The sequence below is a fragment of the Mytilus edulis genome, chromosome 1 (assembly GCF_963676685.1).
Source record: "Mytilus edulis chromosome 1, xbMytEdul2.2, whole genome shotgun sequence".
In the NCBI taxonomy this organism is placed as follows: Eukaryota; Metazoa; Mollusca; class Bivalvia; order Mytilida; family Mytilidae; genus Mytilus; species Mytilus edulis.
Window position 1 is genome coordinate 122,430,188 of NC_092344.1, and position 72,089 is coordinate 122,502,276.

Sequence of the window (72,089 nt, forward strand, 5' to 3'; positions counted from 1 at the left end):
ATTGTACTTACATTATATCCAAAGCTTTTAACAGATGTGTAATCCCAATATTGTTTGACAATACCATATCCTGAGATCTATTTTAAGTCTCAAGGTAGTATAAAGTCGGGGTATTTCAATTGTAAAACACATATGTAATATTTCCTTGTCATTGTTCAGTGACCTCATCATTTAAATAATTTCAATAAAATCACGGGGTATATTTATTCCTATACATTGAAACAACCTACAAGCCAAATTCGTTTTAAATTTCTAATGTTTTCAATATTATAGGTTTCAAGGTAAATAGTGGTATTCACAATTAAAAGTATTAGGCAACAACGTTTAGGTTAAATTCATTTAAAAAGATTGAAAATAAGGTTAAATTGTTTTATTCTAATCAAGTACAAATTCGGATGAAAAACTTGGTTAAATTCAGGCTGACTTAATAAAGGCAACAGTAGTATACCGATGGTTTATAGTGCACAAACCGATCGAGAGTGCAACAAAAATGCAAACGACAAGGCACAGAATCGCACTATAAAATAACAATTGTCATTTTCCTGCCTTGGTACCGGACATTTAAGAAACAAATGGCGGGTTGATTCTGGTTATGTGGCTAGCAAACCTCCCGCTTTTATGGCAATGTTACATATAAAAACAAAAATGACAACATTACATGACTACAATGCAAATAAATAAAAGAACATTCAGGATAGAGTATTACACAAATAAAGAATGCAATAGAATATTACGACAAGCTAATATTTGTTACAGATACGATATTGACTCATTTGCTAATCACATCTGTAAGATTGGTTATTAATGTTTTATGAAAATAATTAGTTTCCCCAGCCTTATCTTAATCATTTTTTCCTAGTAAAAGACTTTTTCGTTCCCCTTATAAACGTCCATTCTAATGATTGGGGTAAGGTTATGGTGTTTAAGGACGTATAAAAAAGAAGATGTGGTATGATTGCCAATGAGACAACTCTTCACACGAGACCAAACTAAACTCATTGAAAATATCATATAGAAAAGAATAACTATTCCTAATCATCTTACACTGATATCAAGAATTTTTTTCCATCTGGTGAGTTTTTCAACTGAATTTTATAATTCGTTCTCATGTTGTACTGTTACTCCGCTGTCCCAGGTTAGTGGAGGGTTTGGATCCCACTAACATGTTTAACCCTGACCATATTTTGTATGTATGTGTTTGTCCCAATTGGGGAACCTATAATTTTAGCTGTTGTACATTTTTGTTTTTCTGTCATTTTTTGTCGTTTACTAATGTGTAACGTTTTTGTTTTTCATTCATTTGTTCATTTTTGTGCATAAATTAGGCCATTAGTTTCCTTGTTTAATTTGTTTTACATTGTCATTTCGAGGCCTTTTATAGCTGATCATGCGTTGGAGAGTTGTATCATTGACAAACATACCACATCTTATTTTTTATATTGTCTAGATTTGCGATCAAAATAAATCATAATTTCTTACTATAATGTTATGTACAGTATGGCAGTTGTTATCAAATAGTCCACTTCTTTGTTTGTTGGCGTTTATTTTTACTGCAGTTCAGTGTTCCATTGTTTTTCTTGTACGGTCGATGTGTTTCCCTCTGTTTTAGTTTGTGAACCAGATTTGTTTTTAATTAATCGATTTATCACTTTTGAACAGTCATATACTTCTGTTGCCTTTAGTTGAGAAAAAAAGTTGACACACAAAATATTGAGAACAGGTAAACTAAAATAATTAGTGCAAAAAGATCTACTCAATTATCTTCTATCACATTTGTTACAAATAAAGGCAACAGTAGTATACCGCTGTTCAAAACTCGTAAATCTATGGACAAAAAACAAATCGGGGTAACAAACTAAAACTGAGGGAAAGTTTGGCTTTAGCAAAATTGTTGAGATTTCTAATTCCTATATCACTATTAACTAACTCAACGCTTAGCTACATCGGCTCAATAATTGGTACTATTTGTACCCCATAAACTGAAAATTACATATAATTTGCTTGTTGTAGATCCTGAGCAATGTCAAATTGTGATAATGAGTCAAACAAATACACCAGGACGATATCATCATAATGATAGACCTTTATAATGTAAACTCATTTTGGATGGTTGTTTTTAAGCACAACAAAAAATCGTATTCTGGTGGGTTCTGGTTATGCAACTCCTCTTGGTCCACTTGTTTGGTTTACTCATATGGAGCATAGTTTAAAAAAGGTTAGGGGATTTGACATATTAATTTATGTTAAAAAAACTTAAAACTTAACACTGAACTTAAAATTTGATGGTGCCCATGACAAAAGTATAATTGGTATGTTTTGCTTTCACAACAAAATTACCTGAGCAATACCTTCACACAGACATACTTTTTATTTAAACCACATTGTTTCCCTCAATACATTCAAATTCAAATTATTCAAATCATATGATGTCATAGCAATTAATAAACAACAATGTATTTGTTGTAAATACTTTTAATAGATTTCAACAATATATAAAACAAATATATTTCACATGTCTGTATAACAACTAACTTAATTTCAAATATAAAGAAAACAAAGAGGATTTCTTTTGATCAATAAGGGTTAAAGACAAAAATACTTATATGAGAAAAAACAAAGTTCAGAGATAACATGACTCAAGTATAACAAAAAACGGGATTTCTTAATTTTATATGTATCAGGAAATAATTTTGAAAATAGATATTAAACAAATATAAAAACAGAAGATGTGGTATGATTGACAATGAGACAACTCTCCACAGGTTTATTAAAATTCATAAGAAATTTATGTAGAGACATGAAAACCAAAATACACATGCATATTATGTAGAAAAAAAAATATATTGCTTTTTATTTCATTGCAAATAATGATTTATCTTTAATCACCGTACCTAGTTAACAACACCATAGGTTCTTGACTTATTTCTCCTGTATAAACATAAAGGCAAATGGTCATCTTTGTATAGAACTTTGTGAATTTTGGTTACTTTATTCTCTTTAACTTAATTACAGTGTATAAAACACGCAAATCAATCCCAGCAGTATATAAAAAACTTAAAATTTAAGTATTTAGAGTAAAATTGAGAACTGAAGTATTGATACTCCTTTTTAATATTTTATTAGAAATCCTTGTTGAACAATTACTGGCCAATACAAAAACTAAACTTGTTCCTTGATATAAATTGTATGTTGTAAATTCAGCATAGAAAAAATCTTTCTTGTGTAGACAATATATATGAAGAAACTGATAAAAAAAAGTTATGTATATTATTCAGGTTTCAGACAAAATATATTGCATTATAAAAAGACATAACAAACTTTCATTTTTTAAACACAATGAAATGGGACTATGTTTAACATTAAGAGTATTACACACTATAAACAGATTATAAAATCCCCAAAAGTTGGCTTAGTTATTACAAATTTACAGAAAACTTTTAGATTGATATTATTTACACATCAATAATTGAATGAATGTCTTTGTAATATAAAAATACTCCCATTCTATAGTATCCAAACTAATATTTAAATCAAAACAAAGAAAAGTCTTGAACTGAAAAATGTATTGCAATCATATTCCTCTGCTTTCTGTGTTTTAATGCAAACATTTTTCAATTCCATTATTTAATTTTTAACAGCAAAATTTAGGAAATCGATTTTCTTAAGCACACATTGTGTGATGATTTACAAAGAAGTATTTCAATAATTTTGCTTTTAAATATTAATAAATTCTTTTTGGACTAAATGGAAGCAGAAATCATTTAACAATAAATCTTAAAAATATTCTTTCTGTGTTACAAAATGTCTAAACAAAAAGTTCAGTTTTAAATCTATCACAGTATATTTGTTCAAATCTCATTACCATGATTGCATTCAAAGAAAATGTCACCATCAATTGTAAAATAAATAGAAAACAATAAACAATTGCAAAAAAAATGTTGTAGATAAGACTACAAAAAAATAATATTCAGAACTCTTTTTAAATAGCTCAAGCTCTGTTATACAAACAATGAAAATGATATAAAAACTGACAACCAATTAACAAATTGATATGAGCATAAATTATCAAAATTTACAATAGGTTATATGGAAAAACAATTTTTTTTATAAAAATAAAATGGCCATGACAATAATGAAAATTTTTATTGATATTTAATGAGGGCTTAATGGCATTTTGTAAATTGCACAGAGAAAAATAGAGGATGCACCAATGAGACATATAGATTATTACATTGAGACAAGTGGATTATTGAATTTATCCAATCGAGATAGTTAAATTATCAATTTTATAGTCTGAGCCTCGCCAAGGACTTTAAAATTTATAATTTAACTATCAAGATTGAATAAATCCGATAATCCATGTAATAATCTGTTTCTCTAATGAGTAAAAGATAAATTTTTCTTTTTTCTTAAATAAAATCCCCTTCGAGTGCCTTCCACTTTCCACGAAGTTGTCAATTTCATTAACACCTGTTAGAACATTTTGGTCATTTCAGGGAGCTGAGAAAGGTCATGACCCTTTGACTCAGCCAATATCTTCTGAGATCACCAGCAAGCACAAGTTGATTAAATTTTTTTATACAATGGGTTTCAGAAAGGGATATTTTTCCATAGAATTAGAGAAAAATTATTATCATTTACCAAAGAGTGAGGATCTCTCTCCTTGTTTTTACTCTCCATCACTGAGAATGCCTATCTCTATAATTTCATTATCCTATCCATTGAAAATTTTTCAAATCACAACTAGATATGTAAATGATAATTTCTACAGATGTGTTTGAGCAAAATTTCAGACTCTAGAAATAATGCATAAACAGAAGTATGCTAAAGTATTTCAGATTATCTCTCTGTTGTTGGTCTACATCTTGATTTTTAGTACATATTAGGGAAATATATCATAAATAGAGAATAATACATGGCAAAATCTGTATCATATGTCGTATCATCCCGAGACATCAATATCAGCCCAAGAGCTATGTATTATACGCTTTATCATATATTTCATCAGAAGAGTATTATATTATATGAACTGTTTTCTGATCCATAGCACTGGGTTACCTTCAGTTCTACTTTTGTTTTGTTTCAAAGGCCTTAAAAGAACTGCTCAATTACTTATCCGAAGCACCTTACAATTTGTGTGCTGTTGTTTTATAAAAATATTTTGTTTATTATTGTATTTATTTGTGTGTTTTGTACTTTTTATAGTTGCATTTAGTGTGCCAAAAATATGAAAACTTGACATACTGACATACGTGACGTCACTCACCAAACAATGACGTCATTCAAAAAATTGACATATTTTGAGGAAAATTTTTCTTGGACAAAATCAAAAATAAAACTGACTTCATGTAATAAAAAAAAAAAAAAAAAAAAAAAGTAGGGGTGTTATAAAGGGAAGGGGTGCGATAAAGGGTAGGTGTGTGATAAAGGGTATGCGATAAAGGGTGCCCATCAAAGGAGCGCATTTCATTTGCGCCAATTTTAAAAAAATCAAAACCTTTCATTTGCGCCACAAGGTTATATATCATTTGCGCCAAAAAAACACCTTCATTTGTGCCATTTTACAGGTATGACAGGTAATATAACGGAAAAGTTAAAGATTATTTACGATTTATTTTGTTTTTTGTTTGTACATAACTCCCCCTGGATACATGTGTGAGTTCATACTCATTTCTAATACAAAACTGAGAGTCACTAAGGTAATAATTATATATATAGTGCTCATATGACCAGTCCAGTGTGAGGTGTCAAGATGGACATAGTCAAATCTGAGACAAACTGAGGAAATAATTCTGTTAATATTTGATGACCACATATATAGGTTATCAAATGTTTTAAAAAATGGAGACAAATCCTTCAGGTGTACCAAAAAAATCTGTAAAGCCAGGATTACGACTGATACGGACAGCAAAACAATTTTTAGCATTACTTGTATGATTTTATCGAGGTTTTAGCATAACTTATATGATTTTATTGAGGTTTTAGCATAACTTGTATGATTTTATCAAGGTTTTAGCATTACTTATATGATTTTATCGAGGTTTTAGCATAGCTTATATGATCTTATTGAGGTTTAAGCATAACTTGTATGATTTTATGATAACTGATTTCTGAGGAATAAGTTTAAAACTTTCTTTTTATTAAAAGACTTTTTAAAAAATTTAATTTTTTATACTATTATTAACTATTATTACCTGTATTTACCTGTAATATTGGGGCAAATGAAAGATTTAGTTTTTGGCTCAAATGAAATATGGTTTGTGGCGCAAATGAAATATTTTTTTGTCGCAAATGAAATGCCAATTGGCGCAAAAGCAAAGCACCGCATCAAAATTGCGCGATATGGATTAAACAGCAGGCTATTTATCACATATGCAAAACTACAGTATTTACTACTAAACATATGATAAAATATGAATACAACCAATGATAGTAACAGTAAAACAAATAAATTGTAAAATATTTCACATTACAATAAGCACTTGTAAAAACCACAACCTTTCCCTTGAAAAAAATTGAATAGCAAAAAATATGTAAAACAAAACTGATTAAACTGTTAATTGTAATTTGTGTAAATATATTTGTAAAACATGTTTTAACTTTTCAGAAAACAACCTTTATAGTTTGAGTGATATGTAATTAAATGATAAGTAAATATAACAAAAATAAGTACAAATTATAAATTTATAAATATAGACTTGTTGAAGCAACTACTCCTCAATTCCTGTTGGTAGAGTTCCCTTGATACCTAAAGGTATGCAGGATTGTCTGTGATAATTAAATAAGCAAGTAAAATATGTAATTTCAGTTTTTGATTGTTTCAATATATACCTTTGACAAAAGAAAATTGGTAAACACAAACATCTATGATCATAGGTCAAGAACATGTGTTTTAATCATTATATTAAAAGAAGGTTAACAGAGAAGACTTTAAATTGTCAGAATTTTTAAAGAATAAGATCTTTGCTTTTTAAAAAAAAGAAGCTATCAAAGTGACAGCAGTCCATGATAAATAATTTAATAGTAAAAAGTGAAATCACAAAAACAGAAAGTACTTCCTCAAATGGCAAAATCAAACGATAAAACACATCACATGAGAGGACAACAACTGTCATATTCCTGACTTGGTACAGCAATTAAAGGAACTCCTGAACAACCAAAAGCCAAAAACCATCAACATCAAACTTCACATCATTTTTTCAGTAACAACATATCAAAATGGGAAAAGCATTCGCTAAATGGTTCATAAATTTAAGTGCAAGGAAAAGACAAAAAGAGTCATTTCCAAATAGATCAAGGACCAGAAATCTTAAACAGAAAATTGAAAATGGTCACTATCAAACCTGACCGCCTCTTGTCACCAATAAAAACATTTCTAAAATATAAAAAAAATATAATATGAACCGTTCATAGATTATTGCACATACAGGAAGGAGAGTTAGTCCCATTTAAATTTGATCAAATTGATCCAATACCATATCTTCATAACAGCAAAATGGCACAATCATCAATATCAAACTTAACCTACAAATACGAACTAGATTACCGTCTAATTTAAACCTTAATCAATATCTGGATTTGCGCCCAAATAAAAACATGGTTGCAAAATCATATAAATCAAATGTATAAATATAAACAGGGAAGATATTCTAAATACAATTTCTTTGCAAATACAAAGAATTAAGTAACAAAAATGATGCTGGACAATCCAATAATTATAGTATAACTAATTGTCGTATTTGAATATCAAAAATAACACAACACATGACCGAACGACGCATGGATTAAACGAGTGCGCAGCACGAGTTTAATCCATAGCGGCGTTCGGTCACAAGTTGTCTTATTTTTGATATTCAAATACGGCGATTAGTTATTCTTTTTATTACATTGGCAAATGGCTTTATTTTTATGAAATTAATGTAGTAAATGTTAGGAACTATATCTTTTTCCTACGCATTGACAATTTGTTTTGATCCGACGTTATCGACGTTTTGACAACGCCTGTTGTATGTATGACGTCAGAGAGTGAAATAACCACGTTTATTTCACATGTGAAATTATCGGTTTTTATCTAACTGGGAAATCAATGTAATTCATTGCAACCTATGTAATAATACTAAATAATCTTTTTGAGAAAGTTGTATCAATAAGATATAGTTTCTACAGCATGGTTACATTCCACAACAATTATATTCATCAGGTTTCTCTGTAATCTATTATGTACTTTGATGTAAATCTGTTTTGTATACAGTAAAACAACGTAAACATCTAGAACAGCGAGCCTTCATCCCAGATATTATAGATCTGAAAAGATAAATAAATAACATTAAAAATGTATTTGTGTCCAAGTTTATCCCTGTTTTATATTGTATCTACTTTTAAGTACATTTCAAGAATATTTCTCTTTATCAACACAAATGAGCATTATAACAGCATATACTTACATCAACTGAACAATCAGAATATGTTTTTAACAAACAAATGAACTTCTTATCAGTACCATATCATTATAATTAAACACTATCTGTATTGTTTCTTCATGTAAACCAGATAGCTATATCAAAAGGATATTACAAGTTGAAGATGTTTTAATAAAGTAACCAGAGAACTATAGTTTTAGAGTTGGTTATTTAACAGAGGCAAGTGCAGTTGATCTGGCAAAACATAGACAATATTATTCTGTTATGTGTCAGATTCAAATTTGGATAAATTTTCATCAATGGCATATTCAAGATAGGTGTTGTTTTATTTTTCAATTATATCATTCAAATATTTGTGGATTCCAATAATTCAAAATGGATTGCCAATCCATAAAATTGTTACATAAAGATCGCATTAGAATAAAATATAGTTTCAGTATTTAATGAAATGATATACTTCTAAAATATATAATACTATGAACCAAACACTGTGAAATCGGTTCTGTAATTAGTACTTATAACTAACGAGCATTGTTAGAAATGGAGATTAAGTGAATATTTCATTAAAACAAATTAGCAATTTTGCAGTGCAGAAGCAAAGAAATGGAGAACATGTCCATAAATAAACTCATCATAGATAATAGGATTTGTTGACCAGACACGTGTTTCATCTACAAAAGACTCATCAGTGAAGCTTGAATCAAAAAAGTTAAAAAGGTCAACTAAGGTAAGAAGTTAAAGAGCATTGATGACCTATTATTCCTAAAAGTTGTGCCAAATACATCTAAGATAATATATTCCTAGGGTAGACATGATTTAGTATTGCTAAATTCTAAGTTTGTAGACAGTTAATTTATAATTATGACCCTATCAATGGAAATTGATGAAGCAGTTTATGAAGCAATACAGAGAAATGCTGACTACTAAGCTAGAGATACCCTGGGAGGGGAATAGTTATCAAAGGTACCAGGATTATAATTTAGTACGCCAGAAAACTCCACCAGCAATTGCATCAACCCACTGGTTGTAAATAAACTCATCATAAAAACTGTGTATTATAAAGGGACATTATTGAGATCGACAAAATTCAAACTTAATCTAAGTTTCATGGTAATAAGCATTGCGTATAAGTTTCATAACATTTGGTTGAGGCAAACTGGTAAGAAATGGAAAGGAATAAAATCAGCAATTTTTCCAATTGTAAGTGTAAAAATTCAACAGTAAAAGGTGACGCCACCTTGATTCAAACTTGTTATGTGTTTTATCATTATCTAATTCTAAAATAAAAGTCATTAAGATTTCATTCAATAACCAACAGTGCAAAACCTTTGAGTCTATTTTTTATATTAGTATTGGTTAATTATGTGATTAATATCATATCACTTAGTTAATTTATAAGCAAGCATTTTATCTGAAGCAAGCTTACCAACAACATTGACAATCAGAACAACATGGAAAGCTGTACAAATACAGAAAATAAAGTTTAAATAAAATATGCTTTTAAACCCCGAGACGTAACGAGACATAACGAAACGTAACGGTTGCAGTTTGATCATACATGAAGTGACAGTCCTACAGATCTAGTAATCACTTACATGCTACAACTCAACATTATAAATTTCTTGACAAAAATGTGTTTCAGAAATGTCAAATAGATAAACTAAGGGACAAACCAACCAATGCTGTATGAAAATTGTGATTTTAGTGTACCACCCACTCTTTAAGTAGTTGTATATCAAAATGCTGTTTATTCATAATGATTTTATAATGAAAATTTTATGCAAGATACAAGCATACAAATTAAAAAATATCCTCTCTTCCATTTATTTCATCCAATTTTAATCTCTGATGCTACATATGATTGAATAGAATATGATGATACAAGAACCTGTTCTTTTACAATTCACCATTTCTAATCCCACACCCCTACTATTTACCATCATTAGATTTACTCCAACAGAGTTATATCAAGATCAGTGCTACTGTACATTATAGAAAAATAGAATCACACATTTCAAAACAAAATTAGAAAGCAGAAAATCTAATATCTTCATTAACTATTTGCGAACTAAATAAAATTTTCTTATTTTCAGTTTAGTAAAAAATTTTAACAACTTTATACTTGGAAAGCAATTTTTAAAGGCAATATGATCTGAATTTGATCTAAGATTCAAACTAACATATTGTTAGAGGGTCATGATTTCTTCACAATGAAGGATATTCTTTTCTTCATCATATCTAATACACCTTTTCTACAGTTCATATGGTCATACATATTTTTTCTTAAATGTTTATCAATTTATTATTCAAATTTAGAAACTGTGTATATATAACTTAAGAGAAATGTATACCTTCACAATTTGGAACGAACCACTAGAACATTTGTGACACATCAGTAATTTGTATGTAGTGTTTTAATCTTAAGTCATACCTTTTATTCATTTCTTCTGAGATCTGTTCTAATGATTTGCCTTTAGTCTCTGGTATAGTGGTAAATATAAAAATGACTGATACTATACATACGGAACTGAAGAAAAAGAATGTTCCAGATACTCCAAATCCATCTATAATGACAAAAATAATATATTATCACACTTGTAAAATTGTTTCTAATAAGGGTTCATCTGTTTTAAAGAAATAAAAGATTTTTCCCAAAATAATAACTTGCCACAGTTTAAGTTGATGATAGTGATAACTGTACTGTATTTGAAGTTTGGCCTAAACATAAAACTTTGTTTCACTGTCCCAATTATCCATTTACCAATTTTGCTGCATGACACTAGGTTATTTGCAACAGTAAAACCCATATTTAAAGTGGGCCAAGCTTCAAATACAAAACAGATATCTCTAAGTTCACATATTCAAGTTCCACCATAGAAAACAAGGAATATTGTTTTGATTTTAGATGATTTCTTGTATTGTTAAAACATTATTACACTTACAATTTTTTTAGAATAACATTCTATATGTCTTTCGAAGATTTGTTTGTGTTATGTGGTTGATGGCTGGTTGAAGTCTAACACACATTTTCTTTTCATTGAAATCTTAGCTATAATCTTATTTTATTTTAAATTCTTAAAATTTCAAACTTTTTCCTTACTTATCATATCTAGGAACACAGCAGATATAACTAAGTTGGTCCCCCAGTTGAGAGTTGTTGTCAAGGCTATTGCACGTCCTCTAATGGCGGAAGGGAAGATCTCACTTAGTACCAACCAACTAACTGTCAACAAAAATAACCATGTATTATATAAATGATGTTCTTTATAAAATTATTAAATGTATAAATATCAAATTCATAAAACTTTACTTACTGTAATTAAGTCTTTTCTTAAATTATTTCAGTACAATTTTTTCAATAACATGAAGCTACTCCAAAGCAATTGAGAATATTTGTTGCTGTATGTCATATTTGAATTTTGTTCATTATTTTTTACATAAATCAGGCCATAACTAGTTTTCTTGTTTAAATTGTTTTTTCATTTGTCATTTCAGGGCCTTTAATAGCTAACTATGTGGTATGGGTTTGACTAATTGTTGAAGGCCATAGAGTGACCTATAATCGTGAACATCTAGGTCATTAAATCTCTGGTGAAAAGCTGTTAATGGCAAATATACCAAATCTTCTTATCTTTATATTGAAACTATTATATTCTAATTTTAGGAATATAATCTTGTAAATATAATTATGTGTTAACTCAAACCCTCTTTATTTATACACATATTGCCCATATTATAAATACTTAATGCTTACTTGGACCAAAACTAAATCCATAAGCAGCAACAAATGTAAGGAGAGCCGTGAATGCCATAACTCTTCCAGCATCGTCTCCATGTAATTTAAATGGCACAATAGGATGAACTGTTGTGTTGGCAGTAAAGTTCGATATCACAGTAACTTCTCTCACATGAGTCTGGATTTCTAACGATGAATTTAACAATACTGACGATGAATTAAAACTCTGACAAAATAAATCATCTTGACAAGGATTAGTGATTGACTCTCCTGAGTCATAATGAGTCACTAATCCTAGAACTAGTAATGACATCCCCATCAATGTAGCTCCTACGAGTAAGAACTTTCTACGTCCCCATCTATCTACACAAAGTAATGCCACTATTGTCATAAGAACCTTAAAAAAAAACAATAATGGAATCTTTATTGCAAATAATTAAATCTTAGTTCATCATATTTTAATTAAGTGTTAAGTGTTTACAGAAAAAAGTGTAAATTTAAGCCTTATCAAATTGCATTAACACAGTTATATTTATATTCAAGTGATAGGTCTGCATATTACATATCCACAATTACTGAATGGAACAACTGCAGTACAATCTTCAAATCTTGACAATAACAGAAATGTTTATTTTCCTTACCTTTACACCACCTAATCCAACAGTGGCTAGAGTGGCAGCAGAGTCTGTGTGGAATCCAACAGCTTGTAATATGGTGGAGGCATAGTATAAAACGTTGGGTTGTCCAGTAAACTGAAATACAACAGAGGCATAGTATAAAACGTTGGGTTGTCCAGTAAACTGAAATAAAACAGAGGCATAGTATAAAACGTTGGGTTGTCCAGTAAACTGAAATAAAACAGAGGCATAGTATAAAACGTTAGGTTGTCCAGTAAACTGAAATAAAACAGAGGCATAGTATAAAACGTTGGGTTGTCCAGTAAACTGAAATAAAACAGAGGCATAGTATATAACGTTGGGTTGTCCAGTAAACTGAAATAAAACAGAGGCATAGTATAAAACGTTGGGTTGTCCAGTAAACTGAAATAAAACAGAGGCATAGTATAAAGTATGATTTTATAGTTTGTACTTTTGTTTCACTGTTATACCCCTGTCCAAGGTAAGGGGATGGTTTTGTATCCCTGCATCCTCCTTGGATGGACAAATTCATATGCAGGTTATTTCTGACTAATTAATGTTGGCTTCTATGATTTTGATATTTACATAGATAAGTTAATTAATAATGATTTCAAATTCATGCATCTTCTATCTTTGAGGCTCAAGTTTAACAGCAAAAGTTATACAGTGTGCTTTTTATTTGACAGCAAGAGTAATGATTATAACCCTTTGTGTTTGAACGACTGGTCATATTCAAGTATCAGTCTCCTTTTAATGTTTTTAAATAGACTTTTTTTCATGCCATTAACATCACATGTCTTTCTCTTATGGTAAAAATCTAAACTGTTGGAAAAAGACAAGACCTGCTCTAATAAACAGTACCCAAAATCTCATTTCATAAACCCTACCTGTTGAAAAAACACAAGGCCAGCTCCAATAAACAATCTCCCTCTCATGTTATTAGATTTAGAAAATATATCACAGCAATGAGTATTCTACAAATAAATATCAATGTATAAATAAAAGTTTAAATCAAAGGATATACATAGAAAAAACTCCATTGAAAAGGTGAAAAACAGAAGCACTGTTGATGCTGTGATCAACCTCATCTGACTATATTTTGCAACAAGCATCATAAACATACTAGCAAATTATCAAATTCAATCATTTCTTTACAAATGTTTTATTTGAATAAGTGATTCGAATCTCTCTTTTAAAGTATTCAAAGAAATGATCATGTGACTTGGTTCATAAGTCTCTTACTAATTAAGTTATCATTTAAAGATGCATATAATCAACAGTTAAGTTATCTTGAAACATATCAACGATTTACAATTCTAACATGATGTCCTTCAAATGCTTTGAGTACAGATCATACTCCCAAGTCATATGCTGTTTTATGAATGAGGTGCCCGACATCATAGAACGATGACGTAAGAATATAAGCATTTTACGGGAAAATATACGCTTGTGAAACCAAAAATCATCACAACAAGGAAACGTAAACAAACAATGCTAAAATGTGGTATAAATGTGATATAAGCTAAAAAAAATTATACATATAAGACAAATAGTAAATTATCATTTAAATTCATCCAAAACTATCGAAATATGTTATGGTAAATAGTTTAAGCATGTCACTAATTTAGCTTGCTCCTTTCACTTACGCCAATTTGATAGTGCATTTATTTATGGGAACGGCAAATATTAGAATGCTTCAATCCAAAATAACTGCCGTATTTGTCACATTAGAATCAAAATAATTCATGGGGGCTTGAATATATTATGATTTTACCACAGGTTGTCCTTTTATGCCGATATTTAACCCCTTGCTATTGCTCAGGGTAAAATATTTGGCATAAAGGGCCCACCCGTGGTAAAATCACGATATATTCAAGCCCACATGAATTATTTCTTAATTATTCATAACTGAGCTAGAATTGTCTCCCTTTGTACACTGTCTAAACAACCCTGGCAAAAAACGTTTGGACTTAATAGAATCTAATATCTGGTTCGGTGACGGACAAAGAAAATGTATCTGTTGCTTTTCATAAAACTGTGGTTTCAAAACAAAACAAAACCAGGTCCTTAAGTAATACAACGGGGTCCATCAATGTACAAATATACAAATATTGAGGTGTTTAAATTGACTAGTCTTGCGATCTCCATGTACTTTATACAATAAATTTTTTTGGGAGGAATTATTTTTGGTGACTCTTGACAGAATGTATATTAGTCTAGAGAGATTTGACTGTAACATGTTTTTTTTGTACCTTTTCATGATAAACAGCTGTTCTGATGTTGTCAATTTCTTTCTCCACATTACATCCTCCTCTCAGCTTCAGTAATACAGCTTCAGCCTTAAAGAAAGAACCTGGTTTAAAAGTATATTGAAGAAAATGTATACCATCTTACCTCACAAGAGTAACAATGAACAAGGTTTTTACCAAACTCTTTATCACTTTATACCTTTTTTCTGGTCATTGGTTAAATTAAGGGGGGAAATGCAGTTTTCTAACCTTTTTGAAATCCATTTCCTTCGTATTCACATTCAAACAATTCAAAATTAACTGTCATAAATTATCTCCCTGAAAAAGGATGACAATGATAACAATAACAAAGAAATTACATCCTACCTTAGATTCTTGTTTATGTAACATCAGGAATCTTGGACTGGGTGGTAAAAATATCATCCCAATACCTTGTATAACAGCTGGGATCACAGAAATAACAAACATATATCTCCTGAAATAACAGAAAATCTCATCTCAATACCTTGTATAACAGCTGGGATCACAGAAATAACAAACATGTATCTCCTGAAATAACAGAAAATATCATCCCAATACCTTGTATAACAGCTGGGATCACAGAAATAACAAACATGTATCTCCTGAAATAACAGAAAATATCATCCCAATACCTTGTATAACAGCTCTGATCACAGAAATAACAAACATATATCTCCTGAAATAACAGAAAATATCCTCCCAATACCTTGTATAACAGCTGGGATCACAGAAATAACAAACATGTATCTCCTGAAATAACAGAAAATATCCTCCCAATACCTTGTATAACAGCTGGGATCACAGAAATAACAAACATGTATCACCTGAAATAACAGAAAATATCATCCCAAATATCTTGTATAACAGCTGTGATCACAGAAATAACAAACATATATCTCCTGAAATAACAGAAAATATCATCCCAATACCTTGTATAACAGCTGGGATCACAGAAATAACAAACCTATACCTCCTGAAATAACAGAAAATATCATCCCGATACCTTGTATAACAGCTGGGATCACAGAAATAACAAACATTTATTCCATATTGGTATTATTTTAGTAGGCTTTTCTATATGAATTGGATTTTGAATAAAAAAGCATATTCACCTGTGAAAGTGTTATTCACCGCGCTAAACGTCACGCGCTTTTACATACAACGTCATGGTAAAATGTTTCATGTAAAAAAAATTGGTATATGTTTGTCATTAGATACATTTTCTTCTCTTGGACTATGGAATAAAACAATTACTGTCTTTTGATGAGGTAAATATGCGGTTTTATTGACTTTTGAAAAAATGATATCCCAATACCCTATATAACACATATTGCTGTGAGGTAACAAAGTATACCTTCTATAATTGCAAATAACTATATTTTGTTTACCTATGGTAAAATATAACTAACAATATATCTGACAAAACAGAATTTGCTTTTATCATGAAGTAAAAGGACCCCAAATATCAAATTTGTTAATAACTGAGTGAAAATCACTTAATATAAAAGAAGGATGTATCTGAGGACACTAATGCTCACGCTCAAGCTTTGTAATTTTCTATGTTTAAAATGGGCATAACTCATGACATTGCTTTAATTCTACCTCTGTCTGTGTGTTGTGCATTTTGTACAAGTTTCATATTATTTTGATGAGGAAAACTTAAGTTGAGAGTGCGGAAAAGAAAATGGGACAGACAATACTAAATATTTTGAATTTTTCAGTTTCAAAGGGAATACTATGAAAAAGATAATACAAACCATCCATTTTCAATATCTATGCATGCATAGTTAACTAGGTAAGCAATCAGTAATCCACATGTTATACCAAGTTCATTTAACGACACCAATAAACCTCGTCTTTTCTAAAACAAATTATATATAAATTTCAGTGAGAAATATGAGAGTACATAAAATATCAAATTATTTCTTTTCATTCTTAATCCTGGATATTTATGAAATATTTGCTCTGATCATTTTAAAACAAATAATATCAAATCAGTCCTTATAGTTATAGTAGCTTTGAATTTGTCGTGATGGGAAAGTTTCTGTTATAGGTTAAATCTTATCTTTAATATTTTGATTGTTATTGCGAACCCTATCTTAGTTTTCCATAGATTCACCTGCAAGTTACCTGTCGATTTAAACTTTTGGCAGTTCTATTTTCCCATCTAACAAATACAACAGGTATTGTTCTCTGTTTAGTTTATTCACTGGGACCTTTAAATTTCTTCTAGGAGAAATATATCACTCATTGATTAATTTACCTGACCAAAAAATTATCTTCTTTTTTATTGAAATACTTCTAATAACTCACATAAACTGTATGCAATATTGTATTTATTCAATATTATCATTAATATATTTTCAATCTGTTCAATATAAAATCTGGTTTAATACTAAAAAGTTTATTTCAGACACATTTTTTAGTATTTTCCAATGAATTTACATGTTTTTGTTGTTGTTCATTTATAGACTTATGTTTATGAAGACCTTAATTTAAAAATAATATTAAATATTCAAATTTTTATTTATCAAACACACAAAAATATTGAATATTTGATCAGAAATCAACTTTTAATTTTTGAATCAGTATTACAAATGTAATATTGAACACATTAAAAACGAGTTACTCCAGGTATCGAATAAATACAACACCACATGCAGTTTTGTGAGTCCTTACTTAGTATTGGTATAAGTATTTTTTCTTCATTGACAGTTCAATTTTTTGTTCAGGTAAATTAATCAATGAGTGATATATTTCTCTTGGAAGAAATTTAAAGGTCCCAGTGAATAAACTACACAGAGAACAATACCTGTTGTATTTGTTAGATGGGACAATAGAACTGCCAAAAGTTTAAATGGACAGGTAACTTGCAGGTGAATCTATGGAAAACTATGATAGGGTTCGCAATAAAACCAGGCAATCTTTTAGGATTCTATTAAATTTAAATGTCAACATCTTTTTTTGAGTGTTACTAGTGTTAATATGTGTAACCTTTTCTGTATTTTTTGTTACCTGTTTGTTGAATATTTCTTCCTCTTCAAGCCAAGGTCATTTATGTTAACCTTGACCTGACTTTTCTGGCTGCACTATCATAGTTATCTCCCCATCTTATGTATGAAAGAATGTACATTCATCTGAATATGTATTTTCTGATAACAGATTTACACAATAGTTAAAAAAGATGTGGTATGAGTGCCAATGAGACAACTCTATTAAAGTCATAATTCATAAAAGTGAACCATTATAATTTATAGATCAAGGTACAGTCTTCAAAAAGGAGCCTTGGCTCACATCCAACAGCATGCTATAAAGGGCCCCAAAAAATTACTAGTGTAACACCAATCAAACAGGAAAACCAACGATCTAATATATATATATACATAAAAAAAAAATATGTTTATTTAAACAATTATAATACATATATTTTTCACTTACAGCTGGTGCAATTTCTGAGATATAAATACATTCTGCAATGGCTGACACAGAAACAGCAAATCCTAATACAACACGACCAATTACCTGTAAGGAAAAAGAATGTTTAATCTGAAAATGACATTGAAGAATTTATAAGAAATTTCAACAAGGACAAGACAAAAGTATTCTTTAACAGATATAATAATTAATAACTTCCCTGAGCGCAGCTATATACAACGGTAGAGGTCCAACCCTGAACAGTTGGGGCAAAAACAGACACAATATTCATGCTTGATACAGGTCTGAATTTGGATTGTAATTAAATATTTGACACATAATAGGTTTCTGAAACAGAATAGCTGTAGTCAAAGAACTTAGAACTGGATATATAATTAAATTTATATTCCATTTTTGCTTTTGTGCAATATACCATGCTGTTGCATAATTACCCATTTCAATACATCCTAAAAGTCTTAAAATAGAACATGACATAAATAATAATGGCTAAAATTAATATACCTTAATCAGCATTTTTAAAACAGAAAGTTCTAAAAATAAATTGACAGCTAATCACCTCAAGACAATACAACAATTCTTTATACATAATATAAAAGCAGCGTAAGGGAGGTAATTCAAACACAACATTGTACTGAACTAATTGTCAATTAACCAGAAAATACTTGTTTTTACCCCCTTTTTTGCCCCTAATTCCTAAACGGTTTGAGCCATAACCCCTAAAAGCCAATCCTAACCATCCCTTTCTGGTATGGAAATTTATGGTATAATTTTAGAGAGATCCATACAACTTTCCACAAGTTATTGTCTGGAAACTAGAAAGAAGATAATTTGGGCCCCTTTTTGGTCCCTAATTCCTGAACTGTTGGGACCATAACCTCCAAAATCAATCACAACCTTTCTTTTGTGGTTCTAAACCTTGTGTTTAAATTTCATAGATTTCTATTTTACTTATACTAAAGTTATTGTCTGGAAATCATATGTCTTCGGACGATGCTGACGATGGCAACGAAGACATGATACCAATATATTTTTTGCGGTCGTATAAAAACAGGAAACATCCCTTTTAATTCCTCTTGGTTTCTTCTGCTCATCTTAAAAAGTATGAAATATTTATTATATTAACCCATTAATAATCAATCCCCATAGGTTTTTTTTGTAGAGCAATATCAATATCTACATACCACAACATAGAATACAGGTGCCCCAGCAGCTATAACAGCTCCAATGGTAAAGATACCAGCATATACTATAATGGTAAAACTTTAATCTATCCAATATCTACATACCACAACATAGAACACAGGTGCCCCAGCAGCTATAACAGCTCCAATGGTAAATATACCAGCATTTACTATAATGGTAAAACGTCTTCCAAACCAGTCTATTATCATACCTAAAGTGACAAGAGTGCACACACTGAAATGTCTCGCCTTCTTTACTAATCATTGATATTATGTTGATACTCCTAAATATAAAGCTTTATTACGACTGTCACATAAACTTAACATGAACCATGAAAATGAGGTCAAGGTCAGTTGAACCATTTGCCACGCAGACATGTACAGCTAACAATGCTTCCATACAACAAATATAGTTGACCTATTGCTTATAGTTTAAGAAAATAGACCAAAACACAAAAACTTAACACTGAGCAATGAACCGTGAAAACCAGGTCAAGGTCAAATAAAACCTGCATGACTGACATATAGATCATAAAATATTTCCATACACCAAATATAGTTGACCTATGACATATAGTATTAGATATAAAAAGACCAAAACTCAAAAACTTTACTTTGACCACTGAACCATGAAAATGAGGTCAAGGTCAGATGACATCTACCCGCTAGACATGTACACCTTACAATCATTCCATACAACAAATATAGTAAACTTATTGCATAAAGTATGACAAAAACAGACCCAAATACAAAATCTTAACTATAACCACTGAACCATGAAAATGAGGTCAAGGTCAGATGACATCTGCCCGCTAGACATGTACACCTTACAATCATTCCATACAACAAATATAGTAAAGCTATTGCATAAAGTATGAGAAAAACAGACCAAAACACAAAAACTTAACTATAACCACTGAACCATGAAAATGAGGTCAAGTTCAGATGTCATCTGCCCGCTAGACATGTACACCTTACAATCATTCCATACAACAAATATAGTAAACCTATTGCATATAGTATGAGAAAAACAGACCAAAACACAAAAACTTAACTATAACCACTGAACCATGAAAATGAGGTCAAGGTCAGATGACACCTGCCAGTTGGACATGTACACCTTACAGTCCTTCCATACACTGAATATACTAGCCCTATTGCTTATAGTATCTGAGATATGGACTTGACCACCAAAACTTAACCTTGTTCACTGATCCATGAAATGAGGTCGAGGTCAAGTGAAAACTGTCTGACAGACATGAGGACCTTGCAAGGTACGCACATATCAAATATAGTTATCCTATTACTTATAATAAGAGAGAATTCAACATTACAAAAAATTTGAACTTTTTTTTCAAGTGGTCACTGAACCATGAAAATGAGGTCAAGGACATTGGACATGAGGCATCTATATACAAAGTATGAAGCATCCAGGTCTTCCACCTTCTGAAATATAAAGCTTTTAAGAAGTTAGCTAACGCCGCCGCCGTAGCCACCGCCGCCGGATCACTATCCCTATGTCGAGCTTTCTGCAACAAAAGTTGCAGGCTCAACAAAAACTATCTATGTTAGCACAAAAAAAATCAATCAAAAAAAAAAATGTTGATGTCACTAAGAAGATTTTACAAATGTCAGAAAATAAGTTGGACAAATACTTGTAGAAAATATGGTTACTGTGTTTACATGTAAATAGCTAGTTTAACCAAAAGTGTTATCTAAAAGTTGATTTCCAGGATATTTTTAAAGGATTATTATGAATTCTCTGCCTCTAGATTAACCTCTGTTATTTCATAGGAGCCATTCCATTGTTGCTGATTTGACAGAGGGTCAGTATTAACCCTACATTTTAAAACATATCTCAGCACCGGTCAAGACATCTATTTAGATAGATATGGGTCAATGGTTCAAACACAATGTTGACTGCTGTATTTTTGACATTTTTACCCTGTATGTTTTGTTCACGTGTCGAAGTCAATATAATGGAATTTGATGTGAATGTCATACATGTGAGAGGTGTAGCTAGCTATAATATAAAACCAGGTTCAATCCAACATTTTCTACATAAGAAAATGCCTGTACCAAGTCAGGAATATGACAGTTGTTATTCATTCATTTGATGTGTTTGAGCTTTTGATTTTGCCATTTGTTTGGGACATTTTGAATTTTCCTGTGAGCTCAGTATTTTTGTGATTTTACCTTTTTTGAGGAGCATAAATTTTTTATAAACTTTGTTATCTATTTCCCTCATGAAGAGATATTCCTCACATCGCATTAAACAAACTGTGTTAAGAACGATAGTAAGTTATTTTATAGAAATAAGACCCCCCCCCCCCCCCCCCCCCAATACACATATCTAATTTGGTGGATAGTAACTCTCCAATGTACTTATTTTTATTCTTTAAAACTTTTTTTTTATGAATATCCTACATCAATTAGCATACAATGAAATGTTCAATATAATTTTATTTCAAAGGGCCGTCATTCCTCTAAGCTAATTTATCTGAACTGATATTGAATTTGTAAAAGACATAACTGATATATAAATCTTTGATATAAATTTCATTAAAATCTTGCTAGAAATGAAGGCTTGATAGTACTAATTGCAATTTTCTATATAATTTATATTTTTAAGGGACATAATGACTAAAAAATATTGTGAGTGCTCATTCAACCGCACAAAGTGAGTTTATCATAGCAGAGATAGTTTTAACAACTTACGAGAACACATTTCCTTTATTAAAAAAAATGTTAGATACTATCTAAATGCATTGTGGACATTGACTTGTGTACATGTAGATCAGATAGATGATAGATAAAACTAAAAATTGCCAGTGGGCAAAAGTTGTAAAATGGTTTAATTACTACAATATAATTTTTTTTCTCCATTGAATTTCGAGAATTGAGAAAAAAAAATAAGTGTCATAATGTAAAAGAATGGATTAATATCAAAATATTCCATCATATAACACTTACCAGTGTAATCATACCACATCTTTTTTTTATATGTCTATAACATTCACAGTACCAGGGTACATAACTGACACATGTAACTACATTTTCTAAAATAACTAATGATATACTGACCTCCAAAACACAGATCCAAGTAAAGCACCAAATAACATAGAGCTTACAACTAACTCTTGATCGAAACATGACAAGCAGAACTTAATGACTAATAATATACTGACCTCCAAAACAAGATCCAAGTAAAGCTCCAAATAACATGGAGCTTACGACTAACTCTTGATCAAAACACGACAAGCAGAACTTCTCCTTTAGTTGTAATATAGCACCAGATATAATACCTGTAAAATATAAACAGCACCAGATATAATACCTGTAAAATATAAACAGCATCAGATATAATACCTGTAAAATATAAACAGTAATATAGCACCAGATATAATACCTGTAAAATATAAACAGCACCAGATATAATACCTGTTAAATATAAACAGCATCAGATATAATACCTGTAAAATATAAACAGTAATATAGCACCAGATATAATACCTGTAAAATATAAACAGCATCAGATATAATACCTGTAAAATATAAACAGCACCAGATATAATACCTGTAAAATATAAACAGCACCAGATATAATACCTGTAAAATATAAACAGCACCAGATATAATACCTGTAAAATATAAACAGCACCAGATATAATACCTGTTAAATATAAACAGCATCAGATATAATACCTGTAAAATATAAACAGTAATATAGCACCAGATATAATACCTGTAAAATATAAACAGCATCAGATATAATACCTGTAAAATATAAACAGCACCAGATATAATACCTGTAAAATATAAACAGCACCAGATATAATACCTGTAAAATATAAACAGCACCAGATATAATACCTGTTAAATATAAACAGTAATATAGCACCAGATATAATACCTGTAAAATATAAACAGCACCAGATATAATACCTGTAAAATATAAACAGCACCAGATATAATACCTGTTAAATATAAACAGTAATATAGCACCAGATATAATACCTGTAAAATATAAACAGCACCAGATATAATACCTGTTTAATATAAACAGCACCAGATATAATACCTGTTAAATATAAACAGTAATATAGCACCAGATATAATACCTGTAAAATATAAACAGCACCAGATATAATACCTGTTAAATATAAACAGCACCAGATATAATACCTGTTAAATATAAACAGCACCAGATATAATACCTGTAAAATATAAACAGTAATATAGCACCAGATATAATACCTGTTAAATATAAACAGCACCAGATATAATACCTGTTAAATATAAACAGCACCAGATATAATACCTGTTAAATATAAACAGTAATATAGCACCAGATATAATACCTGTAAAATATAAACAGCACCAGATATAATACCTGTTAAATATAAACAGCACCAGATATAATACCTGTAAAATATAAACAGCACCAGATATAATACCTGTTAAATATAAACAGCACCAGATATAATACCTGTTAAATATAAACAGCACCAGATATAATACCTGTTAAATATAAACAGTAATATAGCACCAGATATAATACCTGTTAAATATAAACAGCACCAGATATAATACCTGTTAAATATAAACAGTAATATAGCACCAGATATAATACCTGTTAAATATAAACAGCACCAGATATAATACCTGTTAAATATAAACAGCACCAGATATAATACCTGTTAAATATAAACAGTAATATAGCACCAGATATAATACCTGTTAAATATAAACAGTAATATAGCACCAGATATAATACCTGTAAAATATAAACAGTAATATAGTACCAGATATAATACCTGTAAAATATAAACAGCACCAGGTATAATACCTGTTAAATATAAACAGCACCAGATATAATACCTGTAAAATATAAACAGCACCAGATATAATACCTGTTAAATATAAACAGCACCAGATATAATACCTGTAAAATATAAACAGCACCAGATATAATACCTGTAAAATATAAACAGTAATATAGCACCAGATATAATACTTGTAAAATATAAACACAGTGGAAATTCATCTTTAATGGAAATATTTGTCACACTCTATCTATATAAGGAAAAGTAGTTCTTCAAGAAGTTCTATTAAAAAAAATTCTTGAGTATCATGCTTATGAACATTTTCAAATATTTTCTTGGTATTTACAAATGATCTGAATGTTTTATCCTATAGAAAGATATACTTTGGACATATTTACATTCTCAAAATATTCTCCAATTGCCAAAACCACAATCCTGTTCTTTTTTCCTCGAATGTTACATCGTGGAATGAATAATATCTGCAAATGTCACATGTAGCTTATATCTGCTTACAGAGCATCTGAGATCATCCCCCTTGTTTTTGGAGGGGAGTTTTGTGTTGCTTGATCTAAGATTTCTATGTGTGTTTTATGGAGGGGAGTTTGTGTTGCTTGATCTAAGATTTCTATGTGTGTTTTATGGAGGGGAGTTTGTGTTGCTTGATCTAAGATTTCTATGTGTGTTTTATGGAGGGGAGTTTGTGTTGCTTGATCTAAGATTTCTATGTGTGTTTTATGGAGGGGAGTTTGTGTTGCTTGATCTAAGATTTCTATGTGTGTTTTATGGAGGGGAGTTTTGTGTTGCTTGATCTAAGATTTCTATGTGTGTTTTATGGAGGGGAGTTTGTGTTGCTTGATCTAAGATTTCTATGTGTGTTTTATGGAGGGGAGTTTTGTGTTGCTTGATCTAAGATTTCTATGTGTGTTTTATGGAGGGGAGTTTGTGTTGCTTGATCTAAGATTTCTATGTGTGTTTTATGGAGGGGAGTTTGTGTTGCTTGATCTAAGATTTCTATGTGTGTTTTATGGAGGGGAGTTTTGTGTTGCTTGATCTAAGATTTCTATGTGTGTTTTATGGAGGGGAGTTTGTGTTGCTTGATCTAAGATTTCTATGTGTGTTTTATGGAGGGGAGTTTGTGTTGCTTGATCTAAGATTTCTATGTGTGTTTTATGGAGGGGAGTTTTGTGTTGCTTGATCTAAGATTTCTATGTGTGTTTTATGGAGGGGAGTTTGTGTTGCTTGATCTAAGATTTCTATGTGTGTTTTATGGAGGGGAGTTTGTGTTGCTTGATCTAAGATTTCTATGTGTGTTTTATGGAGGGGAGTTTTGTGTTGCTTGATCTAAGATTTCTATGTGTGTTTTATGGAGGGGAGTTTGTGTTGCTTGATCTAAGATTTCTATGTGTGTTTTATGGAGGGGAGTTTGTGTTGCTTGATCTAAGATTTCTATGTGTGTTTTATGGAGGGGAGTTTTGTGTTGCTTGATCTAAGATTTCTATGTGTGTTTTATGGAGGGGAGTTTGTGTTGCTTGATCTAAGATTTCTATGTGTGTTTTATGGAGGGGAGTTTTGTGTTGCTTGATCTAAGATTTCTATGTGTGTTTTATGGAGGGGAGTTTGTGTTGCTTGATCTAAGATTTCTATGTGTGTTTTATGGAGGGGAGTTTGTGTTGCTTGATCTAAGATTTCTATGTGTGTTTTATGGAGGGGAATTTTGTGTTGCTTGATCTAAGATTTCTATGTGTGTTTTATGGAGGGGAGTTTGTGTTGCTTGATCTAAGATTTCTATGTGTGTTTTATGGAGGGGAGTTTGTGTTGCTTGATCTAAGATTTCTATGTGTGTTTTATGGAGGGGAGTTTTGTGTTGCTTGATCTAAGATTTCTATGTGTGTTTTATGGAGGGGAGTTTGTGTTGCTTGATCTAAGATTTCTATGTGTGTTTTATGGAGGGGAGTTTTGTGTTGCTTGATCTAAGATTTCTATGTGTGTTTTATGGAGGGGAGTTTGTGTTGCTTGATCTAAGATTTCTATGTGTGTTTTATGGAGGGGAGTTTTGTGTTGCTTGATCTAAGATTTCTATGTGTGTTTTATGGAGGGGAGTTTGTGTTGCTTGATCTAAGATTTCTATGTGTGTTTTATGGAGGGGAGTTTTGTGTTGCTTGATCTAAGATTTCTATGTGTGTTTCGTGGGTTGTTGTTTGCCTTTTCTATAATTAATTGGACAAACAAATAATAATCTTGTCAAAATGTTAATATACCTATATCATATCCAAACAGTATTCCACCAAGTGATGCCATAACAGAGGCAGCCAGGACATACAGTGATCCACATGGTGACCTTGACTTCCTGTGATCCACGATAAGTTTTGTGCGAGGTGATGTCTCCATGTGTACTGGCGAGTAATGAAAGGGAGATTCATCGCTGTCTGAACTTTTACTGTCATGGTGTTGTAAACAGTACTCTGACAACAATAACTCTGAAATATTCAAGATATAAGGTGGATTAAAATCAAAGGTTCCTTCATTTTGATATGTATTGAAATAATTTCATTGCGAAAACTGTTTTAAAAATATTAGTGACATGCAGCAAAGATAAATACAATATTAACAATACCAATTTTTTTCCACCAGGTGCACATTTCCACAAAAAATTGTCTCTTCCTTGGTGATCAAGGCCAAATTATTTTCAAAATCAAACGCTTCTTAAATAGAATGAAGACATGTACCGGTATGTTTAACCATTGAACACATTTTATTAATTTTATTAAACATAAATTATTTTTTGTTTATTTGACTTTAAGTAGTAATTTCTATTCATTAACAAATTATTATTAAACAGATATCATAAAGTAACATCTGTGTGTTGAATAAGGAAATTCAATAATTCAATATTTAAGTACAGATCATTGTCTTATATATTAGTACTGATTATTTTCTATACTTGCACATGCAAACCAGCCCAGGCATCACTAAATATATATGATAAAACTAATTACTCTAATTAACTCTAATTGTTTATCAACTGAATGCAATATTATTTATGAAAGACAAAAAAAAATTATTTGTTGAAATCTTTACATATTTTATGCCTAATTATAGCGCCTATCATTTCTTCTCTATTAGAGACAGCATTTGTGTTAAACATGTCTAAATTATCAAATTGTACCAGTATTTCTTTACAAACAAAATGTTTCACCATGCGCAATTTACAAAAGACTTCAATTATGCAATTTTTACGTTAATTAATTAAACTTTGAAAATGTATGTAACATAAGTTCTATACCTTCCTCAAACTCTTTGTCCTTCATTGTCGTTCAGATATTATCACAGTGAAATTATTCATTATCATTTTTACAGATCTCCTAAATAGATCGTAAACGTGGGAAACAAATTACAGGTATAAGGCTGATCACATTTCATCATCAAGTTTGTTTCCATTGTATTTTATCACAATTTTTGTCATCTTTAAAAACAAGTTTTAGTACCAATTTACACTTGTCAAATGAATATCTCCTATCTACTACCGGTTTTACTTTCAATATATTTTCCCCTCTGATTTAATTTTGGTCTTTATCTTTATTAAACATGATCTAAATGTAAATAGAGTAAAATCAATAAGAACCAACAAATAAATCATTCAGGTAAAATTTGGACGAAAAGAATGTTTTATTAGAAAGCTGATATTTTCATAAAGGAAACTTAATCTGACTTAATTCTTCATTGGATACTTCAAGATTCACATGCAATCTAAACCTGTCATACATAAAATTATTCACTTTAATTCATATGAATTGATGTGATATAAAAAAAAGAAGATGTGGTATGATTGCCAATAAGACAACTCTCCACAAGAGACCAAGAGATGCATGCATTATTATCTAGCTAACAACATTTTCCTTTATAGGAGGTGTTTTCAAAAATATTGTTTCATCAACAGAATACATAATTATTCAAACTGTCATATTGTGCATTATCCCCTGTAGATAAAACTTAAAACTGTAGTTTTAATATGATTATAAAATAACCCAATAGGGCAAGATTTATCTTTTAACTTTTTTCTACACAGGAAATATGTTGATACATACATGTATAGAATATGAAGTTATGTGACTGCATTTATATGATGCTTTAGAAAATTGTCCTTTATGTTGACTACTAAATGTCTGAGATATAGTCCAGTCAAACTAAGTTTGAACCTCAAACTAATTGCAACAGATTTTTTTTTAGTTCTAATCTATAGCATTAAGTCCCAAATATACACAGAAAAAATGTCCCTTAAAATCTAACTTGAGGAAAACTCAAATTTTGCATTTTTAATTTCTTATGGAAATTAACATTTGAAAGGGAGATAACTTCGCAGAAATTAGTCCTTTTTTGTCAGTTTTTGGTTGATTTTCTTAAAATTCATGTAAAATATGATACTTTGATGGGGTTATAAGTTCGTATTTCACTAAATTATATAATCTTCTGCTCATGAAATGTACAAAACTGAAGTGTTATGGTAATTTTAATTTTTTTTGCACATTTTTCATTTAAAAAATTGCAAATTCTTGGCTTTGTGACCATTTTGAAATAAACAGCTGCGCCATGAGCGCATGATACGCCCGACGTCTTATGTGGAAGTCTTATGCAATAATCATAAAGAGTTTATGAGAAAGTTTTAAGCAATAACCATATATTGTTTTAGAGACACGGCGGGACATGTGAAACCCCCAACCCTGTTTTTTTTTTACAAAAACTAAATATTACCAAAATAAAATTTTGAATCAAAACCAAAAAGTATACAGATCTTTAGATTAATAAAACAAAGAAGTGTGTAAAGTTTTAAGCAATAATCATAAATCGTTTTTGAAATACGGCACAACATGTAAAAAAAACCCTCCCCCTTTTTTACAAAATACTAATAACTCAAAAACGAAATTTTGAATCATCACCAAAAAGTATACAGATATTGAGATTAATATAACAAAGACGTGTAAAGTTTTAAGCAATAATCATAAATAGTTTTTGAGATATGGCGCGACATGTAAAAAAACCCTCCCCCTTTTTTACAAAATACTCAATAACTCAAAAATGAAATTTTGAATCATCACCAAAAAGTATACAGATATTGAGATTACTATAACTAAGAAGTGTTTAAAGTTTTAAGTCATAATCAAGAATCATTTTTGAGATACAGTGCGACATGTGAAAAAAACACCCCCCTGTTTTAGTTATAAAGTGCCGTAACTCAAAAAGTTTAAATCTTATTTTCACCAAAAAGTATACAGATCATTTGACCATCATAAGAAACAACTATATTAAGTTTCAGGAAATTTGGATAAGTCGTTCTCAAGTTACGGTACGACATGTTTACGCCGGACAGACGGACAGACCAACGGACAGACAGACAGACGGACGGACACCGGACATTTGTATACCATAATACGTCCCGTCAAAATTTTGACGGGCGTATAAAAATTATGTGAATATTTGGTATTGTTTAAATCTTTAAATTATATTTGTTCAGCATCTTCCTTGTTTAAAGAAACTTTAAACCACAAAAAGAAGAATATATGCTTAAATTTATTAGATTTATTCAATTTGAGATTATTTACCTTGACATGCAGAAAAATCTTAATAAATGGTCAACTTTTGAACTAATGAATTATGAAATCTAAGTTGTAGCTTGATAATAGATACGAAAACACCTTTAGAGTTGTTTGTTATTTCTGCCAAATATATACAAACATTTATATTAATATTGTATTGTATTATTAATTTGAATTTAGTTTTGAACTTAACATATCTGTTTGGGAATTTTTAATTTTTTGTTTGTGTGTTTATATTTCATATAACATCTTGTGAATTACACAAGGTTGATTTTATTTTTTTCTCCCAAATTACTTGAATATTTTAGTACACATTTTAACAACACTATTTCTTAACATTAAATAGAAGTAATGAATAAGCACAAGAATATTCTATTATCTAATTTATCTTTTTGTGTTTGGAATGTTGGGGGCTTAATTTCTAAATCCTACAATAAATTACATGACCCCTCATTTCTAAAACAGATCATTCATTATGATATTATACTATTGACAGAAACACATTTGGGATATAACACCCCTATTAGTGTTGAGGGATACAATTTTTTCCCAGTTTGTAGAGTACAGTCCTCTAATTCAAGATTTTATGGGGGCCTTGGTATACTAATAAAGAATATTATCCGTCCAGGCATAAACATTTTGCAAAATACCAGTAAAGATTATCAGTGGATTAAACTGAATAAGAACTTTTTTAATCTAACAAATGATATATATCTGTGTCTAGCCTATATAATTCCAAGTATGTCAAGTTATTTACATCAGTCTGATGATGATGTATTAGATAGTATTGAAAGGGATATGACATGCACTTATAAACAGTTAGGAGATATTATATTATGTGGTGATTTGAATGCTCGGTCAGGATCAGAGCCAGACTTTATACAAAATGATGTTTATGATACTCATTTACCTATATATAATGATTATGATTGTGATACTATTCAAGATGTAAGACATAGTTATGATAGTAAGGTTGATGTTAGAGGTAGACAGTTATTAGATTTATGTATATCTACAAAAATGAGAATTTTAAATGGAAGAGTATTGGGAGATTTGTATGGTAAATTTACATGCCATAAACCCACAGGATCTAGTGTTGTAGATTATGTTATTGTTTCAGAGGCACTTTTACCTAAAATTTTATCTTTCAAAATATCAGATTTCATCCCAAATTTTTCAGATTGTCATTGTAAGTTGTCTTTTGGAATTTTAGCAACTTATTCTTCACATTTATCTATTAATAAATTTAAAATGAATGCATTTCCAGGTGGTTATAAGTGGACAAAATCATCAACAAGTCAATTTCAAGATGCACTTTGCCACCCTGTTTGCAAATCTCTTTTAAATAATTTCATGAATCATGAATATGCCAATGAAGATTCAGAGAGAGCAGTTCCTGATTTTTTAAACATAATAAATGTTGCTGCTACAAAGGCAAATATTTTTCGCCATAAATCATCTAAAAAAAGAAAACCTAATTGTAAATGGTTTGATTCTGATTTAGGTGTAAAGAGGAAAATTCTAGTATCTAAAGGAGAATTATTGTCAAAATTTCCGTATGATCCTATTGTCAGAGGTTCATATTATAAATGCTACAGAGAGTATAATAAATTGCGTAAATATAAAATGCGCACATTTAAACAGTCCATCCTGAATAGCCTTGACAATTTAAGAGATTCTGATCCAAAACAATACTGGAAACTTATTAATTCTTTAAAGGAGTCTACAGATGATAGTAAAGGAAAGTCAGTAGAACCAGAAGTCTGGTTTAATCATTTTTCAGATTTGAATAAATCTCCTTCAATTAGTGAGACAAGAATTAAAGAAATTAACTCTAAAATAGAAAATATGGAAAAAAATAAAACTTTTTGTGAATTAGATTACAGATTCTCTACTAAAGAAATATTTGAATCAATATCTAAACTCAAAAGTGGTAAAGCCTCAGGTCTGGATGGTACTCAAAAGTGGTAAAGCCTCAGGTCTGGATGGTATACCTAACGAGATGCTAAAGGCAGGAAGTTTAGTTCTAAATCCTTTAATTCAGAAACTGTTTAATCATGTTTTTTCATCTGGTATTTATCCAATGCAATGGTCATCAGTCTATTTATCTGCTGTTTTTAAGTCTGGTGATCCAAGTAAACCAGATAATTATCGTCGCATTGCCATTAACTCTTGTGTTGGTAAATTGTTTAACTCTGTTTTGAATAACAGACTAGATAAATTTTTGGTAAAAGAATCAGTGATTAATCCATGTCAAATTGGATTTTCAAAAAAATGTAGACCATCTGATCATGTTTTTGTTTTAAAAACCATTATCGATAAATATATAAGTAAAAAGGGGGGTAAACTATTTGCCTGTTTTGTAGATTTTAAACAGGCTTTTGATAAAGTGATCCATGAGGGTATCAGATATAAGCTTTTAACAAACAATATTACTGGAAAGTTTTATTCTATCATTAAAGATATGTATAATAAAAGTGACCTCTGTGTTAAAATTGAAAATGAAATGACTCCATGTTTTAAATCATTTATAGGGGTTAGACAAGGTGATGTTTTAAGCCCAAATATTTTTAAAATATTTATCAATGATCTACCTGACAAGTTTTTATCTTGTCCTGATCCAGTAAATATTAATAACCATAGAGTAGATTGTCTTATGTATGCTGATGATGTAGTAATTTTTTCAGAAACACAGGAAGGCTTGCAAAAGAGAATTAATATGTTACATGAATATTGTTTAGAATGGTGTTTTGATGTAAATTTAAAAAAGACAAAAAGTATAATTTTTAACAAGCCAGGAAAATTTTTAAAATGCTGTTTACATTTTGGAGGTAAAGAGATTGAAAGTGCAAAATTATATAGATATCTTGGAATCACATTTACTCCTAGTGGTATATTTAAGCAGTGTAAAGATGAATTATACAACAAATCTTTAAAAGCTTGTTTTAAGCTACAGAGATGCTTGTCATCATCTAACCCTAGTATTGCCACTTTTTTACATCTTTATGATCATACAATTAAACCCATACTATTATATGGCAGTGAAATATGGGGAATGTTTAGAACGGATTCAGCTGCTTGTAAAAAAGATAATGATTATATATTGGAAAAAGTCTTTGGTCAGGATTCTTCTGAAAAAGCTCATACCAAATTTATGAAATATATTCTTGGTGTAAACAGAAAGTCAAGTAATATTGCTGTAATGTCAGAGCTTGGTAGATTTCCTATGTATTTTACTATAATTTTATCAATGTTAAAATATTGTCATAGACTGGAACAGTTGAAAGAAGGATTACTATTTGATGCATTTATATGTTGTAAACAGTTACATAGCTCTAATGTAAATACATGGTATTCTAGTATAGATTATATTCAGAGAGAGATTGAATTACCAAATTTTGACCAATCAATTGGTTCTTTATGTCAGTATGTTAAAAATAAACTATGTAAAAGTTATTTCACATTTTGGAATAAACTTAAGTATCAAACAATTAACTCCCAAAAAGGGAAGCTTGGTACTTATTTTTCTATAAAAAATTGTTTTAAAAAAGAAAAATATTTAGAATTGAAGGACTTCAAAAAAAGACAGTCAATTTGTAAATTAAGAATAAGTGCTCACTCTTTAAAAATTGAGACAGACAGATATTCAAAAAAGCATATAGAAAGATCTCAGCGTCTTTGTTCTAATTGCTCACTTAGTAAAGTTGAAGATGAGCTTCATTTCTTATTAGAATGCCCTCTTTATGATATTCAAAGGGACGATTTTTTTAAAGACATTTCTAACAATTGTTGTAATTTTACAAATTTAAATCAATCTTCTAAATTTGTATGGCTCTTGACCCAAGAAAATGTTACTCTTATGGAAAAACTGGGCTGTTATATTTGTGACTGTTTTGAATTAAGGAGATCAGGTATGAACACTGACACTAAGTCAAGTAAATAATTTGAGAATTAATACATATACATGTATAATGTAATTTTATTATTCTTTTATTCACAATATATACAATGTATGTGGTTTTTAGCTTGATTCTGACCAATGCTTATATTCCAAATATATATGTATATGCCTCTATTGTTGTTGTTACCAATTATGTAAATCAATTGTATCTGATTTTATGCCCTTTATGGGCCCTGTAATTTGGGAAATAAAAATATTCTATTCTATTCTATTCTATACTCTAAAGATAGCTAAAATATTTCTCCCTTTTTTGCAAAGTTGTCTCCCATATCAAAGCAAATTTCCATAGGAATTTTAAAATCATTATTTTTTAGTTTTCCTCAAGTTAAATATTTTGCAATTTTTATCTGTGTATATTTGGGGTATAATGCTAAAGATTTAAAAACTTAACAATCTTCTGTTGCAATTACTTCAAGGTTAGGGTCAATTTATGCTAGATTGACTGGACTAATACACATTCAATTATATATGGGGGTAATGTGACAACTAATTAAAAAGAAATTTCTTAAAATAGTCCATATGGCTATTACAAATCTTTATTTGGCATGAGAGGTGTGATTTAAATCTATGTCAACTAATAAGCTGCCAAATAAACTGGGTGAACTTTATAAAAATAAATATCAATGATAGACATTAGTGAACCTATGATAAACTTCTGTGTAAAGAAGTGAAGGTAATAATAGTGTCTCTGCTGGAGATTTAGCTGATTAATTTATTTTTTTTAAATAACAAAAGGCTGAAGTGTGCACAACATTAGTGGAACACTTTCTTTTTAACATCCATGGCCTGCCACAAATTTACCAGTTTTGTCTTGTAAAAATAGTAGCCCTGCAATATACAAAGAAACTTATTTGTTACTGTTCAAGATGATGAGTAGCTTAGTTAATTTTTTACTTAATTTAATAAAGACAAATTTTCTGATCTGGTCTAAGTGAAATCTATTTTGCTACAAAACTTATATGAAATTTATATTTTTTAAGTCTTTTAAAATACACTTACTGACTTCGAGGGTATACAAATTTCAGAAAAAAATTAAACTTTTTTTTCATTACACATTTTATTTATTACTTTATTAGTTGTTACTTTATCATATGGTGCAAAAATCATTAAAATAAATCAATTCGTTTTATATGCATATATCATTGAAAAAGCTCCAACTTATCTCCCTTTGGTGCAAAAATGCCATTTTTCGGCATTAAAATTGAAAAACCTTTTTTAACTCATTGGTGACCTATATTTTTTATTTTCATTTTCAAATAAGCTGTACTTAAACTAAACTATTGTAAAATTTGAGCAATTTCTGTAATTTAGTACTTTTTTTATTTCGATATTACCTCTATTTCTCCTATTTTTTTTAGTACAACAGAAAAAAAGTACCTTCACAAAAATGTATGCTTCTTTTGAAGGCAGATTGTGAGGGTAAGTGAACGGTGACCCCATTTTTTTTATTTTATTTTTCTATTAAGTATAAGATAAAGTTCATTTGTAGAAAAATATAGCGAAATCCTATATTAGGAAAATAAATTGATTTAGAGCCGCTTTAAATCCTTTCTTAAACTTACATAAAAATGTAAAATAAATAAGATGTGGTATGATTGCCAATGAGACAACTATCCACCAAAGCAATTATGGAGTGGACGTAAGTAATTATAGGTAACATGCACGGCCTGAAAAGTTCATGTGCATAATCAAGAGGGGAGACAACTCAAATAAAATAAAGTTTGTCAGGAATTGAACAAGCAGATTGTTGCTATCTTGTCAACCTGTACATGATTAACATCATAAAAAAAAACATTCAAAATTAAAATATCAAAACCATACCCAAAACAAAATGTACCAAGTTTCTATGGGCCATACATTTGTATAAGCCATAAAGGGAAGAGCTACCACCAGATGCATATCTTGTAAAGCAGATGTATATTATCAATAATTCTAATTAAATCTTAAAAGTAAATGAGGAACGTCATTACATACCAGTAAACCATACTAAAAATAGTAAACATTCTAAAATACATTTCATTGTTTGTAAAACATTAGTTCAAGTGACAATGGCATGTTCATATTTTATACAACTGAACTGGGTCCTTTTATTGAATACCAAAAAGGTATTGAAACTATACCTTTATTTTTTAATATACATGTATATAAAATTGTTCTGTTTATTGCACATTTCTCTTACATTATTTTTCTCTTATTGCACATTTCTCTTACATTATTTTTCTCTAAACGTTTTGTAGTTAATTGGAATCCACTGTATTTTATTGCTGTGTTAATAAGATTAATGCTGATTATGCAAAGATGTTCATGCCTAATTTCCTTAGTGTTCAATTATACACTGGAAAATTGTATTTTACAGTTGTAGGTTTTAACAAGAATGTGTCCAAAGTACACGGATGCCCCACTCCAACTATAATTTTCCATGTTCAATGGACCGTGAAATTGGGTAAAAAATCTAATTTGGCATTAAAATTATAAAGATCATATCATAGGGAACATGTGTACTAAGTTTCAAGTTGATTAGACTTCAACTTCATCAAAAACTACCTTGACCAAAAACTTTAACCTCAAACTCCCACTTTCATTTTCTATGTTCCATGGACCGTGAAATTGGGGTCAAAAGACTAATTTGGCTTTAAAATTAGAAAGATCATATCATAAGCAACAAGTTTACTAGGTTTCAAGTTGATTGGACTTCAGCTTCATCAAAAACTTTGACCTGAAGCGGGACAAACGGACAGACGGACGAACGAACAGATAGACGCACAGACCAGAAAACATAGTGATCCTCTAGCTACTATCTTAGGTGGGGCATAAAAACTGTACAAAAAGAAGTTTTGTTATTTTTCTCTAAATAACATCCTGAACATGTTAATGTGATTAATGGTTAGTCAGCATGTGAGTGCTCATCTTGTACCTGTCAATAGATTATCAAGCTTACCTTGCGACTCTTCTGCCATCCTTGATAGAGGTCAAGGACAACCTCTTTTTGTCCTATATCACATTGCCTAAAATATAAACATATTAAATTTATTAAACCCCGATGAAAAAATGAGATTTGGGGTATTAACCTAACAACTAAGCAAAAGGCATCTGTAGATTATGTTTGTGGCAGAAAATAAATTGCAACTGATTTTTATCTCTTTATTCTGAAATCTCCATCGTTTTTCAATTTAATATAGAATTTTTGTTCAGTGACCATGGCAACCAATTTTGTAACTTTACTATCCAAGTATTTGTGTCTTTAATAAATTTCTTGAAATTTTCATAGGGGTAGGATGTATACTAGTGCTCAATGCACTGTGTTTTGTGCATCTCAGAAGAAGTGGTGTATCAGTACAACATATGAATGAACTAAAAAATCAGTTGAAAAAAGCTTTTCTCATCACATAAGGGTTTCAATGGCACAAATTCAATTTTTACTAAAAAAAAACCAAAAACAGTCAATAATGACATCTAAAAGGTGCACTGAGTTGGGAATCTTAAGTATCAAAATATTATCTCCCTTGTAAAAATTGAAAACTTAATCTTTTCACCATTTGTTCTGTTTTAGCAAAGACTCTTTCAATAGTAAATTCCAAAAAAGTTCTTGCAAAAAGTTCCAACTAGATGTCATTGAGATGGGAGCCATCTCTGTGGGCCTGCTGTAAATAATGTGTGGTAATTTTTTTTTATCTTTACAATAGGACATACTGTGTTGGTTAATATACATGTCGAGTATAAGGTATGAAATTATAATGGTTCTCTAAATAAAGAAAGGACACACAATTTGTTATAGACAGCCTAATGGAAGGACAGATTTATCACTATAGGGTGACCCTCAGGGCCCTTATAAAAATGACTTTAAATAACAAAAAATCCATACAATGTTATCATTTCCCTCCTAAAATAGCAAAGACAAGTAAAATTGGTTTAAATGTTGCGCTGCGAATAAATTTTTAACATTATTTACAGGTATCAAAATTGTTTAGGGGGCACGGGGAGGGCACACACCTGAAAACATCAATATAGTGAAACTTAAAGTCAGTTAAAAATAATACTAGCACCTTTTTATTCATAGGCCAGTTCCAGGATACGGTTTTCAGACGAATCTGCCATGTAACTTCCATCAACATGTGACAAAAATGTACGCATCATCATTTCAAACACATATTAAGCAAACAGGTGAAAAAGTATTTGGGAAATAAAAATCTAATGAGATGGTCATTCTCTCAGGCCTCTTTCAGTCCTACAGTAATCAAAATATCAAACTTTCGGAACATAAATTATTTCTATAATACCCTACAGAATGACAGTTAGGAAGTGCTTGAAACTTTTGATAGAGCAGGGATACAGGCACACCTTCTATCTGGTAAATTATGTCATAAAGGTGTGCGAAATTGACGATTATTTTCAGTGAAAGACATGATTCTAGAAATGACGTATTGAAAGACTATTTCTTGAATCATGTCTTTTACCAGGAAAAGATCTTCAAATTCCCACGCCTTTAAAACATCATTTACCAGATAAAAAGCATATCTGTATCCTGCTCTATTTAAGTTTCAAGCACTTTCAGAATCGTCATTCTGCAGAGTCACTACCCTGGCTACACTTGTCTAGAAATAGTTTATCTTCTAAAAGTATGCATTCCTAATTCCCTTATGAATGAAGGGCGGATGACTTATGTGATGGAAGTCCTGGAACTGGCATATTGACTGATGGTTATGTAACATCCAGTGGCAAATATTTCATACATAAGATAAGATAAGATAAGATAACTTTATTAGCACTAACACATTGACAATAAATGGTTATGGCAACAAATTAAAGACTAACTACAATAACATATATATACAATGAAGGAGTGACAGTGGATAATTATGAGAGAAATATATAAAATATAAATGAGAAGCATATACATTATTACAAAAATCAAGTACCTTTTAATAATGAGTTTCTCACCAACAAGCATTCATTCAAATAGTTGACAACAATTTTTAATATTGTTTGGGAATTACTATTTAGAATTGATATAAGTAAGTTATATGATAAGGAAGAAAATTTGTTGTTCAATAGAACATTATTTAATTTTTTAATAAGGTTATCTCTCACATATTTATAGGAGGAACATTTTAAAAGAAAGTGAAGTTCATCTTCAATGTCTCCATTGTTACAGCAAAGACATACCCTATTCTGCTTTGGTATTTTTAGATATCGCCCTCTTTCAATAGATAAAGTATGAGCACTTAACCTCAATTTACATAATGTTGATCTATCACTTTTGGATTTGCATTGATCAACATACGAGGGTCTTTTATTTGGTTTATAAAGTATATTAAAAAAGTTCATTTTTTTATTTTGATTGATGTCAGTCTCTTGCTTTTGGAAGGCTATATCATTGATTCTCTCTTGAATGTGTTTTAAATACATCTTAATATCAATAGGATTTAGATTAATAAAATGAAAACCAAGTCTTGAAAGGAGATTTTTCATATTTATTATCCAAGAGTTATTTTTTTCAGTTGCTTTATATATTTTTAGGGCAAGTGAATTATTTGATTCAAGTATATGAAGCCAATATTTTATTGCTGAAAATTCTATTCTGGTATATAAAGGCAATCTATTTAGCTCGGCTAAACATGCAGCATTTGATGCTTTACAATGTATTCCTAGAATTTCTTTAATAAATTTATACTGCAAGTGTTCAAAGGGATCTGAATCCCTGTGTTGTTTGCCTATTCCCCATACTTCACTACCGTATAGAGCAATAGGCACAACTAGGGAGTCAAATAATTTTTCTAATAGCTTGCATTGGTTATTTAGTCCAATTGTTTTTTTTATTTTAAAAAGTGCTTTTCTACCCTTTTCAACAAGCAATGAGCTGCACAGATTTAGATTTCCTGTGTGCTGCAGTGTCATGCCAAGGTAGCAGTATGATTTGACAGTTTCCAGGAATTCGTTATTATATTTAAAAAAATTATTATGGGTTTTTCCATTTGAGTTAAATATAATGACTTTTGATTTGTTTATGTTGACTTCTAGTTTCCAGCATTTACAAAAATCACTAAAAACATTTAAAGCTGTTTGTAGTCCCTTTTCAGAATTTGATAATAAAACTATATCATCTGCAAATAAAAGGGAATTTATTGTTGTATCTCCAATTACAATGGGATCTGTATTAGCATCTTGGAGACTTTTTACTAAATTATTTATGTAAAGATTAAATAATAAAGGACTGAGAACATCTCCCTGTTTAACGCCACGGTTGGAGATAAATTCTTCATGTATGAAGTCTAGACTCATATGAATAAAGGATCAAGTGGCGAAGAAGAAGAACACACTCACTTGATTCCAATAGGAATGACGATCTGTACGTTCAGAAACAACTGGTTTATGCAAATTTAACGAATATGTTGTGAATAAAAAAAATCAATCAACCTTGTACATTTTTTTTGCTTGCATTACTATTAGATTGTTTTAAACAAAATATAATAAAAATCTTTAAACTAAAATAAATGTACGCATAACAGAAGCAAACTTACCTATTTCGGTTAACTCTTTGATTGCTTTTGTTGTATTTAGAGATACAAATATAATTTTGGACGTGCAGGACGTTCTGACTCTTCTTTTCGGTCATTGGCAGTATTTTTTTAATTGCGACAATCTTCAAGTTTTAATAATATAAATAATCGAGCTGTTTAATCCTATTCTATGATGAATTATTGAATTTCGAATCTTTCTCTTGTATTTATATAAAAAATATTATATTGTCAATAATTTTCTCTACCACATTTCGATTTTGCGACAATAAAAGTGAAACTAGACTTATGTCCCTTGAAACCAGGCGCCTGGAAACTACTAAGTCCTACTAACAAATTTTTCTTTTGGTTGAAAGGTTATTTAGAGGAAAACATGAAAATTCAAACTGGTAGCTACCTTTTTATAACAATATATCCACATGTGCATCATATTCTTTCCAGTTAGTTTCTTGCAAAGAAGGGGGCGGGGCAGGTGAAAAGCAAACTAACAATGGTCAAGTTGTTACAAGCCATAATATGGAGTGAGATACCTTAAATCTCTATGCAATTATATTATTTAGTAAGGTATGAGGAAAATTTTTACATTTGTAAATTATCATATAAAATTCCATTGATATCGAATTTCATGGCTAATAATGAGGTTTCCTATTGAAAAAAAAACCCAAAATTTTTATTACAACTTATTTCAAAGCAATATCCCACAAACAAATAGTATGATTGTCTGAGTCTGAAAAAATCACCTAATTGACAATAGAGCAATTTGATTGGGTAGAACGATTCAATGCATCGTTCTGGTATCTATGATGAGTTTATTTACAACCACTGGGTTGATGCCACTGCTGGTGGAGATTTATTTCCTCGAGGGTATCACAAGCCCAGTAGTCAGCACTTTTTGTGCTGCCATGAATTGTCCTTGATATGAGGGGGGGTAGGACCTTTATCGGGACTCCGGGATCGGGTGTTTTTAAGCTCGGGATTTCTGGATTGACCCTTTCTGGATCCGGGAATCCTTTTTTTCGGATTTCGGGACGTCGGGATTTACTTTATTTAAATTCGGGACCTCGGGATTTTTGTTTTTTTAAGTCCGGGATTTCGGGATCAGGACCCCTCCTATCCCCTCTCTTGATATGGTTATATTTATAAATTTACTGTTTACAAATTTTTGAATTTTTTGAAATACTAAGGCTTTTCTACCTCCGGCATACATTTGTAGATCACCTTAGCTGTATTTGGCAAAACTTTTAGGAATTTTGGTTCTCAATGCTCTTCAACTTCATACTTTATTTGGCCATTTTAACTTTTTTGGATTCGAGCGTCACTGATGAGTCTTTCGAGACGAAACGTGCGTCTGGCGTATACTAAATTTAGTCCTGGTATCTATGATGAGTTTATTTATTTACATGGTTTTGAAGCCATTGGGAATTTTAATGTAAACAGACAGGGTCAGCAGCTTTAGTATGGAACAACATGGTACATTCAGTGACTGAGAAACAATTATGAGTAACCAATCTTGACAATACACGGTAATAAAAAAAAGAAAAAAAAATGTCCTTAAGGTGAATCATTAACCACCATTGCAGGATAATATAGTAACTTTTGGCAGTTTGCGATGAGCTCATTCATTTTGTTAGTTCAATAATTGTATTTTTTCCTCCCTAATTTAATCTGTTGTGGCTCATTATTAAAGTAAAGTTATAAGTCTACTGGTGTAGTGTAAGGCGACTTAGAGAAGTACCAATAAAGATGTGGATGCTGGTTTAAATGAACAATAGAAAGTAGCAATTTATATGCTGAGTATAAACCAATTGTCACAGTAGCATTGATATTTTGTGTCACATGAAATGTTTTTAGATTTTAGTATGTATATGCCACAGTACATTAACTTTAACAGTATTGTACATAGATTAGTGCATTATTGTCGTAATAAAATGTGTGCTTTCAATGGTGTCCAAATGTATATAGTATGGTGATGGAACAGTTCCCTGCACATGTATAATAGTGAATTAGGCATTAAATTACTTCAAAGCTACTTGTGCTTTAAATTCAGCACCCAGTTCGGAAAGCATCCTTGGCTAATAATTGGATGAGATTGGATGAGACAAACTGTCGCTGTAATAGATTTTAACTTGGTGGTGGGTAGGCCAGGCATAGTATTGTGGTGTTGCCAAATGAAACTTTTACCAACAGATCAGCCATAAGATTTTTGTATATTTGTAATATTAAATGTGCAATATTGTCAATAGGCATCTTTCATTTATGTTATTTGAAAAGTCTTCAGTTGAATACTCCATTGTACTCGTACATCAATATTTAAGTGCTTCCTATATATTTTGCAAATGACCATTGCATAAACTTAAATGGGATATTAGTTTTTAATTCTTGTTTGTTTTTATTTTAGTTCTAGGACCAATAGATCCCAGCTCAGCGGGACTGGTTCTTCCACATGAACATCTCTCTATTGCTGCTGGGGCTTTAGGTGTCAAAAATAAAGATGAGCGATTTAAGGATTATGAGAATGCAGCTGTTGCCATGGATACCTTGTGGTGGATAAATCAGAATCCGTATGGATATTAAGGTTTCACCCTATTATTAATCAGATGTGAACATGATGAAGGTTAGGGTAATTGGAAATGTAATAATTGCATGAATTGGAAAATGAATGTTTAATGTTTTACTGAAGTTGAAAATATTTACCTGCATTTTTTATGTATTTTTTTTCATATATTCTATGCATTTCAAATTAAATTAGCAAGAACAAACCATAGGAAACCACATGCAACAGTAAGACTAATATAAATGTATTTTGTTTCTGATCTTCAACATTGTTCAATGAACAAGAAAGACTTAAAAGACAGAAAATATGCACCATAAAAACTTTTGATGAACATAAATTTTTCTGTAATAAATCTACTACTTCTATCTTTTTTTATTAGTTTTGCATGATAATCTCCATCAACCTTCATGGATTCATTTATTCTGGTGCTGTAAAGATTTCCCTAATATTCTGTAACCTCTCTTCCTTTATCCTAAGCAATATTAATCAACCTCAATATGCTTTAATATATTTTAAAAGATTACATTGTATATAAGCTTTTACTGAAAGTTTAGATATAAAATTAAGAATAGAAATGAAGAATTTGTTAAACAGACAACAACTTGACATAGGGCAGAAAACAGCCTAAGGCCACCGATAGGTCTTCAACACAGTGAGAAAATACTTGATATACATGGATGAACACAAAGAACCAACATACGTGTCAAACTTATTGAAACAAAGATAAGAAAAATGTCAATGTAATTTACAATTAACTATATATGAGCTTACAAGGGCAAATATCTCATAGATTTTTCTTGCTTAACATTAGACATCTGTCTTATTTCTTTTGTCCTGCACCAACTTTTTCCAAAACAAATTCTATTAAGAGTCTTAATTTCAAGTGTGCAATATTCATGCCATACAGATCTAGAGTTACTGTAGAAAAAAAAGGAAAAAAGTACACAGATTGGTTGGTGGCATTATATTATATGTTGACTGCCTACATTATCTGGTGATCATGGCCATTTAGGAAAGAATGTATGAGTATTGGGTAGAAAGGAAGTGAATGAGTGATGTATGTGAAAACACTAATTAGAATAAGGAATGCTCAAATAAAGACAGATGCCACATATTCAAGGAACTCTGTTTTAATGTTCCTGGAAAAATGACAACCAAAATTTCATGGGTTGGACAAATTAATTTTTGTGATTGAATAATACAAGCAAGGTAATCAAGTTTGCTCCTAATGTCTATTCATTTAATGTTTTATAGATATAGTAATATCCCTAATTTACAACAGTGTGAGGAACATGAGGCTGTCATAGAAGAATTAAAGTTTTTTAAGGTAAAGTACAATTATAATGTGTGGTAACTGTATCATTTTAGCCAACACTTGTCATTTCTGTCTAACAAAAGGAAAAAAATACATGTGGTATGAATGCTTATGTCCTTCAACAATGAGCATATACTTTTACAGGTCAGTGAATTAAAAAGGCCACAGCAAACAATTCAAAAAGAAAACAAACATTGATTTATGCTTGAAAAAAAAGCTAAACAAAAACATATGGTAAACAGCAACTTATTACTACCGCTTAATAACAGGCTTCCAACTTGGGAAATGCATAAACAGAAAGTGACAGGCATTAATATATTTGTCATGATTATGGCCACTATAATCATATTTTAATTTATCATGTGTGTGGCAGCTATCAACATATTTTTTATGGTTGTGTCCTTTAAATATTTTTGTCATGTGTGTGGCTGCTATAAACATATTTCTAAGTGCTCAACCATTCCCTAACCTGTGAAATTGTTTTATCAGCACAATATAAGAATAAACTGTAAAATTAATTTTAAAAGATTTGATTCATCAGATTGGCATGGTGACACAAAGTACAAAACACAACTAACAAAATGACAAAATAAATAAAGTGATGATCTTAGAGTACTCACACTTTCTGGACATAAATATCAATCGGTACACATCATACAGATTTAGTATAAAAAAAAATGTCAAAAACTGAGAAAAGTAAGACCTACTGCTAAAAACATCGTCATATTGCAGTACCATACCTGTTCATAACTGCATAGCAAACATACATATTCAATTGCATATTCATATTATTGAAAAACTGTGACACAGTTTTTTTGCTACCTTGATGATTGATAGTATGCATTTTATTTTACAGAAGTATGGAGGTGGTACAATGGTAGACAATACTAATCTTGGTATAAGCAGAGATATAAACTTTCTGAAACAGGCTTCAGAGAAAACAGGTGTCAACATAGTAGCTGGAACAGGTATAGTATTGACAATACTTATCTTGGTATAAACAGAGATATAAACTTTCTGAAACAAGCTTCAGACAGTGACAAATTGTAAGTAGTTCAGAATTCACATTTAAACACAAAGAATGGAATCTGACTGTAGCCTTATTTTAAACTATCCATTTACTCTGCCATTTTCAAATCATTTTTCTGTTGTGACAAGGCATGTTATATGCTGGTGTCCGATGCAAGGTCAAAAGTCTTTCTAAAATTTGGCAAGCTCTAAACTGCACCAAGTCTATAAAAAAGGGAACAAGTTTAACAGAACTGCCAGTAACACCTATTTTCTAATTGATGAATATGTAACACCTTTTATGTTAAATTCTGTACAAACCAAAACATGTTTTTCTGTGCAAAGAAGATTACTTTTCTATGAAAAAACATTCAGACTGGTTGTGTTTGTAGATGTAGAAATTTGATTATTTGACTAGGTAAATAGTAATTATAGATTATCAATGGGTTTTTTACAAGAGTGTGTTTCTCAGCTATAATCTCAACAAAATGACAGCCCTGATGAGATGTATATAAGAAGCATCCTCGAATTTGAAAGACCATTGATAATTTGTTTATTACTATTTTCCTCTAAAAACAATATTGTGAAAATATATATGTGAGAAGTTGTCTTTCTTATTTTTAGGTTATTATGTAGAAAGTTCCAGACCAGAAACAGTTAAGTTAACAGTAGAAGAAATGGCAGCACATATGAAGGGAGAGTTACAAGATGGTTGTGATGGTTCTACCGGTAGTATCAAATGTGGGGTGATAGGAGAGGTTGGGTGTAGTTGGCCACTTTTACGTAAGTTGTTGGATGAGTAATTTATATTAGATCTGAGTATGAAATGTATTACAAGAATGATTAAATGTGTTTGGTTTCTCAATATAAATCACAGAGAAAAAATAAACTGTTAGAATTTATCCTTTATATCAAATTAAATATTGCATGATTGTGAATAGTTATACAGATTATCAGCTGGTATTTATGATACATTGTCCCATGTTTCCTTTAAATATCTGCCACTGGACTTTGAGGAATAAGCAGCCATTAATGCATACATGTATATGTATTTGTAGCTTGCTGAGTCAATGTTGATAAAACCTTATCATATGTTTTATACTATGCTGTATTTCTAAATCCCTCTCCATGTCTTTATACTGTTATGTAAACACTATCATATAAAAATGAGGAGATATGGTATGATTGCCAATGAAACAACTATCTACTATATAATAGAAGTGATATTCAGCAATTATAGGTGATTGTATGGCCTTCAACAATGAGAAGCTTTAAAGCTTAATTCAGGTATAAAAGTCACCATCATGAAAAATGTGAAACAAATTCAGATGAGAAAATTTATTCCATTCCAGGAATTACAGAGTGAAAATGATTTTAATTGCAATGAAAATTGGTCCTAAAACAACAACAATTATTAATATGGTACATGTATTATACAAAACATTATAATCCGAAAAAGCTCCGAAAACTTCTGACGTAGAAAGTACTTTATCATTTTCTTTTCAGCGAGTGAGAAACGTGCATTACAAGCAGCAGCACAAGTAAATGTTGATATTGGTTGTCCAGTAATTATACATCCTGGCCGTGATGACAAGGCTCCACAAGAGATCGTTAGAGTGTACCAGGAGGCTGGAGGGAAAGTAGACAAACTTATCATGTCACACCTTGACAGTATGTTCTTACTTACCTACTATTTAGATATAAGAAGATGTGATATGGGTGCCAATGAGATAACTCTTCATTTAAGTTTATTTATATGTATGTGTACTTTTAACATATGGCCTTGACCTGGAGCTATCTAGATTTTTGAAAAGTTGCTGAATAAGCTTTAATGTTTCTACTTGAATGTCAACCAATTCCCTTCAAAATTACCTTTTTTTCAGATATGGGTTTAAATTTTACCTTCCATCTGCATAAGAATTAATTGTTATATGTTGATGGAAAATGCCTGAATTTTTAAATCACTATCAAAGAGCTAACCTCTGAGAATAATGAAACAGTATAACCAAAAAAAACTAGACTTGAATCAGAGACTAGTAAATTAGCCATTGAATGGTAATGGTTAAAAAATACAGAAAAATGATTGCTTTTAAGCAAATATTGCTTTAATTACATCATCTGCTTTATCTTTTTCTTCATCTAGGAACTTTTCTGAGTGAAGATAAATTAGTTAAATTTGCAGCTCTTGGTTGTTATTGTGAGTTTGATCTTTTTGGTATTGAGTTAACTCATTATCAACAAAAAGAGTCAGTGGATATGCCTGGTGATGCAACTAGAATCAAGTCAATAAAGTCACTCATCAATAGTGGGTATGAAGACAAAATTACCATCTCTCAGGACATCCACACAAAACATAGAATGGTAAGTTATCATTAGACAACGTAACACTCAGGACATCCACACAAAACATAGAAAAGTAAGTTATCATAAGACAACGTAACATTGGGAGTTAGTAAGTGTATCATATATGAACAAGATAGCATGTAGCTTGAAAATGAAGCAGCCTTAATTAAACTTCTTCAAAAGTTGTATCCATTTGTTTGACATAATTACCAACAACAATACATTTAAAAGTATTCGAGAAATTATACCAAAAGGGCAATGACAATCAGAAGTACAGAAACCACTATAGCCTAATAGAAAATGATGAAAAAATATGTAGACTTACAACACCAAATGTAAGGGTGTCACTCACTGATTTAGAGTTTGGTACACTGGTGGTACTTGTCTTGTAACACATTGCATGCAAAAATATGTTGATAAGTCACATCTGATAATTTTACAATTGAAAGAAAAGTGGATGGTAGTTCTATCGTAAAGTTTAGTTCTCCATCAACCCTCCTCATGCATTACTGTATCATAAAAATATCATCAACTGTAGATATATGAGCCTTCTACCTCAGTTTTTGTTTTGCTTGACGGAGTCAAAAAGCAAGACATAGGTATGCTGTTTCCAACGGCGGCGGCGTTAACAATGTATAAGTTTGTGATTACCTCACCTCACCTATCCTCTTCATGCCAGTTGGCATTTAAGGCCCTGATACATTCTTTCCATTTTACACGGTCTTTGTTCAAGCTTTTATGTGAAGGTTTTCGTTGGATATTTTATCAGGCCATCTTATTTTCAGTATCTGTCTTAAACATCTGTTTTTGAAGGTGTTCAATTTCTTCTTGTCTTGTTCGGTTGTTTTCCAGGTTTCACAATCCTCTAGGTCGTTCTCATTTAACTTCACTGGATTGTTATTTGTGGTGTTCATCCGCATTACTTTTGTTTTAGAGATGTTAATCTTAAGTCTTATTTTGCTGGCATTCTCTTGAAGTTTATCTGTTTTCAGTTGTACATTGTATTTCTAATTATCAAACATAAATTGGACGAGTAAATCCCTCTAATCATATTACAGTTCTCAGTGTAATCTAGGTAATAAAAGTAAGCCACAATAACAATCCATCTTCAGCCATAAAAGAGAGGTAGAGCAAATAGGTTAAAACCCCCCTTTCTAATTTCTAAGTTGGATCTGTGCCCAAATTTTCTCTGATAATATCTTTCCATCAGTAGTCTATTCATAGACTGAAAAATATATGTTTCATGTAATAAATAATTGTAGCCGCCAATACTGCAATTAATACGTTTCCTCACTAGACATCTGACAAATATTTACTAGTTTGTTCCTGTAAATCGCTTTATCCCTGGGAAAGTTGGAATACTATATATTGTTCAGAACAAAAACATCTTAAAGGGGATATTCAAAAATTGAGTTTCAGACCCTCTAAGATTCAAAATGCAACACAAAATATATGAACTATAATGCTTTAATGCATATAAAGACTAAATTTCCTTTTGGATATTTAAACCTTCATCATGTAAAGACCAAAAATGTTCAGAAAGCCAAAAAAAAAAACCCAAAAAACTGAGTATGTGTTGGAATTTGGAAGACAGTAGTGCTAGGTCGTCAGCAAAATCAAGGTCTTCTAGTTTGGTGGTAAATATCCATCTGATTCGTGTTTCATGATCTTTAATCGTTTGTTTCATGACATAGTCAATGGCTAATAGAAATAAGAAACCAGACATCACACATCCTTGTTTTACTCCCGTTTTTACTTTAAACCATTCCGATTGTATTCCTTCGTCTATGACTGCACACTCAAATGAGTCGTGATTAGGTCTTGATTATGGTGAACCACTAGTGGTAAGTCATAGATATTTGGTATGCAGCTGTATTAGTATTGGCACAACTCATTACCATGGAGATTATTTGTCTCCGCTCCCTCAGTTATGGTCTATTGACTTTGAAACTTTTGTTTAGTTTTCATGTATTAGTTTGTGATTAGGTCAGTTTATGGGGAACCACTATTGGTAAGTTAATGATAATTAATATGCAGTTATATAAGCATTGGCATGTCTCATTTCCATGGAAATTATTTGGCCCCACCCCCTCAGTCACGGTAATTGACTTTTTGAAACATTTGCTTAGTTTTCATGTATTAGTTTGTGATAAGGTGGATTTATGGAGAACCACTAGTGGTAGGTGGATGATATTTGGTATGCAGTTGTATTAGTATTGGAACATCTCATTGCCATGGAGTTTTTTTGTGCCAGCCCCTAAAGTTATGATTTATTGACTTTGAAATTTTTCTTAGTTTACATGTATTGGTTTATGTTTAGGTTTGTTTAAAGGTAACTACTTATGATAAGTCAATGGTTTTTGGTATGCAGTTGTATTAGCATTATTGGCACATCTCATTTCCATGGAAATTGTTTAGCCATGTACCTTCAGTCATGATTCATTTACTTTGAATATTTGCAAAACTTACATGTTAAAGTGTTGCTTTTTTAATTTCAACATTTGTATTATTGAAATTACAAAAAATTTCGACGTTATTAGATGATGAATAGTATGCTTTCAGAGAATATAAAGAAAATTTGGGGCTATGACTTGGGTTTTTCTTCTTCTTGTTTTTTTTGCTGCCAAACAATATAGGTAAACTTTCTGAATTACCTCCCCTATGTTGATAAAGTAATTAAATTTGAAGGTGAAAACTAAAATAGATAAAGAGAAACTGTGAGCAAAAAAAAGTTCAATAAGACAAAATTTATAGATTGGTCAACACAGCTGGAATTGTCGGTCAACTCCTTAAAGGGATTTTTACCCTTTGATAATGATTTTAAAGTTTAGAGCAAAAATTATTGGAGATGGAGTTCAAAGTGAAAATGTCAGAACTACAAAATCAACAAAAAAGAGACTTTAGTCATTGATTATGTTCTAGTCTTGGAGATGTGCAGTGATTCCTGTAACCAACACAGGGTCTTTAGAGCCTCTAGTATAATGAGAATCCATATAAAGTTTTCTTAACATTTGTTTAATATCTGATAGTAAGTTATAAATCAAAGAATATGTTATCCAATGAAAAAGAAAAACAAGGAAATAAAAATAAAAAAAAAAAACAGAAGACAAGAGGTGAAACATGCTTCAGTTAATAAAATGAAAGCAAATCATTTCAGGGAAAGCCTCCATAAATTAAAAGATTTGTTTTGCTAATTTCTTTTTTTATTTCAGATGAAATATGGTGGTCATGGATTTTCACACATTCTACTAAACATTATCCCAAAGATGTTAAAGAGAGGCATATCACAGGAACAGATAGATAAAATAACAAAAGTCAATCCACAAAAATGGCTGGCATATTGAAAAAAAAAAAAAAGGCTAGGAGTACAGTTCATTAGAAATGATTCTATACTAAGAATTTTATATTAATCAGACATGGAAATAATCAAATAAAGTAATTCAAGTTAAACTTATGAATCATTTTAAAAGTCTAAGCTCTATAAATACTCAAAAACAAATATCACTTCCAGATGCATTTTCTACAATACAAAAACTGTCAAATGAAAGGTGCTCTACCACCAGCCCAGTAGTATACACTTCTGTGTTTACATGAATATCAATAATGTGGTCATTTTTATAAATTTCCTGTTTACAAAACTATGAATTTTTCGAAAAACTAAGGATTTTCTTATCCCAGGCTTAGATTACCTTAGCCGTATTTGGCACAACTTTTTGGAATTTTGGATCCTCAATGCTCTTCAACTTTGTACTTGTTTGGCTTTGCAAATATTTTGATATGAGTGTCACTGATGAGTCTTATGTAGACGAAACGTGCGTCTGGCATACAAAATTATAACCCTGGTACCTTTGATAACTCTACCATAGGAATTACTTTCATTTAAATTTCCAATCATAGAATTTTAAATAGAATTCTTGTAGGATTAGTTTTCATTCTAGTCACATTACCTTATTGACATCTATTTAACTTGTAAAAAGTTTGGATTTCAAATTAATTGTAAAGAGATCTTTTGTTATAACAAGAATGTGTCCTCAGTAAACGAATGCCCCACTCGCACTATCATTTTCTATGTTCATTGGACCGTGAAATTGGAGTAAAATCTCTAATTTGGCATTAAAATTAGAAAGATCATATCACAGGGAACATGTGTACCAAGTTTGAAGTCGATTGGACTTCAACTTCATCAAAAACTACCTTGACCAAAAACTTTAACCTGAGGCGGGACAGACGGACGGACGAACTAACGGACGGACAGACGAACGAACGAACGGACGAACGGACGCACAGACCAGAAAACATAATGCCCCTCTACTATCGTAGGTGGGGCATAAAAATAAAAATTCTACAAAATAAAATAAAATAAAAAACATGTTATATTTCTTATTTTTGAATAATTTATTTTATAAAGATGTAAAGAACAGTTTAAGAAAAATGATTTAATCAATACTGAAAAAGATTAAACTGTATGTTATATGCATTTTGTATTAAATTTTGTCTATAAAATATTCAGAACTAACGAGATAAAATGTTTTGTCAGTTTCTTTATTTATGAATAAAAGGAGATGTTGATAAATGAGACAGTAACACACTGACAAAAAAACCAGAGATAAGGGTTGCCACTATGAGACATATTTCAACACTAAACCTATAAATATTTAACACTAAACCTCTTCATATAGGTGGGACATATTTATAATAAACATGATTAAAAATACTTTGTTATATAAAGAATAAGAAGATGTGGTATTATTGTCAAAGAGACAACACTCTACAATAGATTAAATGACAAACCAAAATATTATTTACAGCAAAAAATGACAACCACTGAACTAGAGGCTTCTAACCTGGGACAGACACATACATAATGTTGTGGGATTTAACTATTTTTATGGTGTGCCATCCCTCCTCCTAACATGGGACAGAGGTGTAATAGTACAACATAAGATAATACTATAAAAATCAGTTGGAAATGGCTTTACTCATTAGATCGAAACAAAGCAGAAATACATGTGACAAAAACATAGAGTAGACATGACCAGGTACTTGTACATCCCAACAACAAAAAGACACTTAAGTACAGATCTGAGAATGATCACAGTTACATACAGCAAGTTGAAGCCAATAACAGCTAATAAAAAAATCATGCATCTAAGACTAAAACATCAATCAGTAGATATCCAACATCCAATTGATTTAGTGTAAAGATATCATTAACAGGAAATACTTTGTTATTAACAAGTTTTATCATACAAGCATATTGCAGTACAAGTTTAAAGTTGATGCCCATTTAAAAGTAGAAAAAGAATGATGAAAAACATATGAAAATGACTGTTGTAAGAATATTGTTGTAGGGAGTTAATTTTTTTAGGCAATGCCTAATTCATATTGTATAGACACCCTGCATAAGGGTAAAAAATATATTACTAAATGTAAGTAAAGAAAATAATAATCAGAATTAGAGAGGAAAGAGACTGAAAGAGAAAATAAGAATAGCTAATGCCACAAGGAAGCTGTTTTGTGATTACAAAGATCTTGTATGTTGTATTGTTGTTCTGCTGAGAAAGTCCGTACTTTTTGGAAAATCTTTTTGATTTCCAAGGGATGTCTCACTGTAGTACCATAGGGGCCATGTAAAGTTGACACTAGAGCATTCTTTCTTCACATTAGTTTATTCCTAATTACTTCCAAAAGCTTGCTAGTGGATATAGACAAATCACTTTGAAACTCGACATATACCCTCACAACACTTATTAAAAAGGAAATCCTAGGTCTGTGATATGTTCCTTTGGAATTTCAACCAAAGATGACGAACTGGATCTTGCATCACTGTATTAGATACATATACTACTAAATGTAAGTAAAGAAAATAATAATCAGAATTAGAGAGGAAAGAGACTGAAAGAGAAAATAAGAATAGCTAATGCCACAAGGAAGCTGTTTTGTGATTACAAAGATCTTGTATGTTGTATTGTTGTTCTGCTGAGAAAGTCCGTACGTAGATTAGATTAATAAAATTCTTATACTAAAGTATTCTTACAAACAACGGTATATTGCTGGGTCTTCCAAGTGCTCCACGAATTATTATCATCTATTTTATCAGCTATCAAAGCGGGGCTTTAAAGTTACTGTGAAACTGTTTATCTAGAGGTGGCGTGAATCAGATGTGGATACTAAAAAAATCTAAATATCTTTTAAGAGTACATACAATCTAAGACTCTTTCTTCTTGCAATAGTATTAAAAACATTTGACTTTTCTACACTTTACACAAGTATTCCCCATTCCAAACTAAAAGACAAATCGAAAGAGTTGGTATTGCTTTGTTTCATAAAAAATGAATGGCCAATATACAAGTACCCTGTCTTGGGGATGGTAGGGATAAATCTTACTTTGTAAAGAATACCTCTTATTCAAACAAAAAATTCTCTGAAACTGACATTATACAATACAATACAATACAATACAATATTTTTATTTTCCAAATTAAAGGGCCCATTAAGAGCATAACATTAATTACAACATGACATAAACATTACAGAGTGATTAAAGAAACATAAAATAATAATTGAAATTCAAATGCATGAAGAAAGGATCAGTGGTCAAGGGGAGATAATTTTGATATTATTTTAGAGTATCTAACTAATTTTCTGATTTTCTTAGTTGCAGGCCTTTATCCAGGTATGCACATAAAATAGATAGAAATCTGCTATCTTCATTAATCATGATCCATGAAAAAAGATCATTTATATTTAAACTATCTAAACTGGGGTATTTTTTTATATAATCAGTGATATCTCTTCTGAGGTTATTGTAAATAGGGCATTCCAGAAGAAAGTGCATTTCATTTTCAATACAATTTGTATTACAATATAAACATATCCTCTCATGTCGAGGTAATATTTCATATTTACCACATACATTGGTAATTCGTTCATGTCTGCCAGTTTCTATTCTTAAACAGTGATTGCTAAGTCTGTATTTTGTTAATAAATGTTTTTGTGGGCTTAAATCTAAATAATTTTCATAGTCAAATGACTTTTTGAATGAAAAATAAGTGTCCAATTTGCCTTGATTCTGTAAATAAAAATCTCGCATTTTCTCCCAATCATTTTGAAAATTGATTTGAGCTGTTTTTTCAATAAGTTTTTAAATTTATTTTTTCCTAGATTTTTACATATATTTAGGTCAATACCCAATTTTTCACTGTAGAAAATGATATTAGAGAGCCATGAATTATTGGAACTGGTTTGACCTTTACTTTCTATCATTTTTAACTCAGCATAAGCATTTTTCAATAAATCAGATGGAGAATTCTCTAGTCTATGCCAATACATAAACATATGTGTTAGCAAATTTATATAAAGAGGATATCTACCCAATTCAGACAGGACTGCTACATTTGTGCACATCTTTGTAACACCAATAATATACTTACAAAATTTTAAATTTAGCTTCTCAAACTCCCAATCTTTAAATATGTCATAAAGGGACAAATTTTTCCTTTTAGAAGTAATGTTAATAACACCCCAATTTTCACAACCATAAGTTACAATTGGCTGTATACAGTGATCAAATAAATGCAAAAGAGTTTTAATAGGAGGATTAGATGATTTCAAATCTTTATAAAGTTTAAAACTGGCCTTTTGACCTTTTTGGAATAATCGTTTCCTGGCTTCATTAAAGTTTCCAGTATTTTGGATGACTATGCCAAGATATTTGTATTGTTTAACACATTCAATAGAATTATTTCCTACATTAAAATTTTCATTAAGGAGTCTACCACTCCTATTGAATATTATAATCTTGGTTTTCTTCACATTTATTTCCATACACCAATCTTTGCAGAATGTGCACAAAGTATCAAGTCTGACATTAGCTAGATGCTTGATATCTTGATTGACAACATATTTGTTACGTTTGGAGGTCGTGTTTATCAACAAACATTCGGCATTCCCATGGGCACCAATTGTGCCCATCTTTTTGCCGACTTGTTTCTTTATTATTACGAGGCTGACTTCATACAGGAACTTATTAGGAAGAAATAAAAGAAGTTAGCAAAATCCTTTCACTTTACTTTCCGCTAAATAGATAACGTTCTCTCACTAAATAATTAAAAATTTTGTGACAATGACGAACGCATCTATCCCATCGAACTAAAGATAAATGATACAACCAGATACAGCTAAGTTTTCCTCATATCTTGACTTACATCTAGAAATTAACAATTAGGGTCGGTTGAAAACAAACTTTACGACAAAAGAGATGATTTCAGCTTTCCAATTGCGAACTTTCCATTTATGTAGCAACACACAAGTAACGCCTGCATACGGAGTATATATATCCCAATTGATACGGTATTCCCGGGCCTTTATTTCCTATCATGATTCCTTGATAGAGGGATGCTGCTCACAAGGAAGCTATAAAACCTAAAGTTTCAAACGGTGAAGTTGAAATCATCCTTGTGATCATTTTAAGGACGCCAACACGGAGTTAGTTGACCGTTTCACAAATGATATCGGATATGTTTCTTATGTCGTAACTACAATCCTGTTCCCATTTCACGAATATGACCTACCCAATTCTACTATTTACCGGTTTTACATGAGCAACATGGCGGGTGCCAGATTTGGAGCTGGATCTGCCTTACCCTTCCGGAGCACCTGATATCCCAGGTTTTGGTGGAGTTTGTGTTGCTTAATTAGTCTTTAGTTTTCTATGTTGTGTCTAGTGTACCAATATTTTTCTGTTTTTCTTTCTTTTAGTCATGACATTGTCAGTTTATTTTCGATTTATGAGTTTCACTGTCCCTCTGGTATTTTTCGCCCCTCTTTTCAAATATCGGAAATACAATCCCATCCCCTTTCCCTCAAATGTTACCTTTCGAAGTAGACTTATTACCGGGTTTGTACTAACATGAGAAACACGATGGTGCCACATGTTGAGCAGGATCTGCTTAATTATCTTTCCGGGACACCTGTTATCGTCTACAGGTTTTGGTGAATCCGAGTTTTCTATGTTGTGTTTTGTTTAATATTGTTTGTTCGTTTCTCATAAGGCAGCAACCATTTGATTTTCTGGGGGGGGGGGGGGGGGGGGGGGGGGGGCTATGGGTTTTTTTTCTTGACAAATTATTTTTTTCGCGATAAGTCGAAAACAATTTTTTTCTTTCAATTTTAGCATTACATTTAGTGGCAGCTGAGGGTGAAACAAACAATTTTTTTTTCTCAGAATCAAAAACAAATTATTTTTTTCTCCAAAAACTGGAAACAAACTTTTTTTTCCAAAAAAAACCATAGCCCCCACCAGAAAATCAAATGGTTGCTGCCTAATCGTTTTGGCAATGACGTTGTCAGTTTATTGGTGACTTATGAGTTTGAATGTCCCTTTGGTATCTTTCGCCTCTCTTGTCAGAGTATAAAACACTAAAATTTGTTGTAATGATAGTCGAATGCTTCAGGTCTGATTATTGTTCTTCTAGAATGGGAAGAATTTACAGTCCATACTGAAGAAATTAACAACACACTATCCTCTATGTAAGTTGATAACACGAACTCAGCGAAGTCTTCTACCTTCATATCACTATGCATATCGGAAATCATATCTTCAGCAAAGAGATTCTGGTCCCGAAAACATAGATCTGAATAAAAATAAAAATAATTAATAGATTACTCTAGATCACGAAGCTTTTAAAACTTGTCGTGTGTGTTCATGTGACATTATGCCACAGATTATATATGTCTCTGGTAGATTTTTTAATCAGAATTCTAGAGCTTCAAAGGAAGGGAATATTGAAAATTTAATAGTAAATTACTACAGTAAAATAATTTTGAAAAAATTATAACCGAGTATAAAAAAAATGTTTTTACTTTCTATCAAGCATAAAAGATCGAGAAGTAAAATATCGTACATATGCACTTCATTTTTCATTAAATCATACAAATAAGACATTTATCAATTAAAATACTTCACGGCCGACACTCGGCTAACCGAGAGATAGGTCGGTTAATCTATATTGAGTATGCGGCTATATCGGCGCGGTTGGTCTGTTAATCGGGTTGGTTATACGTCTGTTAAGAGTAAAACGCACAATTTTAATATTAAAATCTATTTAATATACAGATTTTAGGTACATTATAAGAATCAAATCAAAAAAAGAAAAGTGTCTGACAAAATGATATATATCATAGAACATTTTCCAACTGTAAAAACATTTCATAGTCTGCGCAGTTTTCAGTAAAACTAAAAGGCGTCGCGCAAGTATGTAGTATTTATGCGTATACGCATAGCAATTTTTGTAATGAAAGGCGAAAAAAACAATTTTAGATATCATTTAAAGGACACAAAATCGTACTTTGGTTCTAAAATATAAATTGAAATTAGTAAATATTTCATAATTGTAATATAACGTGAGTAATACCACGTTTTAGTGAACATTATGGGAATAAAGTCTGTTAATGGGTTGGACAATTGAAATTGTGTCAGTTAAGAGTTATTTAGCCACGACAATAGTTGTGCTACCTTTATATTTTCCCTTTGAAACAGATAAGAATGAGATGCTCTTGAGTAAAAAAAAATGACAATACGCTGCAACAGTATCCTTCTAGTAAGAACATCTTTATTTTGGCTTCCTTTGCATTTTATTAAGGGGTGTGTCACTTCAACATATGGATATGGATTGCCTGCTGGAATATGCATGAATCTATTGTTAACGTTTTCTTCAGCCTTAATTTTTGTGTCTGTTCAAAGTAGCACGTTCTCAAATCCGTCCGAAAGTGTCTTTCTAATACAACACAGGGTACATATAACGTGTTGTCGTTCTCATATGCACATGATATTTGTCACTGGACGTACATTAAACTCTAAATCGTCAACATCATTCGATTGGTTCTTTTCCCAGTTCTATTACTGAATCATCTGTTGTTTACAAATCAGTCTAAAGAAGTAAATGGAAAGGAGCGAATGCAGCTACATTTGGTTATCTTAAGTTTTAATTCATTTTATTCCGTTTAGTTCCTTTCTACATAAGTGCAGAGGAGAACTGCAGTTGTCCGCATGTAAACTTTTAGCATTTATTACCAATATGAGTACATAGCAATCCGTTACTGTTTAGTCCCTAGTGTTGACAGTGGGTTACTTGCCATTAATTTTTATACCCCTTCCAAATTTAATTCTCCATGTTTAATGCCTCAAATCGCAAGAAGGGGGGATGAAATTACACTGTAAAAAAATTTGGGACCAGAATTTTAAAGGAAAGTAGTGATTTGGTCCAGCTGAAAAAGGTTGAAAATTAGCACTTCGGAAGCTGTCATTAGATTTCAAGACGCCCTAAACATAAAATTGTCCATATTTTGAGTTAGAGCCGATGAAGTTTTCTATAATTTTGATATAATTTGTCCCAAAAGTAGTACAACACACTGTAAAAGTTTCTCTGAGAAAGCGCAGGTGGGATTTTTTTTTATTTTCATTTATGTTCTAAAAGAAATGCACTACGAAATAATTGTGTTCTCGGACCTGTTTCATGTCTTTATTCTCAAACAGTTATTATTTTTTTCTATCTTTTTTTTATTAATGCATCACTTCCTACTGTCCTTATCTATTATTCTATATATTCTGTGTTTCCATCTAGATTCTCGTGTATACAATGAGGGTCCGGATTGGGGGTGTTGTTTATTTCTATATTCTTTAAATTGTCTGTTACTTTTCTCTACATTTTATTTTATCTTACTCATTATTATTTCTTTATTCTTTATATATTCTAGCATCCCAATATATTTTACTTACTGATGTTTGGTTACATTACGACGTGTATCTCTGATTTATATACTGGTTAATACCAATTTAGATACAAATTAGTGTCATTCATGACAACCTAAACAGAATCCACATGATCTATGCGACCATTCTTGGATGAAATCAATGGATGTATAGATTATAACATGCCCTTTTCTATATTAGCCCTGGTATCATCCCGAGACTCCCATATCGGCCTCGAGGCTTTAGCCGAGGGCCGATATGGGTCGGGGGATGATACCAGGGCAAATATGGAAAAACATGTTATAATCTTTAAGCTATTTATCACATATTTAAGTGTTGCAGAAAAGAGGGAAAAAAAGTTCAATTATAACAATTTAATGAAACATAACAGGTAAATCTTTAAAATTTATCCGTATCCGTAACAAATATGTGATAAGATATAAATAACACATAGCTGAGAGGGTGATAGAGCAGACTGGGTCCCGAGAAAACATTGTCAACCGCGGCGAAGGGATACCGATCTGCTCTATCACCCTCTCATCTATGTGATATTTGATTTATTATAATGAATGTCCTATCATCATTTTCTTTAACAGATGAGTTTTATTATAAAGTATTTTCTATGTAGTCGGGTACTTGACAGCGTAACGGGTATTTGAAAAATCATCAGAAGTGAAGTAAATAGACAATAGTAGTGCATTGACTTGACATATAAACGATACAAGGAATAGGCCCGAAACAGGAAAAAACTCTGCTATCAAGAAAAAATTGAAATATTTTCAATTGTTGTTATTTTGTTATTGTTATTTATTTTATTTAAATTTTGGGAAAATACCCCTTTCAAAAGGCCTCATATCTGGCTGAGAAATATACATCACAATGAACATGATGAAATGTACATCACCAGTTGAAACCCATCGATGGTGAACGAATGCGTTTAATATCAACAATAAGCATAACACACAATGATTTATAGGTTTTAAAGTAAAAATATTAACAAGTGAAATACGTTTTTCCAACAATTGTAAAAGAAATAAGTTTGAGTCGTTCCACGCTTCGTTGTATAGTAAATTAGAACTTTATGCATTGTCTATAAAATAACTTGATGTAGATTCACTGATTCATTGTCGTTTAAACTGCCGATTTTTGATTGGTCTAGCCGAGAGGGTGACATTCCAAAAAAATTGTCACCCGCTCAGCCATATGATAGAGTAAATTAACACCTTCGTATTAGGCAATCAAAATATGGCATTTTAACATGATGTATAATAATAATTTAATATTACACTTTTTTATATCAGTTTTCAATATTCATGGCCTAAATTCATTGTTCATGTCAGTGTTTCCGTATATATTATGTTTCATTGCTCATGTGTTGTTTCCGTTTATTTTAGCTACTCGTCTTGAGCCTACCCATTTGATCCGATAACACCCCATACAGCAATAAAATTATACTTTATTGCCATTCATAACTCTTAACAGACCAATTAACAGACCGGGTTTTATACATCCGACCCATTAACAGACCAAGTTTTAAATAAAGATTGATTTATGTCACCAAAATACAGATTTGTGTGTAGATTTTTCACACAATGATATCAATTTGGTTGACAAACATAATGCCCGTCTTTGTTCGATGTTGAAAATATCGCATGCAAGTAAATTCAACCAACGTGTCTTTTTGTGTACATTTTGTGTGTGTAAAATGTGTATAAATTTATTGATGAGTAACACGCCTTTTCATTTTATAGATCGTACATCGAAGCTAGAAAAATAATAATTACACCACTGGATTCAGTAGATTGAATTGTTTTGTTAGACATGAATAATTTTTATGATAAACATATATTTAAAAAGTTACACAATGAAACATGCAGAATTTCCAATGGTTTCCTCGATAACACCTGATTAATAGACTTTAGCCAACCCGATTAACAGACCCACCGCCGATATAGCCACGTACTCAATATAGATTAACCGACCAATCTCTCGGTTAGCCGAGTGTCGGCCGTGTACTTGTTACCTTTTTCGTTGTTGTTGGTGTGTATGTATTATATGTGTTGGTGTGTATGTATTATATGTATTAATGCTTGGTCCATTTCTATGTGTGTTAGTTACATTGTAGTGTTGTGTCGTTGTTCTCTTATATTTATGCGTTTCCCTCAGTTTTAGTTTGTTACCCCGATTTTGTTTTTTGTCCATGGATTTATGAGTTTGAACAGCGGTAAACTACTGTTGCCTTTATTTATAATCAAACAGCCACCCGGAAATTTTCAATCTTACAGCTTTTACATTAATGCTAGCAAGACAAATCTTTGTTTGGCTTGCTTGCTTTGTTTGTATCAGTGATTGCTCAAGCATGGTAATTAAGATAGACGGGGCTTCAGCTTGTATACATCATACTTAGATTTTATTGGACGTTATGTCTGAGGTTAAGGACACTTAATTTTAAAACATCACATGACAAATACACTTTTTTTCTTGTATGAGGCTGAGAAACTGGCCTTCAACATTAATTGACTTAATATTGTTTTTATAACATATCAATCTATTAGTTCAGTCTGTTATTTCCATGTCTGTCCTTCGATTATGCAACTCTAGAAAATATTCTAAAAAATGGGAAACAATTGTATTGAAAAGAGAAAATCGAGTGCACCTTTTTTATGTTAGGGTGTGTTTGAGATGAATATTTTGTCTTGAAAATGTACAAAACAAGAGTATTTGATACATCATCTCGCTTCAGACTCTATCATTTTATATAGCAAAGCTACAGGTTGACTTTATAACATAAAAAAAATCACAGTACTAAAAGATGAAATATAGGGGTCAAGTGAAATACCTATCCAATGGATCACAAAATCAGAGTACGTGTGTTCGAATAGCTATTTTACTAAAAGTGCTTGACGACAGTCTTTAAGTTGGATCTCTGAAAAAAAAATTGTCTTCCGTTTCTACGATTGTGAAAATGAACAGATAATTTCGACGAAGTAGAATCCTGTCTGTATTGTATATTTACAGGTAAGGAAACATGTGAGAATATGTGTCATGTGATGTTTTAAAATTTAGTGTCCTTAACCTCCAACATAACGTCCAATAAAAATTAAGTGTGATGTATATAAGCTGAAGCCCCGCCTATCTTAATTACCATGCTTGAGCAAACATTGATACAAACAAAGCAAGTAAGCCAAACAAAGATTTGTCTTGCTAGCATTAATGTAAAAGCTGTAAGTAGCTTTTTTTCGTCAAGTCCTTTGCTGGTGACCGAAAACAAAAATAAAGGGGCATATCATGACCTTTATATGGTTATAACATTTACTCATTTTATATTCTATATTTGAACTGTTTCTTTTGTATTACTTATATATTTTAATCTAGATATAATAAATTATTTTGCCCATAACGGGGTCCTCTACTGGAAATAAAAGAATGTGTCTCTATGTAAGTAAAACTGCTGTTATTGGCATATCATTTGGGATTAGCAAGAACACACTAAGTGAAAATAAGTTAAAATATTAAAGAATTATTGCTTTAAAATTAAAACACAAAACAAAATATCTAAAAAAAGAGATAAGGAATTCGTTGTATCTTTCACCGCATCACTACGGTACATAACTGAGGTCGTAACTCCTATTTGTCATTTCTAGTTATCACATAATAATATATCATAAAAATGCTATATTAAGGTATATATAGGAAAGCAAATGTCTGAGACAAGCCGCGGTGTCTGTGGTTGAAACATGAGAAAACTTGAAGAGCTAGTTTAAACATATTTTATTGTTCAAAAAGGACCGTGAAATGGATAAGACTCAAGTTTTTTCAACTTATTAACATCTTCTCCAAGAAAAAGAGCTGGTAGGCTATACAAGAATTCAAACTTTAATCAAATACTTAACCATCAATGAAAATTATGCACTCAAGTTATTATTATGTTTTTGGTTTTCTGTATGGTGTTTTCATGCTAGTGGACTGTTTGTCGTTTTGTCATAATATGTGTTTTCCACATATTGATGTGGCGTTGTCGGTTTACACTTCAACATAGTGAATTTTGAATGTCCCGATGATTTTCATGTATACATGTAGACCATGTAAATTCAGAGAAAAATACCTATGTCACACTAGCGTAGAAGTAAAACACGAATTTCTGTCGATTCAGTTCCGTCATGTATGAAATTTTATTCTAATTGTGCGCATGCGTGTAAAGTTTTTACAGCGGTACATTTGAATGACAGTTGTTTACAAATATTTTGATTGTTATTGTGGAAAAGGGTGCGTATTTGTGTCAGGAAAACACTCATGCTTTATTTCTTCCTTTAAACTGACTGTAGCTTAAAATCAAAAATAGGCTACAATTTCAAGGTTTTACATCTTCTGCAGAATTTTACACCAAATCTAGCCAATCTAGATGGCAAAAGTCGTTCATTTTCATTAGACATTACTTCTTTTCTACTTCTACCACTAAGTGGCCACCGTCATTTGGTTGACTATCCTGTCACTGTTTGATGTGCGCTTGCAAACTTAACAAGTCCAAAAAAAATAATTTTAACAAAAAGGAAATAATGTGTGCTGTACATCACATTTATATATGGTGCACATAAAAACATGGGACTTGAAATTTAATGTGCATGCAGTAGTCTCTTGAACGAGTCAAGACTTTCTGCAGCGGTCACCGAGGCATTATTCATAAGTATAACTGTTGGAACAATACGGAAGGCAACAAATGTAAAATATTACACTTATCATATGTTATAGCCAATGTAGGCAACTCGTACCAAATGCCTTCTTCTTTTAACCTCTCAAATATTATAAGATCCAGTGGCGGATCCAGAACTTTTCATAAAAAGGGGGCGCTGACTGACCTAAAAGGGGGTGGGGTCTACAATATGACAGTTGTTGTCAATTCGTTTGATGTGTTTTATCATTTGATTTTGCCATTTGATTAGGGATTTTCAGTTTTAATTTTCCTCGGAGTTCAGTGTTTTTGTGATTTTACTTTTTCCCTATATAATCAAACAAAAGGTCTAGAATCACCTATGATATCGGTTCTTCGGTGTCTCCAAAAGTCAAAACGTGACAGAGCTGTAAGACGTAAAGAAACGTAAAAAAAAGATATTGGCTATTACAAAAAAAGTCATATATGTTTCATGTTGTGTTTAGCACTTTGTAAGATTTTTGATATGATGGAGTAAACCTGTCCGATATTACTCCAGTGGCGGATCCAAGGGGGGGGGGGGGGGGGGGGTGGTTCCGGGGTGCGCACCCCCCTTTTATTTTTGCCGATCAATGCATTTGTATCGGGACATATGTTTTGCACCCCCCTTTGCCCTGTTTGCCCTGGGTTAGCACCCCCCTTTCGAAAATTCCTGCATCCGCCCCTGTTACTCTACCAGAGATCAAAATGATGTAGAAGTCAGCATCTTGGGTCAGCGTACTGCCCTCAACAATGAACAAAACTGCACCTTGAGCAATACTTCAAAATGATCAAAGAAAGATATCGGTTAATTTCGGTTGAAGCAGTTAAAATCGCAAAATGTCTAAAATGAATTGGGTACTAAGGTATTCATCCCAAGAAAGAATAATTTATCTTTATTGCCTGGCATTTATTGAAAATGAATGACGGTGTGAAATAAAATCCTCTCACTCTCAGTCTCTGGTTCTCCAATCGTATTAAAATCTTTGTATGAGATTTTGGGGGTTTCAAATGGTCAAACAAAGATTTTCTATGTCTATATTTATATCAAAGTCCTTTAAATGTTCGTTTAACCTAAGGAAAACTGGATGCTAAATTCAATCTGAACTGAACAGAAAACGTTTGCAGTGAAAAAAGCAAATAGAAAATCGACAAAAAGGCGCTCTTTACTCTGTGAGAATCTGCCAACGAGTTTTATTAATGCGTCGATGTCTACGCATATTAAAGCATAACAGATATATTTAAAGTCGGTTATACATATAACTTACTGATGTGACAATGCAATCTATCGCTTGCTAAGAAAAGAAATAAATAAAAAAAATAATAAATGCTAAAATTGGTGTTTGCAGCCAGCATTTTAGTCTTTACTAAACAATTTCGCCTTATTTGGTTTCTTTTTATTGCTGCGTGGATATTTCATCCATTTTAAAAATTTATCTAACTTATGAATTGAAAGGTGTATGTTCGAAAAAGAATTTAATAAAATCACAAAAACAATTATTCATTAGACGTTATATTTACTTTGGTTGGCAAAGGTTTGGTTAAAACATCTCTTCCAGTGAAATCGATAAAGAATTTTATATATTAATAGTAATTATAGCCAATCATTATGACTGCTGAGATTTGATTTGATCGCACTTTATGATCAGGTAATAAGAGCTGTAATGAAATATTACCACTTTTCATCTTTTTTTCCCTGACACAACGACAGAATGGTATAACAAACACATAGGAAATCGGCTTTTTATACCAGATAACATTTCTTTCAAAGAGCTGATAATTACAGAAAGTTAATTATGCCACTTTTAACTTGTTTCTTCAATTGACTGTTCTCAAATTGCTTTTACTGATTTGATGGCTAAATAATGCTTCTTATGTGAACAATCGATAAACAAAAGGACGAGCAATCTGGTCATGAATTGAGGCGTTAATCAATGTACAATTACTTGTACATAAATAATTTCATTGTAGATAGCGTGACCTAACACTATACAATTATCACCCAGCATCATCATCATTGTTATTGTTTGGTTGACAGGTGTACAACATGGCAGGACTAACTGCTCAGGGAAGAGATTTGGGAACTAGGGTCTCTAGTTTATTTGAAATACCCGATAAAAGATTGACAGCCATTGGTTCTAGTATAACTTCTTATGCCTGTGATCCAAGACTCTCGGAGGATACAGGAAGACCAGCGAAGAAGGTATGTATGATTCACATTACTCATTTGATTATAGTCTTCTATATTTGACTGGGAAATAAATACTGTTGGGTAGGATAGTGAAAAAAGGGATTTATGTCTTATAAGTATAACATGCTTGTGGTATTCATAAGACGTCTGTTAATTAATTATTTTTTTTTATCTTTGAAACATATATATTTGATGTACATCTTCAAACTTCATACACGTGTAAGAACAGGAAAGAAAAATGGCCATTCACTTATTTGAATTATCTTGTAATCACCGTCTACATTTAAGGAATCACTGCAAAAATCTTAATGTGATGGTTTATTGTCGCCGCTTTGTAGAAATGAGTAACGACATCAACACAAACATATTATAGCAACAAATTGTCGTATACTAACTAACATGTAAATGGGATTAGGTTGTTGCTCATACGTGATTTTCCTAAAAGCCTTGTAAAAAAGGAGATGTGGGGTGAACGTCCATGAGACGACAACCCAACGATAAAAAAAAAACCTCCGTCAAAAATATTTTGAACACATACAACAGAGACTTTCAAAAGGTCTGTCAACTACCATATCATCTTTAGGTTAAAAGGTTATAGTAAAGTATACAATATGACAGGAGACAAAACTATGGACTTGATCAGTGGAATACCAGAAGATGAACTTAGTCTAGTTTTGTTAACACTCGATCAGTGGAATAACAAAGATTGAACTAGTTTTGTGAGCACTCGATCAGTAACAAAGATTGAACTAGTTTTGTGATCACTCGATCAGTGGAATAACAAAGAATGAACTAGTTTTGTGATCACTCGATCAGTGGAATAACAAAGAATAAACTATTTTTGTGAGCACTCGATCAGTGGAATAACAAAGAATGAACTAGTTTTGTGATCACTCAATCAGTGGAATAACAAAGAATGAACTAGTTTTTGTGATCACTCGATCAGTGGAATAACAAAGAATGAACTAGTTTTGTGATCACTCGATCAGTGGAATAACAAAGAATGAACTAGTTTTGTGATCACTCAATCAGTGGAATAACACAAGGTGAACTAGTTTTGTGGGCACTCAATCAGAAGAATTACATAGTCATAGAATGAACTGGTTTTGTGAGCACTCGATAAGTAGAATAACATAGGATGAACTGGTTTTATGAGCATTCAATCAGAAGAAGAATATAGAATGAACTGGTTTTGTGAGCACTCGACAATAACATAAGATGAACTGGTTTTGTGAGCACTCGATCAGTAGAATAACAAAAACCTGAAAAGGTGAACTAGTTTTGTGAGCACTCGATCAGTGGAATAACAAAAAAAATGAACTATTTTTTTGTGAACACTTGAACAGTTTAATCATAAAAGATGAACTAGTTTTTTTAAGCACTCCATCAGTGGAATAACAAAATGTGAACTAGTTTTATGGCCACTCGATCAGAAGAATAACAGAGAATGAACTAGTTTTGTGAACACTCGATCAGTGGAATAACAAAATGTGAACTAGTTTTGTGAGCACTCGATCAGTGGAATATCAAAAGATGAACTAGTTTTGTTAGCACTCGATCAGTGGAATAAAAAAAGTGATGAACTAGTTTTGTTGGCACTCGATCAGTGGAATTGCAAAACATGGAACTAGTTTTGTGAGGACTTGGTCAGTAGAAAATCAAAAAGTTGACTAGTTTTGTGAGCACTCGATCAGTGGAATAACAAAAAATTAACTAGTTTTGTTAGCACTCGATCAGTGGAATAACAAAAGATGAACTTGTGTTCAGCTAGAAAGAATTTGCATTAAAATCAGTATAGTAAAAGGTACTTGTTAAAAACGTTATAATGTATACCCGTACAGAATGACAATTCATTAGAAAGGTTACATTGTATTCTTAACCACTGTGTTCTTAATCCAGACCTTTAAATAAACTAATTGACATTGATGTATTGGTGCAATTAATGAAAAGCAGCAATAATATAAACACCAATTTAGTCTGTAAATTCAAAAGCAAATATTTCAAGGAAAGGTCATTAAGAATAAAATTGCCCTTTTTAAAAGGTTGGTATAAACATATTACCTGTGAGTGTTATCGTGTTTCCTAATAAGTACATACATTTGTGAAAATATTGAGTTCAAAGTTAAACAATGTAAAAAAAAAAACCCAGCTCTGACACTAACGTAATTGTATTGTCTTTACTGACTGTCCTCCTAAACCCATACATGTTCCTATCAGAGAACAAATCGACAGTATGGTGGAGGCCAATAAACAGTTCATATTAGTTGCTGTCTAGAATACATTTGTATTAGTGTTGTTAGTCATTGGAATGAATCTGAAGCTTTTGAGTTCTTGTTTCAGGTATATTATGAGAATACCTTTAAATTAGAACCAGACTCAAAGTTTAGAGCAGACAAGGTTAAACCTATAATAGACGACATTTTTGCCAAAAATCTAGAAGGTAAGAACTTGAAGTTACTAGTAGGTCAATTATAAATCATAAACACAAGACCAAATAAGTTGTGGGTTAATACTTACTCATATAAACACTAGACCAAAATAAGTCATGGGTTAATACTTACACATATAAACACTATTATAAACACTAGACCAAAATAAGTTATGGGTTAATACTTACACATACAAACACTAGACCAAAATAAGTTGTGGGTTAATACTTACACATATAAACACTATTATAAACACTAGACCAAAATAAGTTATGGGTTAATACTTACACATATAAACACTATTATAAACACTAGACCAAAATAAGTTATGGGTTAATACTTACACATATAAACACTATTATAAACACTAGACCAAAATAAGTTATGGGTTAATACTTACACATATAAACACTATTATAAACACTAGACCAAAATAAGTCATGGGTTAATACTTACACATATAAACACTATTATAAACACTAGACCAAAATAAGTTATGGGTTAATACTTACACATATAAACACTAGTATAAACACTAGACCAAAATAAGTTATGGGTTAATACTTACACATATAAACACTTATAAACACTAGACCAAAATAAGTTATGGGTTAATACTAACACATATAAACACTATTATAAACACTAGACCAAAATAAGTCATGGGTTAATACTTACACATATAAACACTATTATAAACACTAGACCAAAATAAGTTATAGATTAATACTTGCACATATAAACACTATTATAAACACTAGACCAAAATAAGTTATGGGTTAATACTTACACATATAAACACTATTATAAACACTAGACCAAAATAAGTTATAGATTAATACTTGCACATATAAACACTATTATAAACACTAGACCAAAATAAGTCATGGGTTAATACTTACACATATAAACACTATTATAAACACTAGACCAAAATAAGTTATAGATTAATACTTGCACATATAAACACTATTATAAACACTAGACCAAAATAAGTTATGGGTTAATACTTGCACATATAAACACTATTATAAACACTAGACCAAAATAAGTTATGGGTTAATACTTGCACATATAAACACTATTATAAACACTAGACCAAAATAAGTTATGGGTTAATACTTACACATATAAACACTTATAAACACTAGACCAAAATAAGTTATGGGTTAATACTAACACATATAAACACTATTATAAACACTAGACCAAAATAAGTCATGGGTTAATACTTACACATATAAACACTATTATAAACACTAGACCAAAATAAGTTATGGGTTAATACTTACACATATAAACACTTATAAACACTAGACCAAAATAAGTTATGGGTTAATACTAACACATATAAACACTATTATAAACACTAGACCAAAATAAGTTATGGGTTAATACTTACACATATAAACACTATTATAAACACTAGACCAAAATAAGTTATAGATTAATACTTGCACATATAAACACTATTATAAACACTAGACCAAAATAAGTTTTGGGTTAATGATAACACATATTAACACTATTATAAACACTAGACCAAAATAAGTTATGGGTTAATACTTACACATATAAACACTATTATAAACACTAGACCAAAATAAGTCATGGGTTAATACTTACACATATAAACACTATTATAAACACTAGACCAAAATAAGTTATGGGTTAATGATTACACATATAAACACTAGACCAAAATAAGTTATGGGTTAATACTTACACATATAAACACTATTATAAACACTAGACCAAAAAAAGTAATTGGGCAATGTTAACACATAAACACAAGACAAAATAAGTAATGGTTCAATTATAGCATATAAACACAAGACAAAATAAGGAATTGTTCAATTATAACACATAAACACACGACCAAATAAGGAATGGTTCAATTATAACATACAAACACAAGAACAAATAAGAAATGGGCCAATAATTATTTTTCAGGAAGGAAATACGATCCAATCGAGTGTTCTATATTGTCCAAGTCACTAGCAGAGGAATTAAAGCTGAAAGTAAAGGAACTCAATTTTAAGAGGTGAGTAAAGATAATGTACTCGCCATTCTGTTTCAACAGTTGACATAATAAAAGAAGATTGCTGCAAAAAAAAAATAGATGTAAGGATACAACAGTAAAGGTTGAGGATTATGAATAATTATAATATTGTATATTAGATCTTAATTGATTGGTAAGTGTCATGGCAACCAAAACGTTTATAGAAGTATTTTAAAAACAATGACGCCACACTAGTACTGTAAAATTCGTACACGGGCAAATTAGTTTTGTATAATTGAATCATATTTTTTTTTATCAGGACATAATGTTTGGGCATTGAATGATGATTATGAATAATATAAGCAATATAAATATTTAAGAATTGCTTATGATATCTTATAAACTATTGAAAAGTGGAAATGGCCCACAAAATGTATCATAATGATTGTTACTGAAAAATGACGAATTAGTATACCTACATTGGTGGCCTTCGGCTGTTGTCTGCTCTTTGACATATTCCCCATTATTATTCTCAATTTTATGAATGACAAATTTAGAAATGTAAATAGTGCAGTATAATGATACTAAAAACTTTGTCATCATCGGAGTTTTGAAAAGACTTCGGTGTTGTGTTGTTTATTGATAGTTTCGACAGAATTTGTAACGTGTATTCCCTCCTATGTGAAAACTGGAGAAAATGCTTGTCCGAAGTCAGATATCTGGAAAATTAAGGATTTTGTTGTTCTTTGGGACATTCTTTGGTCTCTGTTGATTTCCCTTTTAGTGGGAGAAATAATTTGTTATGTACAATTGATCTAATTGCAGGTCTTACCCATTACTTAAAGACCTTAAATAGCAGATTTTACAATTATCCTGTATATGTATAGAAAAATAATCACTATTATCAACCAATGTCCAATCCGTGTTGTTCTTTGGGATATTCTTTGGTCTCTGTTGATTTCCCTTTTAGTGGGAGAAATAATTTGTTATGTACAATTGATCTAATTTCAGGTCTTACCCATTACTTAAATAGCAGATTTTACAATTATCCTGTATATGTATAGAAAAAGAATCACTATTATCAACCAATGTCCAATCCGTTTACAACATAATTCAGTCGCAACATCGGCTTTTAAAAAAAAAATTGTATGCCCCACCTAGGGGCAATATTTTTTGTCTGTACGTCTATCATCGTCTCTCACTCCGTCCGAGCTTTTGGTCATGGTAGTTTTTCA

The 72,089-nt window shown here is 31.1% G+C and overlaps 5 protein-coding genes across 9 annotated transcripts in view; 3 read left to right on the forward strand and 2 right to left on the reverse strand.

The window, feature by feature from the left end:
- The window catches only part of LOC139504962 (uncharacterized), a 7,204-nt gene extending 7,054 nt beyond the window's left edge, over nt 1–150 (reverse strand). Inside the window, exon 1 of the mRNA XM_071294838.1 lies at nt 12–150. The gene's annotated coding sequence lies outside the window, so the exon portion shown is untranslated. The remainder of the gene's footprint in view (nt 1–11) is intronic.
- Nucleotides 151–8,090: 7,940 nt separating this feature from the next.
- Nucleotides 8,091–40,705, reverse strand: LOC139504980 (solute carrier family 2, facilitated glucose transporter member 10-like). 3 transcript variants are annotated; one of them, XM_071294863.1, is made up of 15 exons: nt 40,577–40,705; nt 36,997–37,063; nt 26,765–26,983; nt 22,869–22,985; nt 19,786–19,892; nt 18,503–18,586; nt 16,822–16,925; nt 15,410–15,518; nt 15,047–15,133; nt 13,682–13,768; nt 12,798–12,908; nt 12,175–12,553; nt 11,521–11,643; nt 10,852–10,984; nt 8,092–8,304 (listed from the first exon to the last, which is right to left on the reverse strand). In XM_071294863.1, the coding sequence occupies exons 2-15, from the start codon at nt 37,013–37,015 to the stop codon at nt 8,217–8,219; spliced, it is 1,767 nt and encodes a 588-aa protein (XP_071150964.1). In that variant the 5' UTR covers nt 37,016–37,063; nt 40,577–40,705; the 3' UTR covers nt 8,092–8,216. The 3 variants fall into 3 exon arrangements, with proteins under 3 accessions (XP_071150956.1, XP_071150964.1, XP_071150968.1); XM_071294867.1 differs by lacking the exons at nt 36,997–37,063; nt 40,577–40,705 and adding exons at nt 9,847–9,879; nt 27,790–28,009 and having other exon boundaries at nt 8,118–8,304; XM_071294855.1 differs by lacking the exons at nt 36,997–37,063; nt 40,577–40,705 and adding an exon at nt 27,790–28,009 and having other exon boundaries at nt 8,091–8,304.
- Nucleotides 30,483–34,264, forward strand: LOC139504973 (uncharacterized). The gene is made up of 2 exons (XM_071294846.1): nt 30,483–32,042; nt 32,077–34,264. The coding sequence occupies exons 1-2, from the start codon at nt 30,839–30,841 to the stop codon at nt 34,038–34,040; spliced, it is 3,168 nt and encodes a 1,055-aa protein (XP_071150947.1). The 5' UTR covers nt 30,483–30,838; the 3' UTR covers nt 34,041–34,264.
- A 138-nt stretch (nt 40,706–40,843) lies between the features above and the next one.
- LOC139505009 (N-acetyltaurine hydrolase-like) lies at nt 40,844–52,319 on the forward strand. Of its 2 annotated transcripts, XR_011659491.1 has the most exons (9): nt 40,844–40,962; nt 42,972–43,134; nt 44,382–44,454; nt 45,299–45,410; nt 46,075–46,233; nt 46,957–47,121; nt 47,594–47,811; nt 51,006–51,804; nt 52,114–52,319. XR_011659491.1 is itself a non-coding variant. In XM_071294869.1 (8 exons), the coding sequence occupies exons 1-8, from the start codon at nt 40,947–40,949 to the stop codon at nt 51,135–51,137; spliced, it is 1,038 nt and encodes a 345-aa protein (XP_071150970.1). In that variant the 5' UTR covers nt 40,849–40,946; the 3' UTR covers nt 51,138–51,243. The 2 variants fall into 2 exon arrangements, 1 of the variants encoding a protein (XP_071150970.1); XM_071294869.1 differs by lacking the exon at nt 52,114–52,319 and having other exon boundaries at nt 40,849–40,962; nt 51,006–51,243.
- Nucleotides 52,320–63,692: 11,373 nt separating this feature from the next.
- The window catches only part of LOC139505026 (dynein light chain Tctex-type 5-B-like), a 9,802-nt gene continuing 1,405 nt past the window's right edge, over nt 63,693–72,089 (forward strand). The window contains exons 1-4 of one of the 2 annotated variants that reach the window (XM_071294878.1): nt 63,693–63,811; nt 66,271–66,435; nt 68,764–68,863; nt 70,806–70,896. In XM_071294878.1, coding sequence (XP_071150979.1) covers nt 66,280–66,435; nt 68,764–68,863; nt 70,806–70,896 — 347 coding nt within the window. In that variant the 5' untranslated portion in view covers nt 63,693–63,811; nt 66,271–66,279. Of the gene's footprint in view, nt 63,812–66,203; nt 66,436–68,763; nt 68,864–70,805; nt 70,897–72,089 lie in introns of both variants that reach the window. The other variant, XM_071294883.1, reaches the window with a different exon arrangement.

What these genes read in the sequence shown, in the direction of transcription:
- LOC139505009 (XM_071294869.1), top strand. An exon ending in AAGAATTAAAGTTTTTTAAG is followed by an intron (nt 44,455 to 45,298) that starts GTAAAGTACAAT and finishes TTTATTTTACAG; the next exon opens with AAGTATGGAGGTGGTACAAT. An exon ending in CAACATAGTAGCTGGAACAG is followed by an intron (nt 45,411 to 46,074) that starts GTATAGTATTGA and finishes TCTTATTTTTAG; the next exon opens with GTTATTATGTAGAAAGTTCC.
- LOC139504980 (XM_071294855.1), bottom strand. Translation starts at nt 27,814, where the DNA reads ATGAAGGACAAAGAGTTTGAGGAAG. An exon ending in ATAGATATTGAAAATGGATG is followed by an intron (nt 15,519 to 16,821) that starts GTTTGTATTATC and finishes CTGTTATTTCAG; the next exon opens with GAGATATATGTTTGTTATTT. An exon ending in TTGGATTAGGTGGTGTAAAG is followed by an intron (nt 12,554 to 12,797) that starts GTAAGGAAAATA and finishes TTTTTTTTTAAG; the next exon opens with GTTCTTATGACAATAGTGGC.
- LOC139504973 (XM_071294846.1), top strand. Translation starts at nt 30,839, where the DNA reads ATGTCAAGTTATTTACATCAGTCTGATGATGATGTATTAGATAGTATT. An exon ending in CAAAAGTGGTAAAGCCTCAG is followed by an intron (nt 32,043 to 32,076) that starts GTCTGGATGGTA and finishes GTAAAGCCTCAG; the next exon opens with GTCTGGATGGTATACCTAAC.